Source organism: Phyllobates terribilis, unplaced genomic scaffold (assembly GCF_046119375.1).
Source record: "Phyllobates terribilis strain yellow unplaced genomic scaffold, ASM4611937v1 Scaffold_153__1_contigs__length_4458050, whole genome shotgun sequence".
Lineage (NCBI taxonomy): Eukaryota > Metazoa > Chordata > Amphibia > Anura > Dendrobatidae > Phyllobates > Phyllobates terribilis.
Genome location: NW_027362913.1, coordinates 705249 through 765257, shown reverse-complemented (window position 1 = coordinate 765257; position 60009 = coordinate 705249). Strand labels below are relative to the sequence as shown.

Here is a 60009-nt window from a genome sequence, read left to right as displayed (position 1 = left end):
CGGCAGTCTCGCTCCTAACCCGGAGGCTCCTGCTGAAGCTTCACTTCCCAATATCCCGGAGCAGCCCCGATGGGTAATGTGTGTGGGTAGCGCAATAGTCCTCCAGCCCAATGAGACTACTGCCCACCCAGAATCCTCACAGGGTGACTACGCTCTCCGGAATACTTCTCCCAACCTCAAGAGGCAGTCCAGACGTGCTAGACGTAGAGGCAAGCTGTCACGCCAGGGTCTGTCCTCCCTGAGACCTCCTGACCCCAACCTTGAAGTCCCTACTGAAGCTTCATCTCCCTGTATCCCGGAGAAGCCCCAACGGGTAATGTGCGTGGGTAGTGCACCAGTTCTCCTGCCCAAAGAGACTGCTGCCCACCCAGAATCCACACCGGAGGACCCCCTGTTGCCTCCTGAATCCCCCGGGATACCACTTGATGACAATTGGAGAGAGACTTCCCTATACTCTGCACCTGATACCTCGCCCGCTTCATCCAGTGAGTCCGACCTAGTGTTCTCCGAAGCAGAGGTTACCCCCGAGTCTCTACACCCCTCCGATCAGGCGGAGGATCTCCAGTTGTCTCCTGAACCCTTCGGGGTGCTACCTGGCAGCGAATGGACAGAGACTTTCCTATACTCGGTACCTGATACCTCGGCTGCTTCATCCAGTGAGTCCGATCTAGTGTACTCCGAAGCAGAGGTTACCCATGAGTCTCTTCACCCCTCCGACCTGGCGGAGGACCTCCAGTTGTCTCCTGAGCCCTTCGGGGTGCTACCTGGTAGCGAAAGGACAGAGACTCTCCTATACTCTGTACCTGATACCTCGCTCGCTTCGTCCAGTGAGTCCAACCTAGTGTACTCCGAAGCAGAAGTTACTCCCGAGTCTCTACACCCCTCCGACCAGGCAGAGGACCTCCAGTTGTCTCCAGAACCCTTCGGGGTGCCACCTGGTGGTGAATGGACAGAGACTTTCCTATATCCTGGATCTGATACCTCGCTCGCTTCGCCTAGTGAGTCTAACCTAGTGTACTCCGAAGCAGAGGTTATTCACGAGTCTCTACACCCCTCCGACCAGGCGGGGGACCTCCAGTTGTCTCCAGAACCCTTCGGGGTGCCACCTGGTGGTGAATGGACAGAGACGTTCCTATACTCGGTACCCGATACCTCGCCAGCCTCATCCAGTGAGTCCGACCTAGTGTACTCTGAAGCAGATGTTTTCTCCAAGCCTCTGCACCCTTCTGACCCGGCGGAGGACCTCCAGTTGTTTCCTGAATCCTCTGGGGTACCACCAGATAACAAGGAGACAGTGACTTTTCCTCATCCTGTAACTGATAACCCGTCTATTTCTTCCTGTGAGTTTGACAAGATGTACCTCGAAGCAGAGATTACCCCCAAGTCTCTGCTCCCCTCCAACCCGGTGGAGAACTTCCAGTTGTCTCCTGTACCCTCTGGGGTGCCACCTGAAAATATGTGGAGAGAGACTTCCTTGTGTGCTGTTCCTGGTACTCCATCCGTTTTGTCTGTTGCTGAGGATGGCTGGATGGGAGGTAGCATCCTAGCTACCCAGAGGAGACCAGTTTTTCCGGTGGACAGTGGAAGTGATCTCCTTGAAGTGAAGGATTGGCCCTCGAATTCCCTGCGGAACATTCTGGCAGGCCTGAAGAAGAGGGGGCGTAAGGGGGGGGGTACTGTAACATACCTGGCGGCGTCCTTGCATAGTGGTCCATCTCCCACTGTGCAAGAGCGCGCACTTGATCTCCAGTCCAGAATGTCTCTCTGGCTTCCCTCCATGCTGTCTGTTTGTGTCTGTTTCTGCTGCTTAAGGGCGGCGCCCGATCACTTTCTGCTTTTTGTACCTGCTGTGGGTCACACCCCTTGTGCGTCCTCAGCCTATTGCTGTCTGTCACCTGGTATATAACCCAGCTGCTCCAATCAATCCCTGCCTGAGCATTGTGTTTCATTCAGTGTGTTCTTGCACTCTGAAGGTGCCAGGTCCCGTTCTGTGTTCTCTTGTCTGCCTCTCCTGGAGGCTGTATTTCCAGGCCTGTCTGAACACGCTCCTAGCCTGTTCCTCCCGCCTTCTAGGGGCCGATTACCTAGACCCGCTCCTGTATCTTGTCTGTTCTGTCTGAACACGCTCCTTGCCTGTTCGTCCCGCTTCTCTGGGGGCCGTATTCCCAGACCCGCTCCTGTATTCCGCTGCAGTGTCGGTCTCCTCCGTACACTCAGTTCCAGTCTGAACTCTCTCCTATCCTTTACCTGTTTTGCCTCTATGTCCGTTCCCTTCCTTTTTCTGCAGAGTCTGAACTCGTACCTAACTCCTGCTTGTTGTCTCTGTACTCCCATTTGTGAGTTTGTGGTCCACTCGCTACTTCACTGCAAGTACCCTGTGGGTATCTGGCTCTGCCTTTCCCTTCCTGTCTGTTCCGTGTGAACAGAGCCCTGTCCCCCCTGCTCTGCCTTGCTCACCGCTCCGGCGGTTCTAGCCTGCTCTGACTCCTTTGCTCACCGCTCTGGCGGTTCTAGCCGCTCTGACTCCTTTGCTCACTGCTCCGGCAGTCTCTCTCCGCTCTGACTCCCTTGCTCACTGCTCCGGCAGTCTCGCTCTGCTCTGACTCCCTTGCTCACTGCTCCGGCAGTCTCGCTCCGCTCTGACTCCCTTGCTCACTGCTCCGGCAGTCTCGCTCCGCTCTGACTCCTTTGCTCACTGCTCCGGCAGTCTCGCTCCGCTCTGACTCCTTTGCTCACTGCTCCGGCAGTCTCGCTCCGCTCTGACTCCTTTGCTCACTGCTCCGGCAGTCTCGCTCCGCTCTGACTCCTTTGCTCACTGCTCCGGCAGTCTCGCTCCGCTCTGACTCCTTTGCTCACTGCTCCGGCAGTCTCGCTCCGCTCTGACTCCTTTGCTCACTGCTCCGGCAGTGTCGCTCCGCTCTGACTCCGTTGCTCACTGCTCCGGCAGTCTCGCTCCGCTCTGACTCCTTTGCTCACTGCTCCGGCAGTCTCGCTCCGCTCTGACTCCTTTGCTCACTGCTCCGGCAGTGTCGCTCCGCTCTGACTCCGTTGCTCACTGCTCCGGCAGTCTCGCTCCGCTCTGACTCCTTTGCTCACTGCTCCGGCAGTCTCGCTCCGCTCTGACTCCTTTGCTCACTGCTCCGGCAGTCTCGCTCCGCTCTGACTCCTTTGCTCACTGCTCCGGCAGTCTCGCTCCGCTCTGACTCCTTTGCTCACTGCCCCGGCAGTCTCGCTCTGCTCTGACCTCTTGCTCACTGCTCCAGGCGGCCTTGTCCTGCTCTACTCTTGCTCACCGCTCCAGGCGGCCTCGTCCTGCCCTGCTCTCGCTCACCTCTCTGGGCGGCCTCACTCTGCTGTGTTTGTCCGCCACATCTGTGGTTCTGTTCCTGAGTCCCAGTGTGTACTGGGTCCTATCCCGCCTGTGTTCCTACCTGCTAGTGCCTCCCTGTCTGCACTCTAGCTGTGCTTGTCTGTACCCATCTGCCTGCATTGTTCCTGAGTCCCAGTGTGTACTGGGTCCTATCCCGCCTGTGTTCCTACCTGCTAGTGCCTCCCTGTCTGCACTCTAGCTGTGCTTGCCTGTACCCCCCTGCCTGCATACCCGCCTGCCTGCATACCAGTCGTGCCTGCCTATACCCACCAGTCTGTGCGCCAGCCTAACCAGTCTGTTCCTGTATTCCCCTGTGTGGGTCAACAGCCGTGTCCGGGGTCTGTCCTGGAGTAGCACCTGGTCCCTCTGCTCGGTTCCTCCTTGGTGCACTGGCGTCGTATGCCGTCGTGCGACCCTGGTCGGATCGGGTGAATACCTAGTTACGCCCCTCCAGGCATTCACTCTCCGGCACGGTCCAGTGGAATCACTCGCACACGCCGCTCAGCCCGGGCGTGTGCATTACAAAATGCAAGTGATATAGAAGAAATTTTACCGCAATCATGAAGTACAATATGTCACGAAAAAACTGTTTCAGAATCAGGGGAATCCGTTGAAGTGTTCCAGAGTAATTACCTCTTAAAGTGACAGTGGTCAGAATTGTAAAAATTGGCCTGGTCATTAACGTGCAAACCACCTTGTGTTGTAATGGGGTTAAAAGCTCCTTCATCCATCTGACCATTTTTTCCCGCAGCACAGTTGCACCCTCCCTGTTGAGTTGCAGCCTGTCCCTATCGTAGAGCCTGTAGCCAACCGAGAACGTGGCCCAGTTCTCAATAAACCCAAACCCTTTCTTCCTGCCACTTATTTATCTCCTTAAGCTCCCGCTAACTTTCTAGTGACATTATTGGAATCTGCAGTATTTCTGAAGACACTACCTTGGAGGTCCTGTACTTCATCATCTCTCCTAATTCCTTGTAATCATTTTTAAAGGCCTTCCACCTACCTCTAACTTTGTCATTGGTACCAATGTGTACCATGACTTCTGGGTTTTCCCCATGGCCACCCAATAATCTGTCTATCTGATTGCATGAAGATCCCCCAAATTAATTTAGCAGTTATCTTAAAGACCATAATCTTCCCACTTAACAAGATAGTGCAGACGGCACTTGACCAACCTGGAACCAAGAACTCTGCCTACCTCATACTCCCGATACCATTCCAAATCAACTTCAATTATGTCTTGAGGTCCCATCACATTTTTTTAAAAGAGAAGAATGAAAAGAATTATGATTTTCCAGGCAATAGGAAATTGCAACTTAACTGTCAGGGGATTTAAAATTGTTATAATTTGATAAGGACCTACAAATTTATGTGCAAATTTTCTAGATGTGATCTTTAAGTGCAGATATTTTGAGGACAATCATGCAAAATCCCCTACTTTAAAGATAGAAGCCTTCCTACGTCTGTGGTTAGTACAACTTTTAGCCTGGTCACTAGCTACCAAAACATCCTTTTTGATCTCCTTCCAGACCTTAAAGAAGTTGTCCACTTTTTTTATGAGTGATGCCCTAGCCATACTGCACATCTGCCTCCCATTGGATTGAATAGGAGGCGGATGTGCAGTGCCCCGCCGCTGCCACTACAGATGGACAGCCAAGCATGCAAGTGGCCAATCATATAGGGGCAGAAATTCCACCCAGTCTTCCTGATTAGAGGAGACAAAACATTCCTAATACTGCTCTATTTCCTGGTTCATCCTTTCTGTTTGACCATTAGTCTCGAGACCGAGAGAAAAAACAGCTTGATACCCAATCTGGAGCAAAAACTAGCCAGAAATTGAACCCCTCAAACGAAAATTATGTTTTTGGGAACAAAAAGAATCTTGACTGGAATTTCGTGTTGACATTCTTAGAGCCGAGGAGATAAGTAACAGCAAAATCAAACCGGGCAAAAAATACAGGGCCCACCAAGTCTGTCTGGTGTTTAAGCACTTAGTAGCGTCAATATACAACAGGTTCTTATGATCAGTCAAGACAGTCACCTTATATGGACCGCATGTAAGGTGACTCAAATGGACCTCAAATTGACATTTCTCCAGTTTAGCAAATAAATGGTTGTCATGTGGAACCTGGAGAAACTGTCTGACATGCTCACAATGCTCCTCCAGAATATGTGAATAAATCAATGTCATCTGGGTAAATCACCACAAATCTACCCACGTGACCAAAAAAAATTCTGAAATTTTAAGACTGAAGGTGCATTGGTTAACCCAAATATCATCACCAAATTTTCAAAATGGCACAAGCGTAATGAATGCAGTCTTCCATTTGTCACCCTGACGTACGCATATAAGGTTATATGCCCCTCTCAAGTTTGGAAAACCATTTAGCTCCAGATAATTGCTTAAACAGGTCCGGTATAAGGGGCAAAGGATAGGTATTGTGAGCTGTGATTTTATTAATCTCTCTAAAATCCAAGTACAGATGCAACTCTCCATCCTTTTTTTAACAAGAAAAACCCCCACGGTGAGGTGGAAAGCTGTATATGACCCTTAGGGCAGCGACACACTGCCATATAACTCGTGCGAGGATCGCATCGCACTGAATGGACTGGCTGGCACCTCTCCTGACCTGAACTTGACCGCATGATGGATTTCTATGCAGCTGTCAGGTCAGGAGAGGTGTCGGCTAGTACGAGGTTTATGATGTGATCCTCGCAGGAGAAATACGGCCGTCTGTCTCTGCCCTTAGCCGGACTCTTCTGAATATAGTCTATCAAGGCCACCCACCCTGGAAGGGGTTAAACATGTGAGATTTCGGCCTTTTAGCTCCTGGTATGTGTAGCATCGGCGTCTCTGCCCCTTGCTAGGCAGAGACGCCGTCCCTCTCACCTCCCCGCTCCTGGCGCGGCGTCCTCCAGCGCTTCTCTCACCGCTGCTGCCGGCGCGCGCTCCTTCCCCGGCAGTGTGCTTATGGCGCGCGCGCGCTCCCCCTCTCTTAAAGGGACCGCGTGCGCCGTCCTAAGGAGTCCCCGACCAATTGCCGGAGGACCTCTCATATACAGTCATGGCCAAAAGTATTGAGAATGACACCACAATTATATTTTCACATGATCTGCTGGCCTCTGGTTTTTATTAGTGTTTTTCTGATGTTTATATCACATACAGAAATATAATTGCAATCATATTATGAGTACCAATAGGTTATATTGACAGTTAGAATGAGTTAATGCAGCAAGTCAATATTTGCAGTGTTGCCCCTTCTTCTTCAAGACCTCTGTAATTCTCCCTGGCATGCTCTCAATCAACTTTTGGACCAAATCCTGACTGATAGCAGTCCATTCTTGCATAATCAATGCTTGCATTTTGCCAGAATTTGTTGGTTTTTGTTTGTCCACCCGTCTCTTGATGATTGACCACAAGTTCTCAATGGGATTAAGATCTGGGGAGTTTCCAGGCCATGGACCCAAAATCTCTATGTTTTGTTCCATGAGCCATTTAGTTATCACCTTTGCTTTATGGCAAGGTGCTCCATCATGCTGGAAAAGGCATTGTTGGGAGCCAAACTGCTCTTGGACGGTTGGGAGAAGCTGCTCTTGGAGGACATTCTGGTACCATTCTTTATTCATGGCTGTGTTTTTAGGCAAGACTGTGAGTGAGCCGATTCCCTTGGCTGAGAAGCAACCCCACACATGAATGGTTTCAGGATGCTTTACAGTTGGCATGAGACAAGACTGGTGGTAGCGCTCACCTCTTTTTCTCCGAATAAGCTGTTTTCCAGATGTCCCAAACAATCGAAAAGGGGATTCATCAGAGAAAATGACTTTGCCCCAGTCCTCAGCAGTCCACTCCCTGTACCTTTTGCAGAATATCAGTCGGTCCCTGATGTTTTTTCTGGAGAGAAGTGGCTTCTTTGCTGCCCTCCTTGAAACCAGCCCTTGCTCAAAGAGTCTCCGCCTCACAGTGCGTGCAGAAGCACTCACACCAGCCTGCTGCCATTCCTGAGCAAGCTCGGCACTGCTGGTAGTCCGATCCCGCAGCTGAAACAGTTTTAAGATACGGTCCTGGCGCTTGCTGGTCTTTCTTGGGCGCCCTGGAGCCTTTTTGACAACAATGGAAGCTCTCTCCTTGAAGTCCTTGATGATGCGATAGATTGTTGACTGAGGTGCAATCTTTGTAGCTGCGATACTGTTAGGCCATTTTTGTGCAGTGCAATGATGGCTGCACGTGTTTCTTTAGAGATAACCATGGTTATCTGAAGAGAAACGATGATACCAAGAACCAGCCTCCTTTTAAAGTGTCCAGTGATGTCATTCTTACTTAATCATGACTGATTGATCGCCAGCCCTGTCCTCATCAACACCCACACCTGTGTTAATGGATCAATCACTAAAACGATGTTAGCTGCTCCTTTTAAGGCAGGACTGCAATGATGTTGAAATGTGTTTTGGGGGTTAAAGTTCATTTTCTGGGCAAATATTGACTTTGCAAGTACAGTAATTGCTGTTAAGCTCATCACTCTTTGACATTCAGGAGTATATGCAAATTGCCATTACAAAAAATGAAGCAGTAAACTTTGGAAAAATTACTATTTGTCTCATTCTCAATACTTTTGGCCATGACTGTATAAGGCACCTCCTCCAAAATGGAGATGCCCGAGCAAAGTTGTTGCACTGTGTCTGATCTCTGCTTCAGCCCTCAGGTCCCGCTGCTAGCCTGACTCCTCGTCCTGCCTGCCAGCCTGTTATCTGCCCGTTACCTGCCGAGCCTGCCAGCCTGCTCACCTGGAGCGCTCACCTGTTACCCGCCTGTTACCTGCTGTGCCCGTCAGACCGCTCACCTGGGAGCATCCGCCTGTTACCTGCTGTGTCCATCAGTCCACTCACCTGGGAGTGCCCACCAGTTACCTGCCAGTAACCTGCCTCGTCTGTCTGCCCGCTCACCTGGGAGCACCCGCCTGTTACCTGTTGTGTCCGTCAGCCCACTCACCTGGGAGCGCCCACCAGTTACCTGCCAGTAACCTGCCTCGTCTGTCTGCCCGCTCACCTGGGAGCACCCGTCTGTTACCTGCTGTGTCCGTCAGCCCGCTCACCTGGGAGCGCCCACCAGTTACCTGCCAGTAACCTGCCTCATCTTTCTGCCCGCTCACCTGGGGGCACCCGCCTGTTTCCTGCTAGCCTGCCTGGAGACCCTGCTGTCACTTGCTGTGACCACCTTCCTGGTAAACCTAAAGACTGCTACTTGCCCTGCTCTCACGAACTGTGACCACCTATCAGCTACCAGAGACTTCCGCCTGCTTGCCGTGTCCATCCGTCATACCGGTCAGTCCCAGTCACCTGACCCGTGGGAGCCACCTCCTCTCTTACAAGGTTGTCCCCAGAGTAGCACCTGGTCCCTCTGCCCGGATCCTCCCTGGTCACGGAGTCGTTAGCCGCCGTCTGACCAGGGTCGGTTCGGGTTGATACTTAGTCACGCCCCTCTGGGTCCCTCCTTGCACCTCGGCACAGAGGTTCCACCCACCGGACCCGTAACAGTTTGCTCGGGCCATTGAACCCGGTGGCACCCAAGTCTCCCATCAGAGATCCCAGCAGGAGTCCATTCTGAACCACCTGCGGAATGTCAACTCCCGCCTGGACACACTGACTGCTCCACCAGCAACCACCGCTAGTCGCACGACTTGCACCCCGGCAGCGCCGCTGCCCACCAATCCTGTGGCATCTTGCCACGGACCCCGGCTTTCTGCACCTCTTCGTTTCGGAGGCGACCCCGCTCAAGCTCGGGGCTTCATAAACCAGTGCACCCTGCACTTTGAACTCTTGGCGAATCAGTTTTTCTCCGACCGGGCCAAAGTGGCATTCATCATGTCCCATCTCACTGGGGAGGCACTGGCATGGCTTAACCCCCTGTGGGAGAGAGAGGACCCCCTGGTATCCGACCTGTCATCTTTCCTCACTGCTTTCCGGAGAGTGTTCGATGAACCAGGACGTAAGACCTCATCTGCCTCCTCTCTGCTACGTCTTCGCCAAGGGAGTCTCACCGTGGGCCAATATGCCATACGGTTCCGCACCCTCGCTTCTGAGCTTGCCTGGGATAATGAGGCCCTGGTGTCCGTCTTCTGGGAGGGCCTTTCCAGTCAGATTAAAGATGAGCTCGCCGGTCTGGACATTCCTACCACCCTGGATGACCTGGTGTCGCTGGCTACCCGGATTGACATCCGGTTTCAAGAACGCACCAAAGAGACCACCCGTGAGAGGTTTCCCCGCCTTGCTCCTACTTTCCAGAGACCTGTCTCCTCTTCTGTCACTCCCCGGGCGCACTCACCCGAGCCCATGCAGATCGACCAGACCAAGATGGTCAAATCTCGCCAAGAGTCACGCCGAGCCGAGGGGAGCTGTTTCTATTGTGGCAGTAAGGAGCACCTGATCCGTTCCTGCCCGGAGAGGCCGGGAAACTCCAGTGTCTAGAACCGCTCGGAGAGGTCGCCCTAGACAAAAGTAAGTCCTCTCCAACCCTGACTTTGTCTGTCTCTATCTCCTGGGGAGAGAACCGTCACTTTGAACTCGCCCACCTGGATTCTGGATCCGCTGGAAACCTCATCTCCCAGTCCCTGGTTGAGAAATACCGTATTCCCACCAAGTCTCTGGCTGAACCATTGTCAGTCGCCTCCGTGGATGGAAGACTCCTTCCGGTGACCATCCTGCTTGTCACGGAACCCATAACCCTGCAGGTGGGAATGCTGCACTCTGAGGTAATCTCCTTCCATGTGCTGCCCAGACTCTCTCACTCCCTATTGCTAGGCCTACATTGGCTCCAGACACATGAACCCGTGTTGAACTGGCATTCCAGTGAAGTACTCCCGTGGGGGCCGGCCTGCTATAAGACCTGCCTGGTTCCGGTTCGTCCACCACCTACCCCAGCTAATTTACCCGGTCTTCCGGCTCCTTACAGGCCCTATGCTGACGTCTTCGGTAAAAAGGAAGCAGAGACATTGTCACCTCATAGGCCATATGATTGCCCGATTGACCTGGTACCTGGCGCCACTCCACCACGTGGGCGTATTTATCCGTTGTCTGCGGCTGAAACCCGGGCCATGTCTGAGTACATAGAGGAGAATCTGGCTAGGGGATTCATCCGGAAGTCTACTTCCCCGGCTGGAGCCGGATTCTTCTTTGTCAAAAAAAAAGGATGGCTCGCTACGCCCCTGTATTGACTATAGAGGACTCAATCAGATCACGGTTAAAAATAAATACCCCCTTCCGCTCATCTCCGAGTTATTTGATTGCCTTAAAGGCGCCAGGATCTTTTCCAAGCTGGATCTACGTGGAGCGTATAACCTGGTCCGTATCCGTCAAGGAGACGAGTGGAAAATGGCATTTAATACCCGGGACGGACACTATGAGTACCGTGTGATGCCCTTCGGCCTCTGCAATGCTCCCGCCGTCTTCCAAGAACTGGTCAACGACATCTTCCGTGACCTTCTTTACTCCTGCGTGGTGGTATACCTGGACGACATCTTGGTCTTCTCTCCGGATCTTCCCACACACCGGAGGGATGTTCGTCAGGTCCTGCTTAGGCTCAGGCAGAACCACCTCTATGCTAAATACGAGAAGTGCCTTTTTGAGCAGACCTCTCTTCCATTCCTGGGCTATGTTATCTCCCAGACAGGCTTGCGAATGGATCCCGAGAAGCTCTCTGCTGTCCTAAAGTGGCCCCGTCCGGAGGGGTTGAAGGCGATACAGAGATTCCTGGGCTTCGCTAATTACTATCGTCTCTTCATTCCACACTTCTCGTCTTGGACTGCTCCCATATCTGCGCTCACCCGTAAGGGGGCTAATCCCAAGGTATGGCCACCCGAAGCTGAGGAGGCCTTCCTTTCCCTGAAGCAAGCCTTCTCCTCTGCCCCTGTGCTGCACCGTCCGGACTGCAACAAACAGTTCTACCTGGAGGTTGATGCTTCCTCCTCTGGAGCCGGAGCGGTGCTCACCCAAAAGTCTTCATCCGGGAGAATGGTAACCTGTGGCTTTTTCTCCAAAATCTTCTCCTCCTCTGAGCACAATTACTCCATAGGAGACCGAGAACTGCTGGCCGTCAAATTGGCGCTGGAGGAGTGGGGCTATCTGCTTGAAGGGGCTCTATACCCGGTGATCATCTACACGGATCACAAAAATCTGGCATATCTCCAAAATGCCCAGAGACTTAATCCACGTCAGGCCCGGTGGTCTTTGTTTTTTGCCCGCTTCGATGTCATCCTTCATTTCCGCCCGGCGGACAAGAATGTCAAAGCTGATGCCTTGTCTCGATCCTTACTGTCTTTCGACCAAGAGGAGGAGCCTATGCACATTATCGACCCCTCCAAGGTGATGAATGTGGCCCCCTTGGATTTGACTCGTCTTCCACCCGGCAAGATGTTCGTGGCGGTTCCTGACCGTGAGAAGGTTCTTCGCTGGGGTCATTCTTCTAAACTAGCTGGCCATGCCGGCCAAAAGAAGACCTTTCTGCTCATTTCCCGGCATTACTGGTGGTCTACCCTGCGTAAGGATGTGGTAGACTTCGTCTCTGCCTGTTCATCTTGTGGCCGCAACACAGTTCCCAGACACTTACCAGCCGGTCATGTCCTGCGGCTTCCCATACCTGTTGCCCCGTGGCAACACATCGCTATGGACTTCATTACCGATCTCCCTGTTTCTGCCGGGTGTACTGTCATTTGGGTGGTCGCGGACCGCTTTTCTAAAATGGCCCACTTCATTCCCCTGCCTGGTCTCCCGTCTGCACCTGAGCTGGCTAAGGACTTTTGTCCGCCATATCTTCCGTCTCCATGCCTACCCCTCCACATCGTGTCGGATCGAGGGGTTCAGTTCACCTCACGCTTCTGGAGAGCCACATGTAAACTGCTGGACGTCACCCTGGATTTCTCCTCCGCTTACCACCCTCAGTCCAATGGTCAAGTGGAGCGGATCAATCAGATCCTTACCAGCTACCTCCGGCACTTTGTTAATGTCCACCATTCTGATTGGGTGGAACTCCTTCCTTGGACCGAATTCTCTTATAATAACCACGAGAGTGAATCCTCTTCCAAGTCCCAGTTCTTTATTGTCTATGGCCAGCACCCCCGGATTCCATTTCCAGTCTCCGCTTCTGTGGACAACCCTGCCGCGGAGTCTCTTGTCAGCGAGTTTTCTACCATTTGGGAGAGTACTAGGTCCGCACTTCTTCAGTCCTCCGAGCGGATGAAGAGACATGCTGATTAGAGACGTCTGGATCCGCCTCAATTCCGTCCGAGAGACAAGGTTTGGCTCTCCTCCAAACATGTGCGGCTCAAGATACCCTCCTACAAGTTAGGTCCTCGCTTCATCGGCCCTTTCGAAATCCTCAGGCAAATTAATCCAGTGGCCTACAAATTAAACTCCTGGCCACCTTACGGATTCCCAACTCCTTCCACGTATCTCTCCTCAAACCCATTGTCTTTAACTCTTTTTCCAACAATCCAGGTACTCCCCCTGCTCTGGTTTCCGCTGAAGACGTCTTTGAGGTAGAGAGTATTCTGGCCACCAAGAGGGTAAGAGGAAAGACCTTTTTTCTGGTAGATTGGAAGGGGTTTGGTCCTGAGGAGAGAACTTGGGAACCCAGGGAGAACATCAACGCCCCGCTTCTCCTTGAAAAATTTCTTTCTGGCCAAAAAAAGAGGGGGCCTAAAGGGGGGGTACTGTAGCATCGGCGTCTCTGCCCCTTGCTAGGCAGAGACGCCGTCCCTCTCACCTCCCTGCTCCTGGCACGGCGTCCTCCAGCGCTTCTCTCCCCGCTGCTGCCGGCGTGCGCTCCTTCCTGGGCAGAGTGCTTAGGGGGCGCGCGCGCGATCCCCCTCTCTTAAATGGACCGCGCACGCCGTCCTAAGGAGTCCCCGTCCAATTGCCGGAGGACCTCCCATATATAAGGCACCTCCTCCAAAATGGAGGTACCCTAGCAAAGTTGTTGCACTGTGTCTGATCTCTGCTTCAGCCCTCAGGTCCCACTGCTAGCCTGACTCCTCGTCCTGCCTGCCAGCCTGTTATCTGCCCGTTACCTGCCGAGCCTGCCAGCCTGCTCACCTGGAGCGCTCGCCTGTTACCCGCCTGTTACCTGGTGTGCACGTCAGACCGCTCACCTGGGAGCATCCGCCTGTTACCTGCTGTGTCCGTCAGTCCGCTCACCTGGGGGCGCCCACCAGTTACCTGCCAGTAACCTGCCTCGTCTGTCTGCCTGCTCACCTGGGAGCACCAGCCTGTTACCTGCTGTGTCCGTCAGCCCGCTCACCTGGGAGCGCCCACCAGTTACCTGCCAGTAACCTGCCTCGTCTGTCTGCCCACTCACCTGGGAGCACCCGCCTGTTACCTGCTGTGTCCGTCAACTCGCTCACCTGGGAGCGCCCACCAGTTACCTGCCAGTAACCTGCCTTGTCTTTCTGCCCGCTCACCTGGGGGCACCCGCCTGTTTCCTGCCAGCCTGCCTGGAGACCCTGCTGTCACTTGCTGTGACCACCTTCCTGGTAAACCTAAAGACTGCTACTTGCCCTGCTCTCACGACCTGTGACCACCTGTCAGCTACCAGAGACTTCCGCCTGCTTGCCGTGTCCATCCGTCATACCGGTCAGTCCCAGCCACCTGACCCGTGGGAGCCACCTGCTCTCTTACAAGGTCGTCCCCAGAGTAGCACCTGGTCCCTCTGCCCGGATCCTCCCTGGTCACGGAGTCGTTAGCCGCCATCTGACCAGGGTCGGTTCGGGTTGATACTTAGTCACGCCCCTCTGGGTCCCTCCTTGCACCTCGGCACAGAGGTTCCACCCACCGGACCCGTAACAGTATGAAGTGGATAGCACAATCATATGCCGCCATATAGTAGACATCCGGTAACTGGTGATAATCACCTCATGTGTCGTCTATTTGTCTCCAAGCAGGAAAATCCCACGTTACATTCCTCACATAAAACTGTAGAAAAGGCGGCGCGGGGTAATTGTGCCAATAGTGAGGGGCAAATAATGCCGGAAATGTCACTGACTGCGGAGACGTCTCCATGTAGCGTCTTCACTCCGGATATCACTGTACAGGAGCCGCACAGTTCACACTGTGCATCCACTGAGGCCCCTGATCATGTGACCCCTGACTCCTCCCCTCCTGTGACCTCATCACAGGTCCTGTGCACAGAACAGCCATATATGTGGTGGCGGCTCTGCAGGTGGAGGTATGTGGAGATCCCCCATTACTGGGCACAGGGGGCATTAACCCCTTCAGCACGGAGGCTCTTTTGGGGTCTCTGTGTGGTGTGAACAGTGAGGTAACAGCTGTGGACAGAATGCAGCTTAGCTGGTTCCCGTCCACATTAGATCCATTCAGACGACTGCAGGATGAAGGACAGAAGCCCAGAGAAGTCCTCACACAACGCCATTATTCCTCTCCTAGTTCCAGCACAGTAATGTAGATACTAGTGATGACATTCGGGGGATTTGCAGGAATATGTGGCAGATACTTGCTGGATCTTCTGCTTTCTGGACCGGCTCCACTTGTAAGTCTTATTAACCATTTCATCCCAGAGTCTGTTTCACCTTCTTTACGGGTCACTTTTTTCAATTCTGACCAGTGTGTGAAGAATTAAAGCAAAGGGAAAAAATTAAAATGTTACTTTACCCCCAAAATTAGCATTTTCAAAAGGGTAACAGGAGAAAGTGCATCATACAATTTGTTGTGCAATTTTTCCTGAGTAAGCCGATATCCCATATGTGGTAGGGAAACTACTGTTTGGGTGTACGGCAGGGCTCGGAAGGGAAGGAGTCCACTTGACTTTTTGTATGCAAAAATGGCTGGAATCGAGAGCATACCCCATGTCGGGTTTCCAGAGCCCCTGATGTGCCTAATTAGTGGCAACCCCCCACAAGGGACCCCATTTTTGAAGCTAGACCGCTCAAGGAATTTATCTAGATTTGAGGTGAGCACCTGGAACACACAGGTGCTTCACATAATGTTATAATAAGCCGAAGAAGAACAACTCCCATACAACAAACTATAGTTAAATATATGTTATTGAACATATATTAAAAAGACAACAATTAAAAACAAAACCAGAATTAAAAAAGGGAAATCTACTGCAAATGAACAAGTAACAGGTAAAAAAGTTTTAAAAATATTTAAAATAAATATATAGATCCATATGGACAAATATCTAATAAACACTAACTATATGATTACTTCATACATATAAATAAAAAGAGCATAGTGCATGTATGAGAACCAAATAGGAGTACCACATATCTGTTAGTAGTGTCAATTAATTTTTTAATGTCTCCCCCTAGTGGGACCATATGGAATCTTATGAAAACTCCAGAAATAAAGATATTTGGTCTCATTCAAAATCCACTATGGCTAGTTGCTAAGGTTATGCTATACAAATACAAAATTATTATTACCTGGAGCACCTACCTGAAACTGCCGTGCCCACCAGCCAGCCTACCTGGAGCACCAGCCTGTAAGCTGCCGTGCCCGCCAGTCTACCTACCTGGAGCACCTGCCTTTTACCTATCATGCCCGCCTGCTTGCCTACCCGGAGCACCCGCCTGGCTATCTGCCGAACCAGCCTGCTTATCCACCCGGACCATCCGTCAGCCTTCCTGCTGTGCTCTTCCGCTGTATCGGTCAGTTCCTGCCATCTGACCCGTGGGAGTCACCTGCTCTCACACAAGGTCGGTCCCAGAGTGGCAACTGGTCCACCTGCCCAGTCCCTCCCTGGTTCACAGAGTCGACTAAGCCGCCGTGTGACCTTGGTCAGGCCGAGTAGGCACTTAGTCACGCCCCTCTGGTCCCTCCTTGCACCGAAGCACTGAGGTTCCACCACCCGGACCCATAACAGTTTGCACAGGCCATGGAACCCGGTGACCCCCAGGCTCCTTCACTCTCTGACCTGTACCAGGAGGTCTCACGTCAGAAATCCCAACAGGAGACTACCCTGTCCTATCTGCGGACTGTCAACTCCCGTCTGGACACACTGTCCACCTCGTCTGTGTCCGTCTCTAGCCGAGCGGCACCTGCTCCGGCAACACCTCAACCTACTGGCACTATGGCACCCGGCTCTGGACCTTGGCTCTCTGCGCCTCCACGTTTTGGTAGTGACCCCGTCTTATGTCGGGGCTTCTTAAATCAGTGCACGCTGCACTTTGAACTCCTGGCACATCAGTTCCCCTCCGACCGGGCCAAGGTGGCGTTCATCATGTCTTACCTCACCGGGGAGGCGTTGGCATGGCTAAACCCTCTGTGGGAAAGAGGTGATTCCCCTGGTGTCTGATCTTCTGGCTTTCGGAATGTCTTCGATAAGCCCGGACAAAAATCTTCTACTGCCTCCTCACTTCTCCGTCTCCGCCAAGGGAGTCTCGCCGTGGGCCAGTATGCCATACATTTCCGAACCCTCGCATCTGAGCTTGCCTGGAACAACGAGGCCCTGGTGTCCACCTTTTGGGAGGGCCTTTCCGGACGGATCAAGGATGAGCTAGCCGGTCGTGACATCCCTTCCACCCTAGACTACCTGGTGTCATTAGCTACCCGGATTGACATCCGTTTTCTGGAACGTGCTAAGGAGACTACCCGGGAGAGAAGATTTCCTCTTCTCGCTCCTGTATTCCAAAAGCCAGCCTCGCAACCAGCAATTCCCCGGGCATGTTCACCTGAGCCCATGCAAATTGACTAAACCAAGATGGTCAAGTCTTGCCAGGAGACGCGCCGAGCCAAGGGGAGTTGCTTCTACAGTGGCAGTAAAGAGCATCTGATCCATTCCTGCCCGGTGAGGCCGGGAAACTCCAGTGTCTAGGACCGCTCAGAGAGGTCGTCCTAGGCAAGAGTAAATGCTCTCCGTCCTTGACTCTGTGTGTTTCTATTTCCAGTGGTGAGACCCGCTTCTTTGAGATTGCCCATCTGGATTCTGGAGCCGCTGGGAATCTCATTCAACAGGCTGTTGTGGAGCAGTATCAGATTTCTACTGTACGTCTGGCTGAACCATTGGCGGTTGCCTCCGTGGATGGGAGGCTTCTTCCGAAGACCATCTTGCTCGTCACAGAGCCTGTAACCCTTCAGGTGGGAATGCTGCACTCAGAGAAGATCTCCTTTCATGTGCTGTCCGGTCTCTCTCATCCCCTCATGCTTGGTCTACCCTGGTTACAAAGACATGAGCCCGTCCTGAATTGGAGATCTGGTGAAGTGCTCCGTTGGGGTCAGGAATGCCATGAGTCCTGTCTGGTTCCGGTTCGTCCAGCTCGACCCCCGTCTACTCCAGCTAATCTACCTGGTCTGCCGGCACCCTACTGGTCCTATGCGGATGTCTTTGACAAAAAGGAAGCCGAGACCCTACCACCTCATAGGCCGTATGATTGCCCCATTGAACTGGTTCCTGGTGCTTCTCCTCCCCGAGGGCGTATCTACCCCTTGTCGCCGGCTGAGACCCGGGCCATGTCTGAGTACATAGAGGAGAATCTTGCTAGGGGATTTATCCAGAAATCCACCTCTCCGGCTGGAGCAGGATTCTTCTTCATCAAGAAGAAAGGCGGCTCCCTACGTCCCTGTATCGAGGGGTCTTAACCAAATTACCATCAAAAATAAGTACCCCCTGCCTCTCATCTCAGAGCTGTAAGACCACCTTAAAGGCTCGAAGATCTTCACCAAGCTCAATCTTCATGGGGCGTACAATTTGGTCCTGATCCAGGGAGACAAGTGGAAGACGGCATTCAACACTCGGGACAGTCACTACGAATACCACGTGATGCCCTTTGGTCTCTGTAATGCTCCAGCCGTCTTCCAGGAGCTGGTTAACGACATCTTCCGTGATATTCTGTTTTCTTGTGTGGTGGTGTACCTGGACGATATCTTGGTATTCTCTCCGGATCTGCCCTTACACCGGAGGGATGTTCGTCAGGTTCTGATTAGGCTCCGGCAGAATCGCCTATAAGCTAAATTCGAGAAATGCCTCTTTGAGCAGACCTCTCTACCGTTCCTGGGCTATATTATCTCCGAGACTGGTCTGCGGATGGATCCCGAGAAGGTCTCTGCCGTCTTAAAGTGGCCCCGACCGGATGGGTTGAAGGCGATTCAGCGATTCCTGGGCTTCGCAAATTATTACCGCCTCTTCATTCCTCATTTCTCCTCCTGGACTGCTCCCTTCTCCGCGCTCACCCATAAGGAGCAAATCCTAGGGAATGGGGGCGTAAAGGGGCGGTACTGTAGCATCGGCGTCTCTGCCTCCTGCCGGGAAGAGACGCCGTTCCCCTCATCGCCGCGGTCCAGGTCCGGCGTCCTCCCGCCCCCCTGCTGCTGTGGCGTGCAGATTCCCGGGCACTGTGCTTAGGGGCCACGCGCACCATCCTATAGAGTTCCCGGCCAATGGCCGGAGGACTTCCCCTATATAAGGCACCTCCTCCAAAATGGAGGTGCCTGTGCAAGGTTGTTGTTCCGTGTGCTTCACTTGCTCCAGCCCTCAGGTCCCGCTGCCTATTAGTCCAGCCTGCCAGCCATGTCTAACAGTTCTGTCCACCAGCCAGCCTACCTGGAGCACCTGCCTGTAACCTGCCGTGCCCACCAGCCAACCTACCGGGAGCACCCGTCTGGCTCTCTGCCGAACCAGCCAGCTTATCCACCCGGACCACCCGTCAGCCTTGCTGCCGTGCTGATAGCTATATATTTTTTTCTTCTCTGCTGATGTAGCTGTATTACAGCTTGTTTTTTGTGTGACAAGATGGTGTCTTTTGTGATACCATTTTAATTTACATTCAACTTTTTGATGGTGTTTTATTTCACTTTTTTGGCGGTGTAATGCAGCAGCTTGCTAGCATTACTGTAAAAGGTCCAGGATGTGTTTTACCTGACCATGTACCTTCCCCTTTAACTGACTGGTCACATGACTGTGACATCACACAGGTCCTGTATGCACAGTAAAGCTCTGTACACATGACTGGGACAGCACACAGGACCTATACACACAGCTGACTGATCACATGACTGACATCAGCAAGGTCCTGTCAGTATGTGTGTGTCTGTGCACAGGATATATAAACCCTGGTGATTTGAGACAGGTGTGTTCAGTGTGAGGCGTGAGGCCTGTGCTCCGTGTGTGTGGGACACCATTTGTGAGAGGCCTAGTGAGGCCGAGAGTGAAGCCTGGCAGCCTGAAAGGCCGAGCCCGGATCCTGTGCATGGATGCCAGTGGCCTTTGAGGGAGAGCCGGCTTGTTGAGGAACCCTGAAAGGTGCAGGCTGGATGTCAAGTGTGGAAGACATACCAGTAGCCTACGAGGGGACGATGGCTAGAGACCCCTACCTGGGAATCCACAAAGCCACAGTGGTGGCAAGCGTAATAGACTGCAGCAGCTAAACCCGGCAAAGGTAATACCCTGTGCTATATGGACATTGTGATATGAACATTGCTATTTTTACCTTGCCGTAAGCTGTAACCTGGAGCAAGTGGGCCTGTGTGCCACTTGGCTCATGAACATTGTGTTAATGTGTGTCGGCGTGCCACAGAGTTGGACCCGGCGAACTGTGGCTTATGAAGTAATAAACTGCATTGTGAGAAAATACGTAAAGACATTGCACGTGTGCATTGATTGACGCAGCGAAGCGAGTAACCCCAGTATGATTACTAGCGTTGCCTTACATATGGTTCGAGAGTGCGGGCAACGGCAGCCCGGTTGCTAGCGGCAACGACAACCCGGTTGCTAGCGTCAACGGCACAGGACGACGAGTGTGGATAAAGCATCTTGCGGCAACTCGGCGGGGTTGCGAAGATTGACGTCGCACTCAAACCTGGTTTGCTGTGGCTCGGCGGGGCTCACAAAATTTAAAGCATCTTGCGGCAACTCGGCGGGCTTGCGAAGATTATCGTCGCACTCAAACCTGGTTTGCGGTGAAGTTCTAGTGTAAACAGCGTACCGCGATGGCTGTGAACGGAGCAGCAAATGGGTCTGACGAGTCGGACCGCATATATGAGAAACGTCTACTGGACATGAAACTGGACATGGTGCGGGAGCTGTGGGCACCATGTGGAATGGCGGCAGTGGACCATTCTATGGACTCTCCGGGGGCGCCAGTGTTGTCCCAGAGTGCCCAGGGAGGTGGTAAGAGATGTTGTGAACTGAGTCCTAAGACTACTGCTGATTTTTTGTGTAAAAATTACCCTGCCGGTGTGGTTGTTAAAAAGGGGGCGGAGTCTAAAAAGGGGCAGATTTTCACAAGAATGTGGAGTGTAGAAAACTGAAAATTGTTACTGGTTGTGGGTTGGTACCTCCTAAAAAAGACAATGTGACCGTTGATAACGGGGTAACTCCAGTAGAAGGGGGTGACGTCAAAGTGGGAGGTGACCTGTTAGTCCACAACACTATGGGGAGTGACACAGACCCCGTAGCTGATTGTGACACTATGAAAGTAAAAAGTAAGTCCAGTCAGGAGGGGCTAGACGAGGGGAGAGAGTCCCCCTCTCGTCGTCGACGGCGCAAGGGCCACAAAAAGGTTGCTCCGATAGTACTCCCTGAAAATGAAAATAAAGAGAATGTAGTACTGTGTGCCTATGCTTCAAGTGAGGATCCTCCTTTAGAGGTAGAAGAGGAGATGACGTTGCCAGTAGCAACCTCCGGTACGGTACTGAGACTGACGGGTCAGGATCCGACAGCCCTGAAAGGGGAGGCGGCCAGTCATGACCAAGAGCTGGAGCCTATCAGGCCGCAGTGTCAGATTGACGTGTAGCAGTTATGTGGAAACCTGGGGAACGTGTCCTCAGACCAGCTGAACCTGGAGTCTGAGCAGCAGAAAATATACCAGGTTATGAGGAACTGGCAGCGAGACATGGAGGGAAGCAACGCGGAAATTAACCATTGGAAGGAAATGTTCTACGGAATTAAGGAGGACCGCCGCAAAATCAAGGAGGAGGTTTTTCAATTACAGATTGACAAAGCGGTGTGTGAAGATGAGTTATGCGAGGTGAAAGATCGCTTCTCCCTGGTACAGTTAGAGCTGTCTGCCCTCAAAGAGGCACTGCAGCATGAAGTTGCTGGGCGTGAACAAAACCTAGAACGATTGCGTGAACAGTTCAACCAGGAGCTGTGTGACTCCAAGAAGGAGTGAGTGTGATGAAAAGTTCGGTATGGAACTGCAACAACTTAAGAGAGATTATGAGGATCTCCTCAAGGTAAAAGAAAAACTAGAGGAGGATAAGGCGGGTGCAGAGCAATTCCGCCAAGTGGGTGAGACCACTCTGCAAGAGACCCATGAGGAGAATGATTATCTCCGTGGAAAGACCCTAGGTCTGGAAGCTCAGGTGAAGGAGCTACAGATGTCCTGTGAAACTCTCCAGAGGGCGGAGACGTGCCTTAAAGAAACAGTCAGCAAGATGGAAGCTGAGCAGAAAAAGATGGAGGAGTCCATCGAAGAAGCCACAGACCAGGGCCAGGAGTTGGCCGCTGGTGAGGGGAGGTGTGAAGTAGATACCTCCTCGAGTGATGCGAGCTTGGATGATTCGGTGGAAGTAAGAGCCGAGATCAGGGAGCTCAAGGAATTGCTTCAGGCCCATTTGAGGCAAGAGAGGTCTGAGAGAACTCTACTGTTAAAAGAGCAGTTGAAGCAGGAAGAGCTTCAGAGACGGGCCGCTGAGAGGCGAGTGACGGAACTAGAGGAAGAGGTTTCCGGGCTCATAAGTCGCCTGACAAAGTATCACTTGGTGAGCGAGGCCTCCTTGGAGAAGGAAAAGGGCAAACACGTTGTACTCACTCCCTTGTACCATGAGAAGGTGGACCTGAGGAGAGCTAAGAGCAGAGTAACAGAAGATAAATATGAAGTGGAAGTGGTCAAGACGAAAATTCGTGAATTTGTAGCTGTGAGTCAGCTCAGGGTAAGCATACAGGGGGAAGAAGCTGAAAGTCAGTTGTCCCTGAACCCTGAGCTGGTTGATCGTCTGGAAACCACTGGTGAGACCGAAACGTCTTGGTACAAATGCCTCGTAGATATACCCGAGGATTTGAGAGAAGAATGCACCCGTGAGTCCGTGCATGAAGAGTTTAAGAAGGCTGTGGGAGCCTGTAAGGTGTACTTGACCTCCGAAGCTAAACAGCTGGTGGTTCTGTCCATGACCGAAGTCACAGTGAAGAGGGTGGCGATCCTAAGTGATATGCATTGGCAATGTATGCGCATGAAGCGGTTTCTCCGGTTGAAGACGGAACAAGCCGTTAGACAACTGGAACTGATGAGGAAAGCTCACAGTATGCGTGAAGAGGTCATCCGGGTGCCTCATGTTCTGGTGAGAAAGCTCATTGGGAGAAGCGGTCGAGCCATGCAGATGATGGTCAAGAAGTCTGGTGTGGTGAAAGTAAGCAGTCCCCGTGATCATCAGGACTGGATACCAGACGAAGACGGCATGGTGTCCTTCTCCGCTGTAGGAACAGAAGAAAGCCTAGAATATATACGCATGCTGATTGAGTACCGAGTGACCTACCTGCAGGAGGTAGAACAATTGAATCTCGCTAGACTGTGAGTAGATAGACAGCATCATCTGAGCAGCAGAAGATGGAAGCCGTCTAGAAATAGTGAGACCCGACAGAGAAAGGGCCCCCTAAATAACAGAACAGCTACAGCTGGAGTTAGGGACCTTTCAAGATGTCCTGAGAGTAGTGGGCGTGGGTTTAGAGGTAGTGAGACCTCCAGTAACTCAGGTTTGAGCAGCCCATACAAACGACCCCATAGAGGACGGGACAGTACGGAGTCGAACCGGACCTTAAATACCAGGGCATGTGAGTCACACCGCTGTATGACTGACCGCTGGGAGCTGGGGAGGTCTGACAAGATTATGACTGACCGCTGGGAGCGGGGGAGACCTGGCAAGGTTACGACCCGGAAAGGTGACCTGACGAAGTCAGTGACAGTGACAAATGGTAGGTCCCTAAGGAATGGGCTAATGTCGTTGACTAAGGTTCCAGGGGCTGAGTAGCACAATTGTAAAGTACATGGTCTCTATGTGAGCTGGGGGTTATAATGTTATTGTGTATATTATGTGTTCAACCCCACAAGTTTGAATAGAGGGGGGGTGGATATGTAATGCAGCAGCTTGCTAGCATTACTGTAAAAGGTCCAGGATGTGTTTTACCTGACCATGTACCTTCCCCTTTAACTGACTGGTCACATGACTGTGACATCACACAGGTCCTGTATGCACAGTAAAGCTCTGTACACATGACTGGGACAGCACACAGGACCTATACACACAGCTGACTGATCACATGACTGACATCAGCAAGGTCCTGTCAGTATGTGTGTATCTGTGCACAGGATATATAAACCCTGGTGATTTGAGACAGGTGTGTTCGGTGTGAGGCCTGTGCTCCGTGTGTGTGGGACACCATTTGTGAGAGGCCTAGTGAGGCCGAGAGTGAAGCCTGGCAGCCTGAAAGGCCGAGCCCGGATCCTGTGCGTGGATGCCAGTGGCCTTTGAGGGAGAGCCGGCTTGTTGAGGAACCCTGAAAGGTGCAGGCTGGATGTCAAGTGTGGAAGACATACCAGTAGCCTACGAGGGGACGACGGCTAGAGACCCCTACCTGGGAAGCCACAGTGGTGGCAAGCGTAAAGGACTGCAGCAGCTAAATCCGGCAAAGGTAATACCCTGTGCTATATGGACTTTGTGATATGAACATTGCTATTTTTACCTTGCCATAAGCTGTAACCTGGAGCAAGTGGGCCTGTGTGCCACTTGGCTCATGAACATTGTGTTAATGTGTGTCGGCGTGCCACGGAGTTGGACCCGGCGAACTGTGGCTTATGAAATATTAAACTGCAGCATTGTGAGAAAATACGTAAAGACATTGCACGTGTGCATTGATTGACGCAGCGAAGCGAGTAACCCCAGTATGATGACTAGCGCTGCCTTACAGCGGCTTCATGAAAAACCATAGTTTTTTTGCCACCTTTTTTATTTTTTACACTGTTCACTGAAGGGGTTAACTAGTGTGACAGTGTTATAGATTAGATCATTCTGGGGGCGACGATAGCAAATATGTGTACTTTATTTCTATATTTTTGTTTTCATATATTTTCTGGGTATAATGTTTTTTTTTTCATTTTTTATTATTCTGTGATTTTTAAAAAATAATAGATTTTTCTTATATATATATATATATATATATATATATATATATATATATATATATATATATATATATATATATATATATATATATATATATATATATATATATATTTACTTATGTTCATTTTAATTAGTCCCTCTATGGGACTTTAACTTTCATTACACTGATCACACCATTGATAGCAACAGGAGACCCAGGACTGTGGGGCGTTCCAGAAAAGTCCAAATGAGTAGAAAGTACAACAGCCAACCATGTGGACTGCCAAACTGACAGCAGCCTGCAATACCTTGCATCATAAGATGGTACTGGCTGAGGCCGTAGAGTGGATTTTATAGAATATGACAAATGTATGAACAGAGGCCCAGGTAACATCCTTAGAGACCTGAGCAGCTGAGATGTAATGTCTGACTGCCCTTGTGGAATATGTAATTTCCCAAAGAGGTAGAGATTTATCCTTGGATTTTTTTGGCTTCCACAATAGCTGACTTAATCCATTTGGTAAAGGTTGTCTTGGAGGCTGACAGGCCCTTGTGTAGACAATCAAGGATCAAGAGAAGAAAATCGGAATGCTGGATGGCTTCCATTAACAAAATATTAGCCTAGATGCCCTGGCCAAATCCAGACAGGTGCTCCTATGGATGAACTGTAAATGGACAACATGAGGGGAGGACAATGTCCTTTTTGATGTAGAAAGTCAAGACCATTTTGGAAGAAATGATGGTGCGAGTGACAAGACCACCTTATCTTGATGGAGAATGAGGAAGAGAACCCTACAGGAAAGGGCAGCAATCTCAGACACCCTGTGAATGGAGGTTTTGAGCACCAGAAATGCCATAAAATGCTATAAAACTAAAAGATAAAATAAGAGCGCTCCATAGTAAATTCCTGGTGATAAGAAGCAGGGAAGAGTAGATGGTATTGGCTCATCTGGTGGAGTTGTGAGAGTCCGGCAAAAGCCGACAGAATGGCTCATTAAAAGAATTGCGAGGCAATAAAAGAAAAAAAAGTTGTGGTTGGCGCAGTCACAATGATGGCCAGGATGAGACCATATAGAAAAATAACAAACATTTATTAAAAGACAGCAACGCATTTCAACATTGAGTTGACTTCTTCCTCAGGCCATAATGTGATAAACAAATGTTCTTTTCTTCTTCTACACCTTCTCATCTTGGTTTTCATCATGACAGTGCCCACCACAATATTTTTTTCTTTCTCATTTGTTGCCTCGCGACAGATTCTATTAAAGTAATTTTGAGGAGAAGCTGACTAAGAATCTTTCCCTTTTTTGGAGAGCAGACAAAAAAAGGTCCCAAGGTCCTACCGGTTGAATGTAAGGAGGACACAGTGAACCACCCCCTGAAGGGTCTTAACATGATTGTGAAAAGCCTGTGTATACTGAAAGAGTATTGAAAGGGCAGAAACCTATCCCTTCAAGTAGGAAAAGTTTAGGGTGAGATAAAACCTTCATATGGTGATGGGTTTAGAAGTGGAGGGCTTTGTGGCCTTGAAAAAGTGTGTAAAGAAGTTTTAGGCTTGAACGAGGGCTGCCTGGAGTTGGAGGGTTGAGAGGACTTTGTCATCTCTGTAGGAATAGGAGTCACGAAAGGAGCAAAACATCTTGGAGCACCTGTATGGCATCGAGCATACAGGGAGCCCCGCTGAACGTATAACAGACATTTGTCTCAGTGCTAACAAACACATTAAGTAACCAGAGCCACAGGAGGCCACACACAGTATAATCTTTACACAGTACCGCCATCCCCCACACAAAGTATAATGATCCCACATTACCGCCATCTCCTCTACACAGTATAATATTCCCACAATACCGTCATCCCCCCACACACAGTACAATCTTTTCACAGTGCCGCCATCCCCCCACACACAGTATAATGTTCCCACAGTACTGGCTTCCCCCACACACAGGAAATGTTCCCACAGGACTAGCATCCCCCTCACACACAGTTTAATGTTCCCACATTACTGCTATTCCCCCACTTTCTAATATTCCCACAGTACTGTCCCCTACACACACATTATGGTACCATCCACATCACCGACTACCCCATGGCTAATTAATAAATACTCACTTAGTCCCATTCTAGGCAGGGAGTATCATCCATAGAGGTAGCCCATGCGGTCGCTACGGTGCCTGTGAATTGAGAGGGATCAGGGCGGTTTGGCATCGGGCACCTTCTCCTTACCCATCATCGAAATTTCAGCAACATCCACATTCCATGACTGTGAAACCATTTAATTAAATAGTGAATCAGGGAGTCAAAAGCTCCCCAATCCACCATTCAGCCTTCACCTGTGAGTCTGAGACTCCGTGCACTGCAGGTACAATGGCGTCACTATATCACACCTGTAGTATGGAGCCTCAGTACTCACACTGCACAGACCGGAGCAGCGCACCTCAGGAATGGGTTTGGATGAGTAGTGTGTGTGCTTTTTTTTTTAAACTTCAGGAATTGTGAGGGCATCATAATAAGCAAAGGGCTGTTTAGGCTTTCATACTGAATGGGCGGCTGGTGGAGGCTATTATACTGTGTGGGGGGCTGTGGTGGACTTTAAGGGCCTCGATACTGAGAGAAGGTCCTCATTTTGTGTAGCAGGCTGTCATGGACATAATACTGTTTGAGGGGCTTTGGGGGCCATCATACTGTGTGGGGTCTGTGTGGGCCATCATTCTGGTGGGAGAACTTATTCTGAGCTACATGGGCAGACAGGAGAACAGTTTCCTGGTGATGAGTCAGATAGGGATAAGTAAGTGAGAAATACAGACCTCTCGTATATCTGGTTGCAGGCTTAAATTGATATGGTGTTGTGTGCCAGGAGGGAGACATCAGATGGTACGCTGTGAAGGAAAGCAAAGATATAATGGCAGAGGGAGCATAGTGGAGACCAAGAGCAGGATGAGGTCCTTAGCTCAGGCCAGGAGGCCTACTTAAACAGTACGGAACTTTGCCCAGGGGAATCAGAAGGCCAGGAGGCCTAATTAAAAGGAAAAAAAACTTTGCTAAGGTGAGCAGCAGAATAAGGTACTTTGCCCTGGATGGTGGTCAGAAGGCCTAATTAAAGGGGGTTAAGTTTAGGATGGATTCCTTATTTTAGATAATCTGCATTTAAGCAAACAATTGTCTATACTAGAGAGGAAGCTGCAGTGTTGCAAAACTGGGACATGAGTTCTCCTACGGAGAGATGAAGATGTAGTGCCACAGAAAGGAGTGTGTGTGGCCGTCATTGAATGGACTTTGAGAGTAGTAGTGAGGATGCACCTCAGCCTGTGAGGTCTTCACAAATCAACTGGGAGCCGAGAGTAGCTCTGATGGGCCATAGCGACACATCTTGACCCGGATGGTCGTCACAGGGAATGAAGGACCTTCCCATAATGGTTTACTGGACTGCATAATGCAGAAGAAGCCTTCATAAAGTACTTTGCCTGCTATCTGATGTATTACTTCAATCCAGTGAAAGAATTTTGTAAAGAGCTGAGATCCTTTGCGGAGGATGGATTTGCGCAGGGGGTGATCAATAGGGAAGAAAAGGAATTTCTGCTCCCCTTTTTTCGGTGATGGCAACTTTTTATTGCCTCCCGAAAGTCCACAAAGGCATCGATCCGTTAAAAGGAAGGCCGATTGTCTGTGGAATTAACAGCTTAACCGAGAAACTTGGTATGTATGTGGAAAAATTCTAAGGCCATTTGTGACAGTCCTCAACTCACACGTACGGGATACCACCAATATTTATTCGGTCTCCCATGACAGCACCACGTGAGAAAAAGGATCCGCCCATCAAGGACAGGAAACCTACAGGTTAAAAAGGGCGGCCCTCTCTTCCCGCCTCAGTTTAGGTTTCCTGTCCATGATGGGGGACCTTGCAGGCTTACCTGCAGAAGATGGACTCCTGTCCCAGAGAGGGCCACAGCAGGTGGTTTGAGCCGGTTCGTCCCGGTCCTCTGGAGACGCCACGGCAGGGCTCATGGGGGCGCCTTCTGACGTGACTTCCGGTGCGCCGGGCAGGAAGCCCTGTGACGACACCGGAAGGGGCGGGGCTCGTTTGAGTTTTTTGGCGCGAGCAGCTGAACGCCGGGGGATTGAGGATCTGGCGGCGAGGAGCCCACCTGGATCCCACCTGGACCTGGGGAGGAAGACCAAGGAGCAGGTAACGCCCTCCTGGGTAAAAAAAAAAAAAGGAAAGACACACCCACACATGGTACCGGTATGGCCAGTATATAAAGGGTCTGGTAACATACAGAGGTGCTTCCCAGCCCATTCTTACATTGTAAGCTATGGAAGATTCACAGGAGCTGTCACCTAGGCAACAACATCTGCTGCAGGAGCAGCCCTCTGGGGAGCCCTCACAGCTAGTGGCGCAGCGTCATTCCCGGCTAGGGTCTGGTCATACAGCTAGAAGAGCTACCACTAAGAGCAGGAAGGACGGTCCGGTGCGGCGTGATTCCTCGCCATGCATGCTGGATTCTTCTGCTTCTACGGTACCGAAGGTTCTGTGGGGTGAGTGGAATCTTCGTGAAAGTTCTACTAATGTTTCCTCCTTCTTTCTATCTATGACTTTCTTTTAGAGCAAGAAATGTTCCTTGAAGTTCAAGCACAGAGAGTGTGCCTTATGCAGCTGTCCACTCCCTGATTCATATAGCAAAAGATTATGTCAGCTTTGTATCAGCAAAATGATATCGGAGGAGACCCCAGATTTTTCCCTAGGCCTTAGAACTTTAATAAGGGAAGAAATAGGCAAAGCATTGCAAGGTTCAGAGTCTGGGCATATTCCTCAAGAAACCCAGCTGGGTTCAGACTCTGAGCTATCGGTCGCTTCCTCCTCCGCCTTCTCTTCCTCTGATAGTGAGCCAGATAGACAGTGCTTCCCCCTGAAGGAGGTCGATGCCCTAGTAAAAGCCGTCCGATCTACAATGGGGATAGTGGACTCGAGGGTAGAGAAGTCAGCTGAGGATGTTATGTTTGGTGGTCTGGGGCTAAAGAAGAGAAGGGTCTTTCCAGTAAATTCAAAGGTGAAAGACCTCATTGATAAGGAGTGGAGAAAGCCTGACAAGAAGGGTAGTGTTCCTCCATCCTTTAAAAGGAAATATCCGTTTGAGGATGCTATGTGTTCCTTCTGGTTAAAAGCACCCAAGCTGGATGTTGCTGTTACCAAAGCAGCGAAAAGAACTTCCCTCCCGTTCGATGATATGGGTGCATTGAGAGATCCCCTAGACAGACGGGCTGATACTTTCCTGAAAGGGGCATGGGAGACAGCTGCGGGAGCACTGAGACCAACAGTAGCAGCTACCTGTACGTCCAGAGCCCTGATGGTGTGGCTTGAACAGCTAGACAGTCAGTTGAAGGATGGGACTTCTAGGAAAGACATTATTTCTTCCCTTCCACTGGTTCAGGGGGCGGCAGCTTTTCTTGCTGATGCATCTGTGGACTCGGTGAGGTTGGCAGCAAAGTCAGCAGCACTGTCAAATGCGGCTCGGCGAGCCTTGTGGATTAAAAGCTGGCCAGGGAATTTACAGACTAAGTCCAGACTGTGTACAATCCCGTGTGAAGGGGAATACCTCTTTGGTCAGACCATGGACGACTTATGGGAGAAAGCGGGGGACCCTAAGAAGGGGTTTCCATCAGTACCTCTGCCCTCCTTTAAGAGATCGTTCCGGAAGAGGAAATTTTTCCGGAAGAGATATTTCAGGGAGCAAGACAAGTCTGACGAAAGGGGTCGAAAAGGTAGAGGTCTACTCTTTGGTCCGTCTCCAAAAATTGAGCAGGAGCCAGGGGATACACAATCAGCCCAGGTGGGAGGGAGATTGTCATTTTTTGTCCCAGCTTGGGAACAGATTTCTCATAGTAATTGGATTTTGAGCCTGATTAAGTATGGTCTTAAATTTCAATTTAAAGCATTGCCTCACAAAAGATTCATGGTTGTTCCCTCCAGTTCTTCCCCAGAACGCCAGGCTGCCCTCGTTTCGGAAGTACAAACCCTAATAAGAAAGCACGTCCTGATTGAGGTTCCGGAAGCTGAAAAGGGTCTTGGTTTCTACTCCCCGCTCTTCTTGATTCCGAAACCGGATGGAAGTTTCAGGACAATTATAAATCTGAAATCCCTGAATAATTTCCTTAAAATACACACCTTTAAAATGGAGTCTTTAAAATCCGTAATAAAGTTACTTTTTCCCCACTGCTATATGGTAGTGCTCGATCTCAAAGATGCGTATTACCATATCCCAATTCATAGTGATTACCAGAAATACTTGAGGCTGGCCATTGAAATAGACACTTCCAATACACTGCACTCCCCTTCAGTTTAGCTATAGCCCCACGGGTTTTTACTAAAGTAATGGCGGAAGTTATGGCCCATATAAGAGAAAGGGACATTCTAATTATCCCTTACCTGGATGATCTCCTGATAGTGGGGAATTCGTTGGTTCAGTGCGAGACCCACCTGCAGGAGACCATGTCGGTCTTAAAGAGTTTGGGGTGGTTTCTAAATTTAGAAAAGTCTAGACTATCTCCACTCAAGGTACAACAATATCTGGGGGTCATATTAGATTCCAGGAAACAGCTATGTTGTCTTCCAGAAGAGAAAATTGATAGAATCCGGGAGTTGGTAGAACAATGTATACGTAAACCTTCTATGTCACTCCGTAAGGCCATGTCACTATTGGGAACCTTCACCTCCACTTTTCCTGCGGTTCGTTGGTCACAATTGCATTCAAGAGCCTTTCAGTGGGATGTGTTGTACAATAACGCAGCTTTAGAGGGGCATCTAGACCGTAGGTTTACGCTAGGTCCTTGTGCCATATGGTCCCTTCGTTGGTGGTTACGACAAGACAATCTTGCTAAAGGGGTTCCCTGGGAATGTAGTCCAACTGCAGTCTTGTCCACTGATGCAAGTGCCACAGGTTGGGGAGCTCACTTTGAAGGGAAATTAGTGCAGGGAACCTGGTCAAGCAGTGAGCAACAGTTGTCATCAAATGTTAAGGAGCTTCTGGCGGTGCAGCATGCGTTCAACGAGTTCCTTGTATATTTACAGGACCAGCATGTCCGTGTACTCTCGGACAATCAAGTCACGGTAGCTTACATAAACCACCAAGGGGGAACCCGCTCAAGAAACTTGATGAGGGTAGCGAACGCACTTCTGCTGAAAGCCGAAGATCACTGTCTCTCTCTTTCGGCTACTCATCTAAAAGGCAAGGAAAACATCACAGCGGATTTCCTCAGCCGTACTTCTGTAAAAGAGGGAGAGTGGTCCCTAAATATACAAATATTCTCCAGAATCGTAGAATTGTGGGGCCTTCCGACTGTGAACTTATTCGCAACAAGAGCCAATCGGAAAGTGGAAAATTTTTGTTCCTTAGACCCCAGAGAAGGACCCCTGGCAGTGGACGCCTTCATGGTTCCCTGGAGATTTCCTCTGGCATATGCCTTCCCTCCCATGATCCTGCTCCCAGCGGTGATAAGATCAGGGCAGACCGGGCCAGAGTGATACTCATATGTCCCTTTTGGCCCAAAAGACCGTGGTTCCCTTGTCTCCGGAAGATGTCCATATCAGATCCCTGGGTTCTTCCGGAGATTCCGGACCTCCTCACTCAAGGGCCACTTTCCCATCCTCCAACCCCGAGTCTAAATATGACGGCGTGGAATTTGAGAGGGTGTTATTGACCAACAAAGGATTCCCCGCAAATGTAGTGAATACTCTCCTGGCTAGCAGAAAACCTGTTACCACCCGTATTTATGCCAGGACCTGGAGGAAGTTTCTGTCCTTTGCAGATGTTAAGGTGGAGGAGGAGCCCCCTATTGGGAAAATTCTGGAATTTCTGCAGCGAGGCTTAGAATTAGGTCTCACTACTAGTACCTTGAAAGTACAGGTGTCGGCGTTGGGAGCTTTATTTTCTTCCAATATTGCAGATAACTATTGGATAGCCCGTTTTTTAAAAGCTTCCTTTAGGTGTAGACCCATTACCAAGGTAAAGATGTCTTCCTGGGATTTGAATTTTATCTTAGATGCCTTGACCAGTCCTCCTTTTGAGCCACTAGATTTAGTCTCCCCCCAAAATTATTTTCCTAAAGACGGTCCTGTCAGTAGCCCTAACTTCAGCCAGGAGAGTCAGTGACCTACAGGCCCTTTCAATATGCCCTCCATTTACGCAAATTCTGGACGATAGGATTATATTAAAACCTGATCCAGCCTTTCTTCCTAAAGTGGCCACTCGATTCCATAGAACCTAGGAAATAGTTCTCCCAACTTTTTGCTTTCCGCCCAAAAATCAAAAAGAGGAGAGACTTCACACTTTAGACGTTAGGAGGTGCGTACTAAGGTACTTAGAAGTATCACGTGGCTTTAGAAAGGATAAGTCCCTATTTATTTGCTATCAGGGGGCTAGGAAGGGTTGTAAGGCCTCAAATACTACAATCGCTAGATGGATCAAGGAGGCCATTTCCCTCGCATACTCCTCAGGGGATAAAGAGATACTGGAGGGATTGAGGGCGCATTCTACTAGAGCGGTATCAACCTCCTGGGCGGAGAAGACAGGGCTTTCCATTGAGGAAATTTGTAAGGCTGCCACTTGGTCTTCTCCCTCTACTTTCTATAGGCACTATAGATTGGATCTGGGTGGCTCTGCAGATCTCACTTTCGGGAGAAGGGTACTTCAAGCTGTGGTCCCTCCCTAATTTCCTTCGTCTCTGAAATTCTCTCACGTGGTGCTGTCATGGGAGACCGAATAAAGCCTTAGTTACTTACCGGTAACGGGATTTTTCGGAGCCCATGACAGCACCTTTATATTCCCTCCCTTCACTGGTGTTGTGCACTCCCGTAGAGTTGATTTCTTTTTGTGCACCCTTGCGGGAAATTGATGAAAAGTGATGTACTTAATGTGATTATGTTTTGTTATAACTAACCTTGGCGGTACTCTCATGCTCTGTTAACTAAACTGAGGCGGGAAGAGAGGGCCGCCCTTTTTAACCTGTAGGTTTCCTGTCCTTGATGGGCGGATCCTCTCTCTCACGTGGTGCTGTCATGGGCTCCGAAAAATCCCGTTACCGGTAAGTAACTAAGGCTTTTGTGTAAATTGGAGGGGATATGCGTGGAACCTGGCATGGTTTTGGAGACTATAGATGTGGAGGCACTGTACTCCTCCATCCTACATCAGGAGGGTTTGAAAGCAGTTAATCGCTATTTGAGCACCAGGGGGCGACAGTATGAGAGACATAACCAGTTCGTGATGAAAGCACTGGAATTTTGCCTGACCAAAAATGTATTTTTATTCAATAATGAGTACTTCCACCAGCTCAGGGGCACCGCGATAGGCAGCCCGTGTGCACCATCGTATGTCAACCTGCTCCTGGGCTGGTGGTCTCTTTGTCATCTGGAAGGGCACTGTGGAGACGTTCGGGGATTTTGTCAAGAAACTCAATGTCAACAATATTGGGTTACATTCTACGTATGAGGTGAATTCATCTACCCTGGCTTTTTTGGACATTAAAATTGAGATCAATTCCAAGGGTGAAATTATCACTAAGACCCATAGGAAAGAAACAGCCACAAATTCCCTCCTGAGGTGGGAGAACAACCATCCGGCCCCCCTCAGGAGGGGAATCCCTAAGGTACAATATTTAAGAATGCGCCAGAATTGCTCTACCTTGTGGTCCTTCAAGGAGCAGGCAGATGACCTCAAGATAAGGTTTAAAGACAGGGGTTACCCCGAAAGAGTCTTGAGGGTGGCATACAATGAGGCCTTAAAGAGAGATCGGAGACCCCTTTTGATCCCAAAACAAAAACCTGATCAAAGTGTAACTACACAATTCGTCATGAGATATTGCAATAGAGCGGAGGAGATTAGATCAATCCTCCAAAGGCATTGGTCATTATTAAAGATGGACACAGACATAGAGAATGAGATCACACCTTACCCACAAATCACATACTGAAAAGGTAAATCTATGAGGGATAGGCTAGTGCATAGCCACTATCAGCTGAGAACCGCCCCGACTTGGTTGGCTAGAGGATTCAAACGGTGTTTCACATGTGGGGGATGTAAGATGTGTGAATCGATCCAGTCAGGCTGAGTTCAAAAGCAATGTTACTGGTACCACGTACTCCATCCGGCACTTCATAAATTGTCGCACTAAGGGCGTCATCTATAAGGGCACATGTGAGTGCAGGGTGGAGTACGTTGAAAAAACAAGAAGAGAATTTCGTAAGCAAGTGGGGAAACATATACGAGATATAAGGAATAAAAGAGATACACAGGTCGCTAATCACATCAACCTACGGCATCAAGGGGATGTAAGGAAGAACCTATTTATGGGGATCGAGAAAATCACACCTCCTGTGAGAGGAGGTAGCTGGGATAGGTCGATTTTACAGAGGGAGACCCATTGGATTTTCAACCTCAGAATGGTATACCCGAATGGCCTGAATGGGCAAATGTTCGTAACTCTTTTCTTTGAAATAGAGGTGTAATAGGGACATGTAGTCAGGGACAGCCGCCAATGAGTGGGGGTGCCATTGCGCAGGACAGGGTGCCAACCTCCGCCTTAAGTAGGTGTGCAGATAGAGAGGGATACTCTAGAGATCTTTTCCACCCATTCTTTGGGTTTTCGTTGCTGTTCCCTGGTTCCCTCATGCAAATTATATCATGCGTTCCTCCACTACTACCCTTCTTCCTGTTTGATCACTCTGGCATTTTTTTGATACACACATCTTCTCTACATGACGTGTTTAAGTGAATTGGATTATGTCATTATTAAAGAGTGAAAATACTTTTTTGGTAAGGAATGCTTTTTTTGAGACCATTGGTTTTTATTAAAAATTAGTTGCTGAAGGAATACCTGCACTACCCCTAGGGATGGGGCAGGACATATGAATTACCTGTCTAACAAGAATAGGCCTATAGGATCCTAGTCTAATGGTTAAGATCTGTGTTATGGCCTCCCCACAAGCATAAGAATTGTGGTGATGGGCATGGAGAGGTGGTGTGACCGTTCCCCTCCTGTCATTATCTGGAATGGAGTTTCAGGCTAGTTTGCAGGCTGGTGTTTGTAGCACAGCCGGCGGAAGTGGTAATATGCGTTCCACTGTGGCGGCTTGCGTTCCACAGGCCAGATGTGCGCTCCGGAAACCGGATATGCGGTCCAAAGACCGGAAATGCGCCATCCGCCGGAGGCGGGGTTTCGACAGAGTGCACAATAAAAGAACAAGGAAGCCAGTAAGTGATACTGCAACAGCCAGGAAAGTTGGCAGATGACTTGCAAAGGCCCCCATGAGGACACAAGCAGGTTCACAACTGCCCTGATGATTCTACATTTGTGATGAAACGCGTTGGGAGATCCTGTGGGAGGTCACACACCCAGGGTTGGCAGGAGGCATAAGGATTAGTGTTGAGTGAGTATGTTCTATTTACCCTTTCGCCGAGTATGCTCGGGCCGAGCTCCGAGTATTTATAGCTGCTTGGTGATAAGGTTAAATCGCTCCCGTGTGCATGATTTGCGACTGTTTGACAGTTTTATTACATGTGAGGAATGTCTATTTCTTACACATTCCTCACATGTAATAAAGCTGTCAAACAGTCGCAAATCATGCACACGGGAGCGATTCAAGCATATCACCGAGCAGCTATAAATACTCGGAGCTCGGCCCGAGCATACTCGGATAAACATACTCGCTCAACACTAATAAGGATCTGAGTGCAAGCCGGAAGGGACTAAATCTTGGGTGAGACCGTTCCTTTACTGTGATAAAGCAGTGGTCTGAGTGCAGAAATAAATGTATGCACTCCATGCTATATATGATCAAGAACAGGGTTTCAGTGGGATGGAGTAGAAAAGATGCTCCACCACTTGAGTACTGCCTACGAGATTTCTAGAATACGTGTATATAGTACTACATAATACACAGCTATGATTTGAGATAGTCTCTGTATGTATAGGCACCATAGTAGATGGGTTTGATTGTCCCCTAGTGCAACGTTTAACGGTGCTGCTGTACATGTCTAAGCGGTGTTGGTTTATACTGACCACTATCACTGTCTCTGTATATATACCATTGTGAAGAGCAGTGTGAGACGGATTTGGTGGCAAGTGGTATTTTTGGGCACAATAAAACCCTGCCGTTGATACGCTGCTAAGAATGAGTTAATGACAATGCAGTAATGGATTCCATTTACCAAGTGTAAACTAACTAATTTGTGTTGCTCCATTAAAGAAAGTGACAGCATTCTGCTATTTCTGGGTGGAAGAGCAACTGTATTTTTTCCGCTTAAATTTACACACCTATCTGATAAAGGTCTGACTTTTGAGATAGCTTTTGGACCATAGCAAAGGTGGTGTGTAATATATGTTTGGCTTGTTCGTCCACACGTAGTGGTGTTTTACTGTATTTTCTTAATAGTTTTTAAAGATTCTAAGTAAAAGTTATATTTTAGTTATCCGTATTTTTGCTACATATAGCTTGAAAATATATCCGGAGGATTATCATTCCCTTACATGTGGCTATCTGATGTATTACTTCTCATCAAGTTTTGTTAAGTAAATAATAATTTATTTTTGGACTTTGGTCTCTCTCATTCATCTCCAAACCATCTGGTCCGGTTCCGCCAAGTAAAACGGCAGCAGGCGGTCTGCAGAATAGGGAAATCCGCCAAATGTATGTGTGTATATACACTACTCACAAAAAGTTAGGGATATTTGGCTTTCTGGAAAACGTAAAAACTTCACGCTACTGTGAGATTTCATCATGAAAGTAGGGCACTTAAGTAGAAGCATGCAATGGTAATTTTCTCATCTCAAACAATTTATTGAAACAAAAGCCAACAACAGTGGTTTGTCTCCATGAGTATGTCTCCTTGAGTAACCTGCAGAAATATGCCAGATATCCAGACATGTAATCTCACAATTTATATTCTTCAATATTGCCATCACCCTTGATCTGACAACCATCTGTTTCAATTGCAGGAACGTTTCAATGTGCAATACTCTACATATCCATTTATCTCCATTCAAAACTGTTTATACGGCCTCTCTCTCCTATTTATCCCCCCTGTTTTCTGAATCGTCTCCTTGTGGCTCCTCCCTCCTACTCACACGTGGCCTATTCCATGTGCTTTGGAAGCTGTATAAATTGAGACATACAGGTCTGTGTGACCGTGGTCTATCTCCATGAGTATGTCTCCTTGAGTAACCTGCAGAAATATGCCAGAATTGGACCAGAAGTGACGAGCAGGTACGAGTAACCACCTATTAACTGTACTTGCTTCTCTATTCTCCCTTACACTTTCACCGTGCTTACATATGCCTTTACAGTTTTTGTTCCATTAATCCTCACTCTTCTCCGCTATCCCCAGACCCCAGTACCCTCTAACCAGATAATCATATCTCCTTCCCTATTACTTCCCCACCTGACCTCATCTGCCAACCTGCTCCTCAACTTCAGATCTGTCCTACTCAAACATAAAACAAGCCGGCGACTCTCCTTCTCTCACCTTCTCTCCCTCTCTGCTTTCTACAATGCCACTCTCGCATTTGCTTTTGACTCGGTTGCCCCTCTTGTGTATGGCAGAGTGCAACGAATCAATAGACAACCTTTGCACAATAACCTCACCAAAAAGTTTCGGCAAGCATCCAGGGTTGCAGAGCGGCGTTGGAAGAAAACACATTCGCAAGATGACTTCACTGCATTCAAACAAGCAACACTCAAATTCAAATCAGCCCTCACCTCTGTCAAACAGGCCTTCTTCACAACCCTCATTTCTTCCTTATCCGACAACCCCAAACAGTTATTCAAAACTTTTAACTCCCTCCTCCGACCTCCGCTGCCCCCTCTGACCTCCCTCATCACTGCTGAGGCGTTTGCCACACACTTCAAAAACAATATTGACCAAACAAGGCAAGCCTTCACGGTCTGACCACCACAACCCCTTTGTTTTCCAGACCATTGTCCTTTCCCCATAACCTCCCTCTCCAACATCACTGAAAGAGAGCTTACTCACCTCCTCTCCAAATTACACCTTACCACTTGTGCACTTGACCCCATCCCATCCCACCTCCTCCCCAACGTCACTCCCACACTCATCCCATCTCTAACCCATCTCTTCAGTCTATCACTAACTTCTGGAACCTTCCCCTCTGCTTTCAAACATGCCACAATCACGCCTATCCTCAAAAAGCCATCCCTCAACTCAACCGCTTTGTCCAGCTATTGCCCCATATCGCTGCTCCCATTTGCATTCAAACTCCTTGAGCAACATGTTCACGCTGAACTTTCCTCCCATTTCTCATCTAACTCTTTCTTCGACAACCAACAATCTGGTTCCGTCCCTACCATTCCACCGAAACTGCCCTTACCAAAATTACTAATGACTTACTTACAGCCAAAGCTAACAGACTATTCTCCATACTCCTTCTTCTAGACCTGTCCTCTGCCTTCGACATAGTTGACCACTGCCTCCTACTATAGATTCTTTCTTCCTTTGGTTGCCCTATCCTGGATCTCCTCATACCTTTCTAACCACACTTTTAGTGTCTCCCACTCCCACACTACTTCCTCATCCTGTCCTCTCTCTGTTGGAGTCCCTCAAGGCTCTGTTCTAGGACCCCTACTCTTCTCCATCTATATCCTTGGCGAGGGACAGCTCATAAAGTCCCATGGTTTCCAGTACCACCTGTACGCTGATGACACCCAGATCTACCTCTCTGGCCCAGATGTCACCTCTCTGCTGTCCAGAATTCCAGCATTTCAATCAGCCATTTCCTCCTTCTTCTCCTCTTGCTTCCTCTAACTCAATGTGGACAAATCTGGACTCCTCATCTTTCCTCCATCTTGCGTATCTTCCTCACCTGACCTTTCTATAACAATAAACGACATCACACTTTCCCCTGTACCGGCAATCCGCTGCCTCAGAGTAACCCTTGACTCTGTCCTGTCCTTTAAACCCCACATCCAAGCCTTTGCCACCTCCTGTCGCCTCCAGCTCAAAAATATTTCCAGAATCCGTCCTTTCCTCAACCGTCAATCTACTAAACTGCTTGTGCATGCCCTCATCAGCTCCCACCTCGACTACTGCAACATCCTCCTTTGTGGCCTACCTGGTAACACTCTCGTACCTCTCCAGTCTGTCCTTAACTCTGCTGCCCTACTAGTTCATCTCTCGCCTCGCTACTCCTCTGCTACCTCCCTTTGCAAATCTCTTCACAGAATTGAGTGATTCCATAATTTTTTCCCTCTGCTTGGTGTGAAAAAAAATACTCTTACTCAGTACCACATTTTTAATCTTGATTTCTTTTAGTGTTTCTTAAAGCCCTAAAGTTGCCATTTGAAATGACTTTAGTTTTGTGCCATGTCTGTGATCTGCTTTTTTTCAACAACATTAAACAACTGAATGAACATCCTCCGAGCCCGGTGATTCCATAATTTTTGCCAGGGGTTGTATATACAGCACCATGGAATCAATGGTGCTATATAAATAAATAATAATAACAGTGGTGAGTGCTGGTCACAAGTTTAATTGTTGTCTGCTGAGGCATGATATGCCTTTCTTCTTGAAGGGCGGCCCACAGGTCATTAAGGTTCTGGGGTACAGAATTACAATCCTCTACACAGCGACTCAGCTGATCCCACAGGTTTTCTATAAGATTCAGAAAAACCTACAAGAAGCAAAATGAACAAAAACCCTACTATAAATAAATAAAAAGCAAGTGCATTTAAATAAAATAGGGTTCTTAGTAACACTGTTTTTGATCAACAATAGTATAAAAGCTATCCACCAGCGACAGACACCTTCTGTCTGCCCTTATTCACTCTGAGGTAAACTTTGACTCATGGTAAGGTTTTTAATATTAGACAGTGTAGATCTTTCCCAAACGGGTTCACCTTGTCGATGGTGGGATGAAGATGAAATTAGGCCTATGTTGTTTGTGCAGAGGCACAATGACTGGATTAATGAGGTTATTCAAGAAATAGGGGCTTGTCACTGTACCATTCACAAAGTGTAGGGTAGTTCTGTATTGACTAGACACACCTGCCCACACTGTAACAAAACATCACTGGCTACAACAGTCGCTGATGCATAGCACTCTCTTTGACATCTCCAACATCATTGGCAGCCATCATTTCTGCTCAGTTTCAATAGAGTTTAATCAATGGACAGCACTGCAGCCCACTGTCCAGTGTAGATGCTACCTGGCCCATGCAAGTTGATGACGCCTGTGCCTGGTTGTATGGTCAGGTACCCTAGCAGACCACACTGATGTAAACTGTTTCAAATGGTCTGACAGGACACTTGGGTTCCTCTCACCTCCCTTAAATGTGCCTGCAGTTGTGTGGCATTCATCATCCAGTTCTGAAAGGCATTGTTCACAATGAAACAGTCATTAGTGTGGGATGTGGCCAAAGGACGTCCGTTTCTCTGCCTTTCTGTGACTTTTCCAGTCTCTCTGCATCTCTATTGCAACCTGCTGATGATGACACTATGTGACAATCAAAGCTCAGTGGCCACTTTCATCTGAAAACATCCTGCTTCAATTCTAACCCCAAAATTTATTGGGCGATTCATGGATCAAACACTTGTTGGGGTAATTTTGGTCGGCCGACCACTCCTGGGAACATTCACCACTGTTCCATGTTTTTGCTATTTGTGGATAATGGCTCTCACCATGGTTCACTGGAGTGTGAAAGCTTTAGAAATGTCTTTAGAACCTTTTCCAGACTGATAGATGTAAATTACTTTGTTTCTCATTTGTTCCTGAATTTCTATGGATCGCAGCATGATGTCTAGCTTTTGAGGATCTTTTAGTCTACTTCACTTTGTCAGGCAGGTCCTATTTAAGTGATTCCTTGATTGAGAACAGGTGTGGCAGTAATCAGGCCTGTGTGTGGCTAGGGAAATTGAACTTTGCTTCCCAAAGATGTGATAAACCACAGTTAATTTATGTTTTAATGGTGGGGGTTGGGGGTGCAATCACTTTTTCACACAGGGCTCTGTAGGTTTGGATTTCTTTTTCCCTTAATAATAAAGACCTTCATTTAAAAACTGCATTTTGTGTTTACTTGTGTTATCTTTGTCTAATATTTAAATTTGTTTTGTGATCTGAAACATTTAAGTGTGAAAGACATGTGAAAGAATAAGAAATCAGGAAAAGGGGCGAACACTTTTTCACACCACCTTTAGTTTTATTAGTAGATCTAAAGAAGGAATCTAAATACTGTACAATAATCTCCTCATATGTTTCCCTTATTATTCCCAGTAATTGTATTATTACACAGGATTTTTATGATGTTACATCGGCTCATCTTCTTCTCATTCAGGTCCCTACAATATCAGATCCTCTCAGTGAAGATCTTCTATATAAGAGAATTTTCCTGATTTACCCATCAAGGATGGATATGGACAGAGACAAGATGGCGGAGAGGATATTACACCTCACCCTAGAGATCCTCTTCTGGCTTACTGGAGAGGTGAGAGATTCTGATGACGTCACATTACATCATTCTTATCTATGGGAATAACAGATGGACAGAACTGGAGAGGTGAGGATTCTGGAAATGTCTGTAGTGAGATTTATTAATGTGTCTCTCCATAACCAGGATTACACAGTAGTGAAGAAGACCTCTAGCGATCGCTGTCAGGACCCTGTGTCTGAGGGATGGGGAAGACCCCTGAGCCCAATTACTGGGCCTCCACCTCACCCCCTGATACATGAGGACATCAATGACCAGAAGATCCTAGAACTCACCTACATGATGATTGAGCTGCTGACTGGAGAGGTGACACTGCTGGGAATGCTGGGACATTATACAGTAACGCTATGAAGGGATCAGGGGGATGACGGTATCATTGTATGTGTCAGGTTCCTATAAGGTGTCAGGATGTCGCTGTCTATTTCTCCATGGAGGAGTGGGAGTATTTAGAAGGACACAAAGAGCTGTACAAGGACATCATGATGGAGGTTCCCCAGCCCCTCACATCACCAGGTAATAGACAGGACTAAATACACACGGCCTATAATTATCTGTATGTAAAGAATGAATTCATTCCCTGTATGTGTTTCCACCAGATCTATCCAGTAAGAGGACAACACTAGAGAGATGTCCCCGTCCTCTTCTTCCACAGGACTGTAAACAAGAAGACCCCAATGTTCCTCAGGATCATCAGGTAGATGGAGAGAAGGTGTCTCCCCTATGATGTGTAGACGGCTGTGAGATCTTGTGTTCAGTCTTGTTTTATCCACCAGTATTATATGTTTTATACTTGTGTAATGAGGACGGTGGAGATGGCAGGATTAGAGCTGATCATAGATGGGACTTCTCCATCTGTCTGTGACTTTTACAATATTTGTTTCAGGGTGAAGTTCGGACCCATATTAATACTACAGAGACATATGTGAGGGATGATGAGCGGTGTAAAGAGGAGATTCCCACATATGACTACCCAGGTGAGTAGTGACCACTAAATGTAGAGAAGTCACAGATTCTTCTCAGTCACCGGCTGTGGCTGCTTTATCTATGGTGTAGTCCAGCCGTTCCACTATCATGTGACTACCATTTTGCCTCTAGACCACAACATTCTTCTCCACCCAAAACTGTTCAAATGACTTTGAACATTGAAAGCCCTTTTCTATATAACTTACAACCTGGAGGATCCACCTACCTAAATTAGAAGATGCTGACCGTTACCGGCTCAAGTCTGTAAGCTACAAAGTAAAATGACAGCGTATGTAGAATGTGCTGACAAATTAGAAAATCACTTGAAAAAAACTAATATGATTGGTCTGTAAGAGAAGGTGGAGGGTAATGATGCTGTTGGCTTCCTAGAACCCTGATATCTTATTGGATAACTCTACCTTCTCTCCCTTCTGTGATGCTGAATGTGCTCATATGGTCCCTACAAAACTTCACTTTTATGATCGACAACATTAAATGTGCAGTGAGGGCCAAGTGTGAATTTTTCTAATTTTTCAATTTCTTTTAAAACCAACTAACTTCAAACAGGATTGCGATAAACGACATAAAAACATTACACCTGTGCCATGATATATCTCTAAGCTGTGCGTGGCTGTTGGCTGTAATATACATTTATTACTGCCTGCAGGAGATGTGTTGGCTCCAGCCCTGGTTTCATGGATTTACTCCGTCATAAATTCCATTATGTTTTCAATCCTAAGGAGTTCAGATTACTGCACAATCTCTCCTGAAATGGGGGCACTAATACTTTCTCTATTCTTCTGGTCAGGACTCATAGTAGCTCCAATGGTCCACCATAAATGAGTGCAACTCATGGGGTCGGCCTGCCTCATGTATGTGAGTCTAACTCCCTGGTAGTCTTTTAAAAAAAATATCTCCATTGCCTCTTCCAAATGCCCGAGGTCTAAATTTAAGACACCTCAGCTCTGCACTATTATAAAAAGTTCTCTTTAAATGTCTAATATTTCTTCTTATAACTCATCTGATAGAAAATATTGTCCCTTACAATAGTTTAGATTGACAAGAGCCATCGAGCCCCATACTCTAATTACCCCAGAGAGGTTTCACCACTAGTTACTCACTACTTACTGATGGAGACTGTTGAGTTTGATAATTTCTGGAGATGTGTTATTGTATGTACTCAGTTTTTCCCATTACCCTTTATCCCTTCTACATGGATTTGGACTTAGAAACCCCTAGACTTGGGCCACAGTGTTACCTGCTGTTCTGTGGTGTGAGATGGCAAGAAGAATAGTCAGGTAGCCGGGTCAGAACCAGGAGGGCAGAGAAAATACAAAATCAGAAGACACAACAGTAGTCAGTAAGAGTAGTCAGCAAAAAGGCCAGGGTCACAATGGGAAAAAAATAAACAAGCCAGGAGCTGAGCACAGAGGACTGAACTAGAGGAGAACAAGGCTGTATCTGGCAGCTTCCGGCAATTTATTTTGAGCTTTAGTAGGGTGCCGTGCTTTCCAATTGACCCAAGTAGGGAGCAGATTACTCCAGCTGGACAGCACACACACCAATACTGCCAGACTGGATGGTACTACTGGTCGCATGCACCCTAATCTTAGTGGCTGGACAGAGCCTGCACCACCCAGAGCTTCTGGTTCCGATGTCTCCTCCATTACCAGTGCCACCTGCACAATGAATAAGGTGGCGCTTGGTGACAGCAGCAGAAGTTGCAGGAGCTGAGTCCAGAGAAGATGGGAGACACTATTTTCATAATATGAGAAAATGGCAGAAAACCCGAACAGTAGAAATCCCCATAATGTGACTCTATTTTGGAAATTATACCCCTCAGTGAATTAATCTCTAGGAATAGTGACTATTTTGACTCCGCCAACACTTTCCAGAAATTAGCACGCAGTGGATGATGGAGAGTGAAAATTGCAAATATAACATTTTATTACCCAACACATAGTGCCCAGATTGTGCTCCAGGAGACACACACCATCAATTAAGTGGGTTCTTCTCACTATAGTAATGCCAAATACATGGATGCTAAATGTGGTTTGGGCGCACTGCAAGGCTCAGAAGTGAAGGGGAGATCTGACTTTGGTAGAGCGGATATTGCTGGATTGGTTTATGGAAGCCATGTTGCTTTTCAAGAGTCTTTGAGCCACTAATAATGTGGAAACCTTTGACAGATGATGGACCTGAGTGGAGACTTGTTTTTTTGCTGAATGAATAGAAGTTTTTATTGATATTATTTTCGCCTACATAACATTGTTTGTTCATTCTGTCTCCCAAATATGGAATAAAAAGCCACCAAACAGTTGGACACCACGCTCTACTGGTTCATCCTATGATGTTTTCTATTAGACTGTGTACTGTCATTGTCTTGGTCAGTAATTAATTTTTTTACATAACTTGCGATTTTTACATACATTTTAAGTAGAAATTTCAAAAATAAAAAATTTGAGGATATTTTATTCAAAAATAATAATTGGTTTTCTTCTTGGCAGATGACTGTACCAGGAGATCAGAGGGACAGCTGACATCTTTAATTTTTAAATCAGATGATCTTGAGATCCCACAGGATACAATTGAAGTGAATGCCATTACTCCAGATATACCATCATCCCTTCACAGCAAAGATCTGTCATCTGATCCTATGAAACAGGCCCTGTCTTCTGATTCATTACCGACTACTAATGAAAATGAAAGTCACAAAATAAGCACTAAAAAACAAACTGCTCCTAAAGCAAAGAAGCCATTTTCATGTTCAGAATATGGAAATAGTTTTCCACACAAAAAGTCTTTTCTTATACATCAAAAAATTAACACAGCGGAGAATAGATTTTCTTATTCCAAGTGCTTGAAATATTTTAACCAGAAATCAGATCTTGTTAGTTACCAGAGAACTCACACATTGGAGAAGCCATTTTCCTGTTTAGAATGTGGGAAATGTTTTAACAAGAAATGGAATCTTGTTAATCACCAAAGAACTCACACAGGGTTGAAGCCTTTTTCATGTTCAAAATGTGGGAAATGTTTTATCCGGAAAGCGCATCTTGATAGCCACCAGACAATCCACACAGGGGAGAAGCCTTTTTCATGCTCAGAATGTGGGAAACGTTGTAACCAGAAATCAGATTTGGTTAAGCACCAGAGAACTCACACAGGGGAGAAGCCTTTTTCATGTTCAGAATGTGGAAAATGTTTTGCAGATAAATCAAGCCTTACCAGACATCAGAGAACTCACACTGGAGAAAAGCCTTTTTCGTGTTCAAGCTGTGGGAAATCTTTTAACCGTAAAGAGCATCTTGATAGTCACCAGAGAACTCACACGGGATAAGTTTTCTTTTCCTGTTCAGAATATGGAAAATGTTTTGTGAAGAAATCATCTTTTCTTAGTCACCAAACAGTTCATACAGGGGAGAAGCCTTTTTCATGTTCTTAATGTGGGAAATATTTTTCACAGAAATCAGCTGTTAATAAACCTCAGAAAAGTCACACAGGGAAGAAGCCTTATTCATGTTCAGAATGTTGGAAGTCTTTTAACCGAAAATTGTATCGTCATAAAGGGGTTGTCCACTACAAGGACAACCCCTTGTCATTCCTCATGTTTGGCCTTGTTAATATGAAAACACTCATATGCTCCTCCTATGTCGGCAATGTTCCAGCGGTATTGGGACTCAAGTTCCTAAGGCTCACATGAGGTTGTTACATCTCGCGAGCCCTGGTCCTAATCAGTGCCAGCTTCACTGTCTCCGCCTTCGGATGTATTGAACAACAACCAGAAGCCAGGGCTGCGGCTGCTGTTTGACTTCTTTTTAATGTTTGATTTGTCCGAAGTTGGGGAAAGTGACATCAGCGCAGGGCTCACATGACTTAACAAGCTCACATGAACCCTGGGAACGCAAGCGCCGACACCGCTGGAACCGCATCAGCATAAGAGGTTTGCATAATTGTTTTTAATTTAACAGAACCAAACCTGAGGAATGAGAAGGGGTTGTCCAAGTAATGGACATCCCTTTTAAACATCAAAAATATCAAAAATCCCACACAGAGAGAAGTCGTTATCATACCTAGAGTGTGAAAAATAAATTATTGGAAAATTGTATTTTGTTGACCATCAAAAATAATTCAGACGGAGAGAAACTATATATGTTATTGACAAATTGTACAAAAACATATAACAGACAGTTGTATAATCAAATGAGAAAGTGAAATTACTTTGGAACTTACTGTATTTTTTGGACTATAAGACACTTTTATCAAGAAAAAATCTTGCTAAAAAGTGAGTGCATCTTATAGACTGGAGGCTGCTTCCCGTGACAGAGGAGAACAATGAGACAGTGTCAGAGGCATAGCTAGGGGTTCAGCTCAGGGGGGGCGAAACATCTGAGTGGGCTCTAACCAGGTAATCGTGGGTACAACTATGGTGGTGCCCTCTGATCGTGGGTATAGAGAATCCTCAGGAGATGAACGCTTTGAAAATGAATCTCTACACCAACACTGATAGTATCACCATATGGTGACCATTTCGTGGTAGATACCAGTGCTGCAGAACATACAAATAATCACAGTACAGTTATACTGTATATAGTAACTTACAGCTGAAGTTCTTTCTGGTGGAGTCATTCATTTTCCCATCTTTTCCATCTGGCCCAGACCAACATGGCAACTTCTCCAGTCAACATTCGTCTGCAGATATTACAACGAAAACACATTTCACTTCTAAGAGACGTGAATACATTTGAGCACAAGGAGTAGGGAGCCGGCGGCGAGTCGCTTGCTGTGCAGCCCCGGCTTAACTATATCGGAGTGCACAGTGCTCCAATATACCTAAGCATAGAGTAGCTTTGGGTGGGCATCCCATGGTGGGCCCCCCTAAGCACGGGGCCCAGGGCGACAACACCCTCTGCCCCTTCCCGGTAGCTACGCTACTGGACAGTGTCCTTCCTGATCACTAATAGAACTGCTCTCGATCTTCCACACCAAACTTATCTAACTGATGGGTGCAGAGCAGGAGAAGAAGGTACCAATCCACCTCAGCCAGTGCACAGCGTGCCCTCGAACACGATACTCCTGATGCCTGACGTCATATGCCCTGCTGGTGCTACCAGGCTACCCAATCATTGACAGCTACTTTCACCACTGCCTACTTACATACCATTCCTCTATGGTCTTATTCCCTATTCGGGATACCAGTATTACAGCCAGATTAAATGATGACTTAACCTAGTATTGCGATTTTGAAAAAGACCCAGGCTCGGGTCGAAACATTGGAAAATAACATTTTTGTTATACCAGTTACTGTGGTGAATTGTTTTTGAAGCTCTCTGGCTGACTGTCTCTTTCTCTCTGGATGTCTCTCTCTGGCTCTCTCTCTCTGGCTAGCTGTCTCGCTCTCTCATTGGATCTCTGTCTCTGGCTCTCTCTGGCTGGCTGTCTCGCTCTCTCTGGCTGTCTGTCTCTCTTTCTGGCTGGCTGTCTCTTTCTCTCTGGCTGGCTCTCTCTCTGGCTGTATGTCTCTCTCTCTCTCTGGCTGTCTCTCTCTCTGGCTGTCTCTCTCTGGCTGGCTGTCTCGCTCTCTCATTGGATCTCTGTCTCTGGCTCGCTCTGACTGTCTGTCTCTGGCTGGCTGTCTCTCTCTCTCTGTCTCTCTCTCTCTCTGGCTGTATGTCTCTCTCTGGCTGTATGTCTCTCTCTCTCTGGCTGTATGTCTCTCTCTCTCTGGCTGGCTGTCTCTCTCTCTCTGGCTGACTGTCTCTCTCTCTGGCTGGCTCTCTCTGGCTAGCTGTCTCGCTCTCTCATTGGATCTCTCTCTGTCTCTCTCTCTGGCTGGCTGTCTCTCTCTGGCTGGCTGTCTCTCTCTGGCTGGCTGTCTCTCTCTCTCTGGCTGTCTGTCTCTCTCTCTCTCTGGCTGGCTGTCTCTCTCTCTCTCTCTGGCTGGCTGTCTCTCTCTCTCTCTCTGGCTGGCTGTCTCTCTCTCTCTCTCTGGCTGTCTGTCTCTATTATCAGGAACATACTTGTGCTTCGGGGCAGCCCGGGGGCAGGTCTTTTCTTGCTGATCTGGCCTAGAGCATAAGTTAAGACCCGCCTACAGTCCAGCCCCAGAGCACGAGCATATCATTAAAAGGGGTTTTCTCAGGAATTAAAGTTAATTTTAATCAATACATCTTGGAATAATAATAATTTCCACAATTGGATGTGTTTAAATAAAATGTTCCTGTGCTGAGATAATCTTATAAATGTGTCCCTGCTGTGTACTGTGTAATGGCTGTGTCTGACCGTACAGGATCATACTACAGCTCCTGGACTGGGGAGGAAGCAAAAGAGGATACAGACATTACAGCAGGGGATCACAGCTGATTCTGTTTGTGAGGTAAAACATTTCCCTGCCTGTTGTCAAACAAAGTTTTACTTCAAAGAAAGAATCATTTGTGATCCTCTGCTGTAATGTCTGTATAGTCCTCACCCCCCTCCGCCCCAGAAATGTGGTATGACCAGACTATGTTCCTGCACGGTCAGACACAGCCATTACACAGTACACAGCAGGGGACATTTATAAGATTATCTCAGCACAGGAACATTTTATTTAAACACATCCAATTGTGGAAACGATTATTTTTCCAATATCTGTTGATATAACTAAATTATGCCACCGTTTAAAAACCCCGCTAGAGGACACATCCTCCGCACACCGTGTCCCATAACTTCAACGGGCTAACAACATCAAATATAAATTACATATAATTGTTTTTTATTTGTTTCTTGAGAATTCTATCATCCATACCTATATCAATACCTGATATTTAAGAATGCAGAATCAATTTGGTTTTCTTCTTCAAGTCCCGCGGACAGGACGTATCTAGCACCAGCATCCAGTATGCCTCTCTGTTAGGGAGGGCACGTCTTCCATCTCCTCCTCTAGGTAAGGGGTTCATTTTCTCTAAACCATAAAATTCTAATCCTTTTACATTGCTCCCATGTTTTTGTAAAAAATGTTTTGATACATTTAATGGATTATTGTCTTCTCTGTTGTATGAATCTCTGATCTGCTCCTTACTCCTCTGTCTCATCATCTGGTCATCTGGAGTGTCGGCCATGCCACACCTGGGGAACTATTTCAATCAGAACCGTGTCATTTGTCTTTTTACCTATAAATGGAGCACAGATGAGCTGGTTTTTTTGGAATTGTTATTAAGGGTCGATTGAGATTTGAGAGCGGTAAAAACAAAAAACAATGGTGAGGAAACATCAGGGAATACAATATTAAGGGCAAATTCTTGTCATCCCAGACATATTACAACTAATGTTCTCATAGGCGAGATGATTCGGGCCAAAAGAAATTGTACAGAGGAGGATCAATTTATAAAAGAAAGGAGCATAATTTGCTATAGATTGCGTAAAAGGGGATATAAAAACTGGACCCTAAATAGAGCAACGATTATAGTGCAAAGTAAAAGTCGCAAAGAGTGTATTAAGAAAAATGCAAATTTAGTGAACGTATAAAAAAACAGTTTTTTGTCACTATTTTCAGTAGAGAATATAATCTAATAAAAACTATCATTAGTAAGTATTTGCCAAGGATGGATGGATGTCTTTTTTCTTAAAAAAAAACTCACCCACTTTATCTAACACTTCAACTGTGACAGACAGAATCTAAACAGAAAAAACAGAATCACATTGTATGATTTTTAAATAATGAAATTGCATTTGATTGCATGAAATAAGTATTTGATCACCATCTGACCAGCAAGAATTATTCTGGCTCTCACAGACCTGTTAGTTTTTCTTTCAGAAGCCCTCCTACTCTGCGCTCCTCACCTGTATTTATTGTACCTGTTTTAACTCGTTACTTGTATAAAAGACACCTGTCCACACACTCAATCAATCACACTCCAACCTCTCCACAATGGCAAAGACCAAAGAGCTATCTAAGGACACCAGGGACAAAATTGTAGTCTTGCACAAGGCTGGAATGGGCTACAGAACAATAGGTAAGATGCTTGGTGAGAAGACAACTATTGGCACAATTATTAGAGAATGGAAAAAACACAAGGTGACTGTCAATCTTCCTCAATCTGGGCCTCCATGCAGGATCTCGCCTCGTGGGGTAACGATGATTTCTGGGAAAGGTCAGGTATCAGCCCAGAACTACACAGGAGGACCTGGTCAATGACCTGAAGTGAGCTGGGACCACAGTGTAAAATTTTAGCGTCATGGATTAAAATCCTGCAGGGCATGCAAGGTCCCTCTGCTCACACCAGCACATATCCTGTTTGAATTTCGTCAATGACCTTCTTTATGATCCAGAGGAGGTATGAGAGAAGGTCATGTGGTCAGATGAGACCAAAATAGAACTCGCCGTACTTGGAGGAAGAAGAAGGATGAGTACAACGCCAAGAAAACCATCCCAACCATGAAGCATGGTTGAGAAAACATTATACACTGCTCTAAAAAATAAAGGGAACACTCAAATAACACATCCTAGATCTGAATGAATGAAATATTCTCATTGAATACTTTGCTCTGTACAAAGTTGAATGTGCTGACAACAAAATCACACAAAAATCATCAATGGAAATCAAATTTATTAACCAATGGAGGCCTGGATTTGGAGTCACCCCCAAAATTAAAGTGGAAAAACACACTACAGGCTGATCCAACTTTGATGTAATGTCCTTAAAACAAGTCAAAATGAGGCTCAGTATTGTGTGTAGCCTCCACATGCCTGTATGACCTCCCTACAATGCCTGGGCATGCTCCTGATGAGGTTGCGGGATCTTCTCTGCAAAAGGGACAGGACAACTGCACCGTATTGAAGAGAGGATGGATGGGGTCATGTATCACAAGATTTTGGCCAACAACGTCCTTCCCTCAGTAAAAACATTGAAGACGGCTCGTGGCTGGGTCTTCCAAGATGACAATGACCCAAAATACACAGTCAGGGCTACTAATGAGTGGCTCCGTGAAAAAAAATTTCAAGGTCCTGGAGTCCTAGCCAGTCTCCAGACCTGAACCCAATAAAAAAATCTTTGGAGGGAGCTGAAACTCAATGTTGCCCAGTGACAGCTCCGAAACTTGAAAGATCTGGAGAAGATCTGTATGGAGGAGTGGGCCAAGATCCCTGCTGCATTGTGTGCAAACTTGGTCAAGAACTACAGGAAACGCCTGACCTCTGTAATTGCAAACAAAGGTTTCTGTGCCAAATATTAAGTTCTGTTTTTCTAATGTATCAAATACTTATTTCATGCAAAAAATGCAATTTAATTTTATTGTTTGTTATATCTCCAAAAGATTGTACATACATCTGGCAACAACAAATTCCATCTAACGACAACAACAACAACTTCCATCTAACTGAACCAACAACAACTCCCATCTAACGGCAAAAACAATAACTTCCATCTAACGGCAAGAAAAACTTCCATCTAAAGGCAACAACATCAACGTCCATCTAATGGCAACAACTTCCAACTAGCGACAACAACAACATCCATCTAATGGCAATTGTTCAGGAACAGCAACAACAACTTCCATCTAACGACAACAGCAGTTTTCATCTAAAGGCAACAACAACAATGTCCATCTAATGACAACAACAACAATGTCCATCTAACGTTAACAACTTCCATCTAATGGCAGCAACATCAACGTCCATCTAATGGCAACAACTTCCAACTAGCAACAACAACAACGTCCATCTAACGGCAACAACAACGTCAATTGGTCAGGAACAGGAACAACAACTTCCATCTAACGACAACAGCAGTTTTCATCTAACGGCAACAACAACAATGTCCATCTAACAGTAACAACTTCCATCTAATGGCAACAACTTCTTTCATCTAATGGCAACAACTTTCATCTAACGGCAACAGCTTCCATCTAATAAAAAAACTACAAGAAGCAAAATGAACATAAATCCTGCTATAAATGAATAAAAAGCAAAAGTGCATTTAAATAAAATAGGGTTTTTCGGAACACTGTTTTTCATCAAAAATAGCATGAAAACTATCCCACCACGACAAGGTGAACCCATTATACTCTGTCTAATATTAAAAACCTTATCATGTGTCAAAGTTGACTTCCGTGTGTGAATAAGCGCAGACAAAAGACTGGGTCCTGAACTGTGAACATCAGCCTAGGGAAGCTTTTAATGTATTATATAGCTCTAGGAAGGGAGGCCACACCCTGGCTTGCCCAGAATGCAAACAATCCAAAGAAAAAACACAGAATTTGAGCTTGGTTTAAGTTGGTATACATGCAGCACAGAAACGCACACCCTGGCTTCCATCTAATGACAACTACTTTCATCTAACGGCAAGAACTTCCTAATGACAACAACAAACAACTTCAATCTAACGGCAACAACAACTTGAATCTAATGGCAACAACTACTTCCATCTAACGGCAACAACAACATCAATCGTTCAGCAACAGCAGCAACAATTTCCATCTAACGGTAACAACTACAACTTCCATCTAATGGCAACAACTTTTTCCATCTAATGGCAACAACAACTTTCATCTAATGGCAACAACTTTCATCAAACGGCAATAGCTTCCATCCAATAAAAAAAACTACAAGAAGCAAAATGAACATAAACCCTGCTATAAATTAATAAAAAGCAAAAGTGCATTTAAATAAAATAGGGTTCTTTGTAACACTGTATTTCATCAAAAATAGCATGAAAACTATCCCACCACGACAAGGTGAACCCGTTCTACTCTGTCTAATATTAACCCCTTTCTGACGTATGACCTAATAGTAAGTTTTGGTGACCTGGGCCGATTGGACCAATAACGTACTATTATGTCATATGGCAATCGCGCCCGCACATAAGCGGTGAGGGACGATCTCCGCCAAGTGTTAGCTGACACCCGGTACTATGTGCAGGGAGCGGTCCCGCACCGCTCCCGGCACATTAACCCCCTCAATGCTGTGATCGCACCATTGCGGTGCAAGGGGAGGTGATCGCAATACTCACCTCCTCCAGTGCTGTCTGCAGCGGCTTCCCAGATGTTGCCATGGCAACCCGCTGTCGTCATGACAACACTGACAGCCTGTATAGCACAGGGATGGTGCTGCATTCCTGTGCTATACAGGCGATCAGAATAAAAAAAATGAAAGTCCCAGAGTGAGACACAGAATAAAAGTCCAAAAAGTGTTAAAAAATAAAAAAAAATAAAAAAATGTTTTTGTAAAAATATTAAAAAAAAAAAGTAAAAAAAATAATCCACAAAAAATAAAAATATAATGTACCCATCAATAAATATTATTATGAAAAAAAACAAAAAAACAATAAAAGTCCACATATTTGGTATCGCCACGTCCGGAACGACCTGACCTATAAAAATGTCCCGCTAGTTAACCCCTTTAGTGAGCATGGTAAAAAAAAGAAATAAAAAACGAAGCAAAAAACAATGCTTTATCATCATACCGCCAAACAAAAATTGAAATAACACGTGATCAAAAAGACAAATATAAATAAAAATGGTACCACTGAAAACGTCATCTCGTCCCGCAAAAAACAAGCCACCATACAGCTCCATCAGCCAAAAAATAAAAAAGTTATAGCTCTCAGAATAAACCTATGCTAAAAAATATTTTTTTCTATAAAATAGTTTTTATTGTGTAAAAGCGCCAAAACATAGAAAAACAATATAAATGTGGTACCGCTGTAAACGTACTGACCCGAAGAATAAAGCTGCCTTATTAATTTTACCACACGCGGAACAGCATAAAAAAAATCCCATAAAAAAATTCTGGAATTGCTGGTTTTTGTTTATTCTGCCTCCCAAAAATCGGAATAGAAAGCGATCAAAAAATGTCATGTGCCTGAAAATGGCACCAATAAAAACGTCAAGTCATCCCGCAAAAAACAAGCCATCACATGACTGTCTGCCAAAATATGGAAAAATTATAGCTCTCAAAATATGGCGATGCAAAAACTAGGTTTTGCAAAAAAATGCGTCTTTCAGTGTGTGACAGCTGTCAGTCATAAAAACCCAATATGAATCTGGTATCTCTGTAATCGCACCGACCCGAAGAATAAAGTCGTCTAATCACTTATACCGCACAAGGAACGGCGTAAAAAATAAACTCTAGGGTTAGGGTTAGGGTTGTGTTAGGGTCAGGGTTGGGCTAGGGATTTTTTTCAAAAGTAAAAAAAAAAAGATGACGATATGGCGACTAGAGTTGAGCGCAAGTGCTCGCTACTTGAGTTTGCATCGGGCGCTCGGGTATGCACTGAGTATCGCGGGCGCTCAAGTGACATGCTCGAGTCTCTGCACCATATGCTTTGTGGCCCAAAAAAACTTGCGGGGATTGCCTGCCATGCACGAGCATGTTTTTTTTTTGGATGTCTAATAACCATGAAACATGCGAGCGGGGACTCAAGCATGTCACTCGAGCACACGCGATACATGGTGCATACCCGTGAACCTGATGCAAACTCAAGTAGCGAGCACTTGCGCTCAAGACGAATGACAACTTATTCAATATGATGACCTAATGTTATCAATTTCTGTGTCGTACCTCTACATTCAAAATGTTCACTATACCCCTTGATAAAATCCTTGAGGGGTGTAGTTTCCAAAATGGGGTCACTTGTGATGGGGTTTCCACTGTTTAGGCACATCAGAGGCTCTCCAAACGCGACATGGCGTCTGCTCTCAATTCCAGGCAATTTTGCGTTCAAAAAGTCACACAGTGCTCCTTCCCTTCTGAATTCTGCCGTGCGCCCAAACACTGTATTTTCCCCACATATGGGATATTGGCATACTCAGGAGAAATTGCACAACAGTTTTTGGGGTCCATTTTCTCCCCTTACCCTTGTTAAAATAAAAAAATTGTGGCTAAATCATTATTTTTTGTGGAAAAAGTTAGATTTTTTATTTTCACGGCTCCATGTTATAAACTTCTGCAAAGCACTTGGGGGTTCAAGGTGCTCACCACACATCTAGATAAGTTCCCTGAGGCGTCTAATTTCCAAAATGTCACTTGTGGGGGATTCCACTGTTTGGGCACATCAGGGGCTCTCCAAATGCAACATAGCGTCCGCTAATTATTCAAGCAAATTTGACGTTCAAAAGTCAAATGGCGCTCCTTCTCTTCCGAGCCCTGCCGTGTGCCAAAACAGTGGTTTTCCCCCAACATATGGGGTATTGGCGTGCTCAGGGGAAATTACACAACAAATTTTGGGGTCCATTTTTTCCTGTTACCCCTGCAAAAATAAAAAAATTGGGTCTAAAGTAACATTTTTGCGAAAAAAGTTAAATGTTAATTTTTTTCTTCCACATTCCAAAAATTCTTGTGAAGCACCTGAAGGGTTAATAAACTTCTTGAATGTGGTTTTGAGCACCTTGAGGAGTGCAGTTTTTAGAATGGTGTCACTTTTGGCTATTTTCTGTCATAAAGACCCCTCAAAATGACTTCAAATGTGACATGGTCCCCAAAAAAATGGTTTTGTAAATTTTGTTGGAAAAATGAGAAATCGCTGGTCATCTTTTAACCCTTATAGCTTCCTATTAAAAAAAAAAAATTGGTTCCAAAATTGTGCCGATGTAAAGTAGACATGTGGGAAATGTTATTTATTAACTATTTTCAAAATTTTTGCCAAATTTCCTTTTTTTTCACAAATAAACGCAAGTGATATCTAAGAAATTTTACCACAATCATGAAGTACAATATGTCATGAAAAAACAATCTCAGAATCAGCGGGATCCGTTGAAGCGTTCCAGCGTAATTACTTCATAAAATGACAGTGGTTACAATTGTAAAAATTGGCCCGGGCATTAACATGCAAACCACCCTCGGGGGTAAAGGGGTTAAAAACCTTACCATGTGTCAAAGTTGACTTCAGTGTGTGAATAAGTGCAGACAAAGGACTGGGTCCTGTACTGTGGACACCAGCCTAGAGAATCTTTTAATGTATTATCCAGCTCTAGGAAGGGAGGCCATAGAATCATAGAATGGTAGAGTTGGAGGGGACCTCCTGGGTCATCTGGTCCAACCCCCTGCTCAAAGCAGGATTCACTAAATCATTTCAGACAGATATCTGTCCAGCCTCTGTTTAAAGACGTCCATTCAAGGGGAGCTCACCACCTCTCATTGATCACCCTCACTGTCAAAAAGTTTTTTCTAATATCTAATGTGTGTCTCCTCCCATTCAGTTTCATCCCATTGCTTCTTGTCTTTCCTTGTGCAAATGAGAACAAAGATGATCCTTCTACAATGTGACAGCCCTTGAGATATTTGTAGACCGCTATTAAGTCTCCTCTCAGTCTTCTTTTTTTCAAGCTAAACATTCCCAAATCCTGCAACCGTTCCTCATAGGACATGGTTTGCAGACCGGTCACCATTCTGGTCACTCTTCTCTGAACTTGCTCCGGTTTGTCGATGTCTTTTTTAAAATGTGGTGCCCAAAACTGGACACAGTATTCCAGATGAGGTCTGACCAAAGAGGAGTAAAGTCCGATAATGACTTCACGTGATCTAGACTGTATGCTTTGTTAATAGGCCACACCCTGGCTTGCCCAGAATGCAAAAAATACAAAGAAAAAACACAGAATTTGAGCTTGGTTTAAGTTGGTATACATGCAGCACAGAAACAGACACCCTGGCTTGCATCTAATGATAACTACTTTCAGAAGATCACAAGCAGTTTTTGCTAAAATATTATATCAATTGTCGATCTGCAAATGTGGTCTATGCGTTGATTTGTCCTTGTCCACTGGTGTATGTAGGCCAAACCTCACAAGAGTTACAGAAAAGGATACAGCAACACTTTTCCAATATTGCCCTGGCAGAGGTTGATCTTGAATCAAGGAAGACTCTTTCCACAATGGCCATGCAGTTTTTGCTGAAACATCGTTGCAGATTGAAGGGGGACGACTGTGGTAGGGTCTCTTCCAATATCCGTGGGGAGGATGTGGCTCAGACCCTGCCTTGGCTCAAATCCCGCTGGATCTACAAAGTTAATTGTGTTTTCCCTATGGGCATTAATGAAAATCTTTTGTTTACAGGTTTTTATGGGAAATAGTTTTGTTTTTCCTTTCCATATCAGTACTGATATAAATCCGGTGAGAGTGTCCGGCGGACACTTTATCCAATTTACTCTCTTCCTTCATCTTCTTGATATGACAAGTGTGCTTGTTTTTTTTACACAGTTTAGTTCTTGTTTTTTGCGATGTGTCTTATACTGTGATTATGACTATATACAGGATATATATATATATATATATATATATATATATATATATATATATATTTGTTTTTCATACTGTGCGATAATTATTATGGTCTTCAATATTATGTATAGGTTCTTTGTATATTTTTTTGTCATCTTTTCCCTGATCCCATTTTTTCTTGAAGATTTATTAATTTAATTGTCTATCACCTCTGTATTCTATATAACATATTGTGCGTTCCTTAACCATTTTTCCTTGTCTCTCACCTCCTCTCTGTGCAAGTTCCCATTTTTATTATACTTACCACTTGCGTCCTGTCACCGGCTATGTGGCCTATGCAGCTGTATATTGCTTCCGTTGCTGCGTTCCATGGTGATCGCACGCCGTGACTGCTCATCTTCTACAGGCCGCGTCAGTTCCGGTCATGGGTTTCAATCGCGCTTGTCATTTCCGACAGTGCGTATCAGGGTGACCCACACACTGTGGATGACATGTGCTATTCCACCCCCATACACAGCTCGCAATGATTATGGGTATAGCTTGTACTACTGGGCCATGCTATTGGGCAACCATTATTTTATTTTTTTTAAACAATGTGTTTATTGAATTTTGCACAAAAATCAGAACATACAATCTATAGAGCTAACAGATGCCCAAAACTGTGCCCCAACCTCTGGGCCCACAAAATACACAAAATGAACAGCACAAAAACAAAACAAAAAGAAAATACATATACATAAAAGAAAACAAAAGAAAAAAGAATGGATTAATTACATTAAATTCCCCATATATTAGATGGTTGTGAGAAATAATTTATATCCGTAAGTGCTGTAAATGTCGCATGGCTCATATTTTGCTGTATTGCAAGATCGGAGGTGCAAGGTAGGGAGAGGGGCCCAGAATCGTCCCGCGCGTCACCCAAACTCAGAACGGCGCACAAAATATCCCGCTTCCTCAACGTTCCCCATGTATAGACAATGGGCTGTTTAACCAAGGTTCCCATATTTTATCAGTTTTCTTCTTTGCCTTGAGTGTGTGTACCAGAGCCCTTTCATATTGATAGTTCGTGTTGAGTCTGGTCACTATCTCCCCAACCGTAGGGATGCCCACTCCTTTCCATTTAGCCACGATAGCTGATCTAACTGCGATCAATATGTGACAAAATTCCTCTAATTTCCCAGGGGACATCCATTAATCCTATATGAAGTATTCCCATACTAAATGTTATCTCCAGGTGAGTCCCCAGTACATCCCATATCAAACTATCCAATGCCCTCCATAGTGATTGAAGTTTTGGACAAAACCACCACATGTGGCCCAACGAGCCTTCCCCATTGCATCCTCTCCAACATAAAGATGATGATTCAGACCCGAAGTGTACCATCTGTGCCGGGTAGTAGTACCATCTCATGTGCATCTTTTTAAGCTGCTTTAGGTGGTTTAAACACGACGAAACTCGCTGGACCTCATCCAAACCATCCCGCCAGTCCTGAGGGTCCGTAGAAATTCTTTGATCCCGTTCCCAGCGAGTCATATACGTCAATTTATCGTCCAGATCTGGGTCGTTTAGAGCCCTATAAAGTATAGAAACCCCCTTAGAACCGGTCTTAGAGTGGAGAAAATAACCCATAGCTCTTTTATCCTTAAAAAAGGGGGATGTCTGTGTAGAGTGGAGTAAATGCCTTATTTGCAAATACTGCTAAAACAAGGGCTGTAGGTCCGGGAATCTCATAACTAGTTTATCAAAAGGAATTATTACATTGTCCTCCAACACGACTGATAGTGATTGAACTCCAGCTGACACCCAACGTTGAAGGTTAATATATGGAATATGATATTCTAGAGCTCGTAAAGAGATCTTAGTCCTGGGGAGTAACAGCAGTTTGGATGCCAA

At 46.7% G+C, this 60009-nt stretch overlaps 1 protein-coding gene across 1 annotated transcript; it reads left to right on the top strand.

The window, feature by feature from the left end:
• The first annotated feature begins 14525 nt into the window (after nucleotides 1-14525).
• LOC141206957 (uncharacterized) lies at nucleotides 14526-47756 on the top strand. The gene is made up of 7 exons (XM_073664323.1): nucleotides 14526-14903; nucleotides 41808-41957; nucleotides 42087-42266; nucleotides 42350-42473; nucleotides 42557-42654; nucleotides 42844-42934; nucleotides 45431-47756. The coding sequence occupies exons 1-7, from the start codon at nucleotides 14829-14831 to the stop codon at nucleotides 46261-46263; spliced, it is 1551 nt and encodes a 516-aa protein (XP_073520424.1). The 5' UTR covers nucleotides 14526-14828; the 3' UTR covers nucleotides 46264-47756.
• Nucleotides 47757-60009: the final 12253 nt, after the last annotated feature.

Coding starts and splice junctions, on each gene's coding strand:
- LOC141206957 (XM_073664323.1), top strand. CDS start 14,829: ATGACATTCGGGGGATTTGCAGGAATATGTGGCAGATACTTGCTGGAT. Junction 42,655..42,843: donor ATGTTCCTCAGGATCATCAG/GTAGATGGAGAG, acceptor TATTTGTTTCAG/GGTGAAGTTCGGACCCATAT. Junction 42,935..45,430: donor TCCCACATATGACTACCCAG/GTGAGTAGTGAC, acceptor TCTTCTTGGCAG/ATGACTGTACCAGGAGATCA.